We start from the raw sequence: 72,089 nt of genomic DNA, 5'->3' as shown, positions 1-72,089 counted from the left end.
ACTGACACAGTCTCCAGAATGGTTCTAAGCTTATTGGTCTGAGCTTGAATTTTGAGCTGTGACAGTTTATTCAGGGTACAAGGAAGTATAGAGATAGCCAAAGAATTTTTGTTTGTTTGTTTGTTTATGGAATTAAAGGCAGACACCTTTTGCTTTGTGGTTGTCTCACAAAAATAACTATTTACTGTCTCTGCAATGTAACTTGTCCCACTGGAGTCTCCAATTGCCATTTTTATCTTTTCAGAAAATAATATATAAAAGAAAATGAGATCTCTTCCAACTTTATCCGTGCTCCCTCCTTCTTCTGTGCACACCCCTCACCCATCTATTCTTTCCTGAAAAAAAAATGTATCACAAGAGAAATGGTGATAATAATTTGTGAAAGAGTTACAAGGGGCCAAGAATTGGCTTGCTTTGCTGCCTATGACTTGAATTAGATGTAAGACAGATGAGTAGAATCAGGTCTGTTATTTAGGAGAAAGTATTGCAATGTCACATGGAGCAATAAAGGTGCAAAATTTGAGCAGAAACATATGTTCTGTAGAAATTAGCTGTTAGGTGCTTGTTTTTCTCTTGTTGATGTTCTCAGTATGAAATCCAATATTATCCCAGGAAAAGGAAACAAGTCCACTTAGTCGTTGGATGACAAGCTGTCTTTCACTTCATCAAATCTGCTTGTTAACTGGACACATGGCTTGCACCACTCAGAAGACAAGAGAAATGATAACTCTGCTTTTCCTCCCAGCATGTGATGGAAGAGATGCCAGCTTGCTGTGCTAAGCATGGGGTGTGTGGTCATTTAATACAGGACAGCTGAACAGTGGTTCTGTATTTTCCCAAACACAAAAGACAAGCAAATCAAGCCAACACTATCCTGCTGGACTTCTTGCCGAAGGCTCCCTCCCAGGAGCGCTAGAGCTGAAACAGCTTCCAGGAAGAAACCCTTGTCCCTTAGCCACCTGATGATATCTTTCTCTTCTTTGAAAGCAGGCTTGGTTGTTTTCATTTTGCAATGAAAGCTGTTGAGCTTGCACCCTGGTAATCCACTCCAAATCCCAGAACAAGCCAAGGGGCCTGGCAGTGGCGCACTCACATAGCACCAGAACAAGTCTTATCAAGGCTAGAAATCGGCATACACCTCCCCACCCCCACCCAGCCCCCCACGCAAAGCTTCAGGGGGCAGAAGAAGTTTTTTCTTTGTTCCATGCCTACCATTTTCTTGATCAACCCAAAGATGAAAGATTTCCATCTCTGAGGATTCAGGGATGAAATTTTCAGAGCAAAAGGAGCAAAACTCAGCTCAGATTAAATTCCAGATGAATATATATAGTGAAGTGCTGGACGTTTTCAGTACATTCAGGAAGCAGGGAGGAGACCAAGTCAACTGTTGCACTCAGCGATCCTTCACCACTGGGTGTAACTAAAGGAAGACAAACTCTGAAAATGAGGTCACAGTCCACATGGTATCTGAGCAGGTGGGCTTCACTTGCAGTCTCTCCTCTGCATTTTGAGCTGTAAATGCAGTGTAGATATTGATATCCTTTAAAAAAATATTCATTTATTCTTTTACCAGAAAACAGTTCGGCTCTGGCTTTTGGTAGTGTGGCTATATTGAATTTGGGACTTTGGAGCCTCAGGGATTAAAGTCTTTTTGCAAAAACCATTATACTATTCTCACACAATATTGTATTTATTTAAATGAGAGATATAGAGGGATGGGGAAATAGCATAAAAGTTATGCAAAAGACTTTTATGCCTGAGGCTCTGAGGTTCCAGGTTCAATCCCCAGTACTATCATATGCCAAAGCTGAGCAGAGCTCTGGTTAAAAAAAAAAATTAAAAGAATTTAGTTACATAAATGAGAGATAAACAGAAAAAGGGAGAGGGAGATAGATAGATAGATAGATATCAGAACATTATTCAGCTTTGGTATATGATGCTGCTGAGGATTGAACCTGAGACCTCAGAGCCTCAGGCATGAAAGTCTTTTTGAATAAATATAATGCTGTGACTCCAGGCATGACATCTCTTATGGAGACAGCAAACACCTGTAGAAAGTTTCCTGTGCTTTACTGCCTTCTTTATCCTGGACACCCCCAGGCCCAGTATAGTGCCTGGCACCCAGGAGACACTCATAATCCAGGGTGAGTATGTTGTCTGGACAGGAAGCATCCTAGAGCGGGCTGTCTCCTTCCTTACTTCTTAAATAAACTCAATCTTTCCCTCTAGCTATGTCAAGTAGAATCAATTCATTGTAAACCTATGGAATGTCTTGGCCAAAAAGTAATCTATTGCCCCATGTAATGGACAAATCAGTTATAATGGGGCAGGTTGCTGCGGAGGGAGGAGGCACAGGTGAGATAATGCCTATTTTGCTCAAGATGTTCCTGATGGACACATGCTTTCTGGGATAAAAAGCAAAGAATATCTTTTTCTTCCTCCCACATATCTTGGGTTGGACAGTAACTTATAAGGACATTTTAGACAAGCATTGGGTCTGACTAAATTCAGACAGCAAATTCATCAGAATGTAAAAGTGTTGCTTCATGCTCTAGGACCAGATGGGTGTATTGAAGTTTACAGTTGTGGACGGGGGCATCCTGCTTCCAGCTGTAGTCACTAACACTCAAGATGAATTCTGATTGGATCAGCTTAGGTCATATGCCCATCCCCTTAATGAATTCCTGTTGCCAGGGCAACACAGGTGCTGTTTCCTTTAGCCTGGATCCTAGGTTCCACTAACTCTTGAATCTGGGGTGTTTCCCTCCACACCATAATGATTGAAGGGTGAAGTTTTCTAAATGAAAATCTAACTGTTGCCCTAATGCCACTCTCTCATACACAGAACAGAATAGGGACCCTTTTAGAGACATGACTCTGTCATATTTGAACAATGAGAGCAGTATCTGCTTATAGAAGCTCCTTAAATGTATGTACAGTAAATAAATGCCGAGCAGGTAAATACTGAGCTTTTCTGAAGCAGTGTCTTATATAAAATAAGCTATTCTTCACTGTTGCAAACCCTCTGTGAAGCAGCCTCACAGTAAAGGTAAACTCAATGACCTTCCAGAAGACAATCACACTTGGGTGTTGGAAAAGCATATTTGGAATCAGTGACCCACAGCCTCGGTGGGTTTCTCATACAATGATGATCTGAACACTCTCACCACCTCCAAGGCTGGCATCTGTCAAGTCAAGCCTGCAGGAACTCTAAGGCTTGATTTGTAAAATGATTTTTTTTGTTGTTGTTGTTTTGTTTTGTTTTCCTACTGAAAATGGGGTCCTGGGCATGAGAGAAGCCAGAGAAAGCCAGTCTCCCACAAGTTTGTGCAAGACAAAACCAGTACCCAGATGCATCCTTCCTTCATGTGTGAAATGCACACAGTAGTTGCATTAATTTTCTCAACTAAGTTAATGTTGATGAATGCTGGCCCCCTCTGGTAGTTTATCTGAATCATTGACTAGAAGCTGTTCAAGGGAAAGGATTATCTTATTCTATTCCTAGTATAGTGCTTTGTACCCAGAAAGGACTGAAAAAAAATAATAAAGTGACTTTGTAGCTGAGTGAATTCTCCTAGTAGGAATTTGCTTATCTCTCAAAAAGTGTTGTGTCTTGACATGACCACATTCCTAGAATTAATTCTGAAAGTACCATAAGAGTGGGAGTCCTGCTGTCGAGTATGGACCTGCTGCAAACCTACCCACCTACCACTGTTGGCATTTTTTATAGGCAGTTGTATTCTTCAGTCAGTATCATTTGGCTGCAAGCACTAGAAGTTGACATTATTCAAGGCTTCTCAAAAGAGAATCAGTAGTTTGTGGAAGCAAAATAAAGGTGTAGGAAATCAGAAACTGGCAGAGCAAGACTGGAGTATCTCAAAGTTGGTACAGAGTAATCAAGGAAGATGTGTCGATATTGGGGCAGCTTGGAATGTTCCTACTCATGACCTAAGAATGTGAGCTCAGATCTATAGGGATGCAGAGGTCACATAGGCTCCTAAGCTGAATATGGGCCCAGATCACATCAAATTGATGGGGTTTACAGTCAACAATATCTATACCCCTTTCCCATATTATGGAGCTACTCTCTTCCTTGATCTAGCTTTCTGGTCCTTTATGCAGCCATGACATCATCTCCCCAGACAATAACTTGGATCCACCTGCATATCAGATTTCAGGCTCAAGGGAAAAAAAAAACTAGTATAACCACAGGCCCTTTGGAATATAACTAAAATATGCCTACTAGCTATCTGCAAAACGGAGACTTCCCCAACTCTTCATCAGCGCTACTCCAGCCTTTTGGTTCATGATTAGTCAACAATTTGCTAGGCTTTATATTTTAACTCTCTCTTTAGCCACCAGGTTCCAGATGCTACCATGATGTCAACCAGACTTCCCTGGACAGACAACCCCACCAATGTGTCCTAGAGCTCTGCTTCTCTGTAGCACCGCCCCACTAGGGAAAGAGAGAGGCAGGCTGGGAGTATGGATTGACCTGTCAACGCCCATATTCAGCAGGGAAGCAATTACAGATGCCAGACCTTCCACCTTCTGCATCCCACAATGACATTGGGTCCATACTCCCAGAGGGTTAAAGAGTAGGAAAGCTATCAGGGTAGGGGATAGGATATGGTGTTCTGGTGGAGGGAATTGTATGGAGTTGTAGCCCTCTTATCCTATGGTTTTGTCAATGATTCATCAAGAGGAAATGGATATCCTGGAGGTGGTAGAGTGGAAAATGGGCACTGGTCATCCCACAGCAACACAATACCTGTTCAAACTCTTTCCACCGTCTTGGAATTCTTACAGCCTGGGTGTGATTGGAATTTAGTAGGTCTTTAAAAAATTTTGAACTTTTGGGACTGTGGTACACATGGTTGAGCATATACTCCACCATGCATAAGGACCCCAGTTCAAGCCCCCAGTCCCCACTTGTGGGGGGGGAAGGGGTGGGACACTTCACAAGAAGTAATGATACAGGTCTCTCTTTCTCCCTTTCTATCTTTCCTCTCTCTCTCAATTTCTCTCTGTCCTGTCAAGGTAATAAATAAATATTAAAAATAATTATTAAAAAATGTTGAACTTGCTCAGCTTACTCACAGCTCTAGTCTACACTTTTGATGCAGATTTCACCCCCGCCCCCATCTCACAACAGTTATTCCTCTTTCAGTCCAATTAACTTACCATTTTGGAGTTGGTCTCATGCTTTTGCTTCAATTTTAAATTGTGTCTTATTCATTTCTGTTTTCTTAGTGACCAGCTGAGTTTTGGACACAGAATGAAGCCTAGTAATTGTTTGTTGAATAATGAGTGATATAATTTCATGCAAACTAACATAATTATCTTTGAGACATGAAATAAAACTTTTTGTTTAGAATAAATATTCAAAATTTGGAAGCAAGGAATAAAGATGACAGTGAGGCCTTTAAATGTCATGGTATAGGAAATCTGACAAGTTGATTTGGCTCTCTAAGCAAAAAAAGCTTTTAACTTTCTATGACTACTGGTAAGGCATTTTATATTTTCCCTGTAAAGTTTAATGTACAGAAACTTCTAGCAGGCCAGGTAGTGACACACCCAGTTGAGCCTATATGTTCCAATGCATAAGGACTAGAGTTCAAACCCTGAGTGTGCACCTGCAAGGGGGAAGCTTCACAAGTGGTAAAGCAGTGCTACAGGGTCTCTCTCCCTCTCTCCCTCTCTCTCTCTCTCTCTCTCTCTCTCTCTCTCTCTCTCTCTCTCTGTCTCCTCCTCCACTCTCAATTTCTCAAATAAAAAAATAAATTTAGAGAAGAGATAACTTTAACATAAACAATTTCTTTTCTAATGGTACTAAAGGTAATTCAAAAGTTAAGGTTTCATTGCCCAGGGAGGTACTGACAAGATCATATCTAAGTATCATTATTACAGAATTCCTTCTCTCTCCAACTGTATAGAATCTTTGTTCTCTTATGCCATATTTTTAATTGGGTTGCCATCCTATTAGTTTATTCATTAATTAAATATGATAACTTCTCATTATCTAGTTCATGATGATCATATTTTTGGTATTTTGAAAATTATACACCCCCGCACCCCAACACATATACTCTTGGGAAACTAGAATCTTTTTCCTCTAAAATAGAGTAAAACAGAGTGACTTTCATTACATTAAAATAGCAAGCTCATGCCCCAAACACCTTTTCCAGGAATGACATCTGGAATATATTATGAGAATTCTCTGCCAAATACTAGCTCTCTCATTCTTACTTCTCCATTGGAGAGCTGGGAATGCAATATGCATTTTTCATACCCTTTGGCCAAAGTTTAAAGGTAATATAGCTGCAGTTTAGAACAGAGGTAAGAAGGCTAGGTTGGGAGAACATCTGTCCAGATTTGGTTTTTCCAGAATCTTGTGAAAAAACTCTCTTTGCTCAGGCAAACTTTTCCCCTTTTGTCTGCACAGCCTTGAAAGAGAAGCCAGAAACTATACTTTACCCATCTTCCTTGCAACTAGAAAACAGAGGGTAACATGGGTGCTACCAGTCAGATGGAGGCTCTGATATACCAGCTCAGAAGAGAGAGATGTGTGGCAGGCAGCAGGATGTGAAGTGCATTCTGGGGGTTGGGGGGGGGGGGGCGGACCAAAGGAAGAAGCTTTCTGAAGCTCTGGAGGAGTCAGAGGGTTGTCACTTTTTGCCTTGTGTCAGGGTCAGTGGTGTGAACTGCAGGTCCAGTCCCAGTTGTCATTAGTCTGTCTTATTTCTGTCTACAATTTCTGAACCTGATTCTTCAACCTTGTGGATATTCTGGAAACCATTCTATTTATTTTATAGCTTAAACTAAAAAGGAGGTCTGAGTATGTACCCATAAATACTGATAATTTTGAGCTGTAGATATTTGTAATACTATAGACTCAAGGAGTGTTCTTTGCTGGACACTACACATCCACTGCTCCTGGTGGCCATTATTTTTTTCTGTTTTATTGGATAAGACAGAGAGAAATTGAGAGGTGAAGGGAGATAAAGAGGGAGAGAGAAAAATAGACACCTGCAGACCTGCTTTACCACTTGTGAAGTGGCACCCATGCAAGTAGGGAGCTGGAGGCTCAAACCAGGATCCTCTATGGGTCCTTGCACTTTGCACTATGTGCACTTAGTTTGGTGCACCACCACCCAACTCCCATATTTCTTTTTTAAAAATGGCATTTATTTGTTTATTTTAACCTGAGAGATTTAGTCAGAAAAATGCAGAGAGAGAAACCAGAACATTGTTTAGCTGTTACACCTTGAAAATTTATCATTCTTTGTTTAAAAGGGTAAGATTTTAATATTAGCATTTGGTACTATTGACTTCTTGGGGTCTTTGTTTTCATTTTGAAGGGTCCCATATGCATGTAAAACATTAAATAGATTCTGAATGCTTTTTTTCTTATTAATCTCTCCTATGTCAGCTGCATTCTCAGACCAGATACAGAATCTAAACAGGTAGAAGCCTTTGCCTTCCCAACATTAAATAGAGTAGGTTTTGTTGTTTGCAATTCAGACCCATGCCTGATCCAAACTGGGACAAAATGGACTGTGGAGAACCCCAATTATGGGAATGCTTGAACTGCAGAGAGCAGGACAGAGAAGAGAAACTCTCTCTTCTGAGTATGTCCTCGAATATCCACAGGTTTTTTCATTGGACTAAGCAAAGCTTTGCAGTGTCAACAGATTACTTTGCTGTCAAGCTTCAGAAACTTTCAGTCTATTACATAAGCAATATCTTAACTCTAATCTTGAAATTGCACCCAACGATTTGATTTCCTCATCCTCTGATGCTTCTTAACAAATGCAAACAAATGCTGACTTGTATCAATCTTTGAAAAAGAACAATGAAATCTCCAGGGTCTAGCACACCCACCAAATGGCATGCCAGCAGGGGTTGCAAATTAAAATATATATGTATTCAAAATTTTTGATGATCAGGAAATTACTGCTGGGATGAGTTTTCTTGTTATTGACTTCAAAGAAAGATTTATTAGTATGGTGAAATTATATATTATAATTTGATGCCTTATATGCAAATAGAAAATAACAGAAATAAATAAATAACTTCAGTTCATGGAAGGACTCACCTGGAAAGAGTTTGAAAAAAATGATCACACTCATAAACAGAAGTTGAGAAAGAATAACAGAAAGGGAAACTCAAAGCAGGATTTGACTGAATTTGGAGTAGGGCACCAAAGTAAAAACCCTGGGTTGAGGGTGAGGGTGGATGTTCAGCTTCACGGGGTAGGGGCAGGGGGAGGGGGGTGGGATGGGACACAGTCTTTTGGTGGTGGGAATGGTGTTTAAGTACACTCTTATCAATTTGTAGTCAGATAAATCTCTTTTTAATTAATATGAGAGGGGAAATTTGATTGAATGTCTCAAACTTTTAAAATCACAGACTGAGTCTTTTTAATATATAGGTTGAGTCTTTGATATGTTGACTCTCTTAAAAGCTTAGACCAGGGAGAACAGAGGCAACTGGTGGCACAGCTATATACCAATAATGTCAAAGGAAATAAATTATGGTGATGTTGCGTATGATACAGCAAATCCTAACAAAGGGATATTTAAAAGTTACCCCAATTGTCAAACAATGTGATTATAACAATAACTATCTATTGTCTTCTTAAACCCTAAGACAGCAGGAGCCTCTTGCTTCCTCTATAGATCCTATATTTCCCCCAGTCCTGGAACCTCTAGGGTGGGACTCATTTTCCTGCATGCTTCTCTCAAGTCATAGCAAATGATATTACATGCACCAATCCCAACCTAATCAACGCAACAAGTACCACCTCAGCATGCTTCACTTCAGACTGTGTCCGGAGATGTCAGGCATGGAATGTCAACCCTTCACCCTCATTACTCGGGTGAGAACTTTGCTTCCATAGTATTCTCTAATTCCATTCCAGGAGGTTCATTTCCTAACAAAGTCCCAAAACCTAGATATAGAGCAGGTAGATAGAGCATATGTTCACATGTATCCATAAATTAGGGCAAAATATATACCTGAAAGCAAAAATGCACAGTAGTCTGTAGTGAGTCAGTATCAAGTTCATAATGAAATAGTATCTACTTAGACATAGATACTCTCCTCACCTACTTCCTGTTACAGTTCTTTCACTCACTGCAAAGCTAACCTCATCAAAGCAAGGACTGCAAAAGCTGAATAAGGGCAAGAGACTGGCATACTTTAAGGATGACTCTTTAGTCACTATCAGGCCACCCCATCAGCTGGGACCCTAATCAGGGAGCCCTGAGATTCCCAGACAAACATGATGGGCCTAGACCTCGAATAAACCCCTCTCTCCATCGTTACCAGTCATTTATATCAGGAACAACACAATAGACTCCTTTGTGAGCCCCCATATGACCTTGCCCTCAACTTGGATCAACAATGGTAGAGAATGTTCCATCCTCTGAAGGGAGGCTGGACAATATACTCTATGCTACACCTGAGGAAGATGGGTCCTGTTATTGGAGCAGCTTGGAATGTTCCTACTTATGACCACAGAATGTGAGCTCAGATCTACAGGGATGCAGAGGTCACATAGGCTCCTAAGCTGAATATGAGCCCCAGATCACATCAAATTCATGGGGTTTACAATCAACAATATTTATACACCTTTCCCATATTATGGAGCTACTCTCTTCCCTGATCCACCTTTCTGGTCCTTCTGCCAGCCATGACATCATCTTCCCAGAAAATAATTAGGATCAACCTGCATATCAGATTTCAGGCTCAGGAAAAAAAAAACATTATGATAGCCACAGGCCATCTGGACTATATCTAAAATATGCCTATGAGCTATCTACAAAACAGAGACCCCCTCCCTCCAACTCTTCACCTGCACTATTCCTTTAGGCCCATGATTGTTCAACAATTTGTTTGGCTTTGTATGTTAACTCTCTTTTCAGCCACCAGGTTCCAGATGCTACCATGATACCGACCAGACTTTCCTGGACAGGCAACCCCACCAATGTGTCCTGGAGCTCTGCTTCCCCAGAGCCCTTCCCCAATAGGGAAAGAGAGAGACAGGCTGGGAGTATGGATTGACCTGTCAACACCCATGTTCAGTGGAGAAGCGATTATAGAAGCCAGACCTTCAACCTTCTGTATCCCACAATGACCTTGGGTCCATACTCCCAAGGGTTAAAGAATAGGAAAGCTATCAGGGGAGGGGATGGGATACAGAGTTCTGGTGGTGGGAATTGTGTGAAGTTGTACCCCTCTTACTCTATGGTTTAGTCAATGTTTCCTTTTTATAAATAAAAATGTTTTTAAAAAAGAAAGAAAAATTCATATACTGTCATGTCAGGAGGTGGTTTGAAAAACAGGCACAGAACTTCTTGAGGCTTGCTTTGGCTACAGGTGACAGAGACTCCTCTAACCAATAACCCCCCCAAATTTGAGGGTTTTTCCCCTCATAGTAAAATCTGGAGACAGGTGTTTGAGGGCTATAATGTGGCTCCACAGTAAAATAAATAGGGATCCAGGTTCATTTTGACTTTTCACTCTAGCTTTATTATAAGAACTGTCCTGTGTTCAAGTGGCTGCCAAAGCTTCTGCCATCACCACAAGATGTGGCAAAGGGTGCTGTCTATTCCAGGTGGTCCACTCCCCAGTAAAGTCTCCAAACCTAAATATAGACCAGGTCCCCTGAGATAGAGCATATATTCACACGTGTCCATAAACCAGGGAAAAATATATACCTGAAAGCAGAAGTATACAAGAGTCTGCAGTGAGTACCCCCCAATACTTCATCTGCACTATTCCAGCCTTTAGGTCCATGATTGTGCAACAGTTTGTTTGGCTTTGTATGTTAACTCTCTTTTCAATCACTAGGTTCCAGATGCCAGCATGATGCCGACCAGACTTCCTTGGACTGACGACCCCACCAATGTGTCCTGGAGCCCTGCTTCCCCAGAAACCCACCCTACTAGGGAAAGAGAGAGGCAGACTGGGAGTATGGATCAGCCAGTCAACGCCCATGTTCAGTGGGGAAGCAATTACAGAAGCCAGACCTTTCACCTTCTGCAACCCACAATAACCCCAGGTCCATACTCCCAGAGGGATAGAGAATGGGAAAGCTATCAGGGGAGGGGATGGGATATGGAGATCGGGTGGTAGGAATTGTGTGGAGTTGTACCTCTCCTATCCTACAGTTTTGTTAATGTCTCCTTTCTTAAACAACAACAAAAAAAATTTTACTGTAAGACCATGCCCAATTCAGTAGTTTATGTTTAATAACCATTCACTAGGGCATTGTCATATGAAGATGCAATGGAATCAGGAGACTTTTTTCTTTTTCTTTCTTTCTTTTTTTTTTTTGTTTGGGAATATGACTTTAAAAATATTATTGATTTAATAATTAACAAAAAGACTGTAGGATAAGAGGGATACAAACCCACACATTTCCCACCACCAGAGTTCTGTATCCCATCCCCTCTAATGGAAGCTTTCCTGTTCTTTATCCCTTTGGGAGCGTGGACCCAAGATCATTATGGGGTGCAGAAGATGGAAGGTCTGGCTTCTATAATTGCTTCTCCACTGGACATGGGCATTGGCAAGTTAATACATACTCCCAGCCTGCTTCTATTTTTCCCTAGTGGGGCAGGGGTCTGGAGAGGTGGGGTTCCGGGGTATATTGGTGAGGTCATCTGTCCAGTGAAGTTAGGCTAACAGTATGATAACATCTTCAACATGGTGTCTGAAAAAGCATTAAGATATAAAGCAGGATAAGTTATTTAGTAATCAGGAATATAAAGGCAAGAATATATATAGCAGCTGAGATTTGGAGTGTCCATTTTGGAAAAGGCTAGTAGGTCTATTTTAGGTAAATTTCAAGGGGTCCATGACTTTACTAATTTTTTTCTGAGCCCAACAGCTAACATACAGGTGGGTTAAAGGTATTGTCTGGGGAGATGGTATCAGAATTGGAAATAGGACTAGAAAGCTGGGTCAGGGAAGAGAGTAGCTTCCAAACATGGGAAAAGTGTAAAAATATTGTTCATTGTAAACCCCATCGATTTGCTTTGGGGCCCATATTCAGCGGAGGAACCTGTGTAACATCTGTACCCTATAGGTCTGAGCTTGTGTTCTATAGTCATAGCTAGGAACATTCTAGACTGCACTCTTTGCAGGACCTATTGAGTGGCAGAGTATGTTGACCCAACCTCCATTTAGAGAGTGGGGCAGTCCCTACCAATGTTGACCCATATTAAGGGCAAAGTCCTGTAGAGGCCCACAAGAGGGTCCACTATGTTGTTGCTGATGGAGATGTATGACATTCTCACAGGGGTGAGGTGGAATCTCACTGTTTTAATTTGCATTTCTCTGACAATTAGTGACCTGGAGCAATTTTTCATATGTCTGTTAGCCTTTTGAATTTCTTCTGTAGTGAATATTCTGTGGGAATATGACCTTTTGAAATAGAATAAGGACTGAGGGCTGGGCAGAAGGGCACTCGCTTAAGCACACAGAGTAGGAAGTGCAAGGATCCACGCATGGATCTGGGTCAGCCCCCACTCTCTATCTGCAGGGGGTAGCTTCATGAGCAGCCAAGCAGATCTGCAGGTGTCTTTCTCCCTCTCTAATTGCCCCTCCCCCACCTCAATTTCTGTCTTTCCTATTCAACAGTTTGAAAAAATGTCCACCAGGAGCAGTGGGTTTTTAATGAATGCCAGCACTGAGACCCAGAGGTAAAATAAAAACAAAACAAACAAATACCCATTGGGATTCAGTTAATAAAGAGGAAAAACAGACAAGGAAGGGTAAGGAAGTCTGACAAATCTAATTGTCTGTTTACATAGTGTTTTTTCTAAGATCTCAGAATGCTTTTGACTTTTCCCTTTCTGGTGCTCCCTTCATCTTGTTTATTAAAGAAATATCTCTCAACCCCTCAAAAATAAATGAAAGTGTCAAAGCCTATTTCTGTCCCACTTCATTCTTTCCTTAGATCCCTGGAATTCTTGTATTGAATAGGATTTGGGTAATGGAGACCCCTTGATTTCCAACAGGCACAGTAGTGCAGTAATAAATACTGCAGAAAAATTAGAGCTTTCAGAGCACCATGATGAAAGAACCTTATAAATCAAATACTTCCACTTTTTTAAAAAAACATTGCATTTCCACATTTTCTGAAATGAGACTCCTTTACTTATACATTTAGTCACATGAATACATATTTCACTTACCTAAATTGAACTAAACACTAGAACAAACTATGCTAATTGACTAGAATGGCATCCAAATCAACACTACATGTTAAATCATAGCCCCTTATAGTCTTCCTCCTTCACTCAAATATTGAATATTTATATATTATTTTAAAGATTCAATTCCATTCTTAGATGCCATATTCCAAAGAACATCTAACCAATTTCAGAGTTCAAATGCCCGATTTAAACCAAGTAAGTTTTTTTTTTTTTTAAAGAACTTTCAAAGTGATCAGACAGAAAAAGTCACCTTTCTAGGACTTTAGATTCTACTGTGGGTAGATTCATGTATCTACCATCAAAATCAGGAAACAACAGTTTCAGTTTCACCCCTTCTAAATTTCCTTAAGTGGGGCCAGGTGGTGATGCACTCAGTAGAGAGCATATATTACAATGCACAATGACCAAAGTTTAAGACCTTGGTCACCACCTGTAGGGAGAAAGCTTCACAGTGGGTGGGGTGGAGGGTGACATGTGGTGGTGCACATAGTACAAAGCAGAAGGACCTGCACAAGGATCCCTGTTTGAGCCCCGGCCAACCCCCCACCAGCAGGAGGGTCCCTTCACAAGAGGCGAAGCAGGTCTGCGGATATCTATCATTCTCTCTCTCTGTCTCTATCTTCCCCTCTCCTCAGTTTCTCTGTCCTATTAAAAAAAAAAGAAAGGCAGAAAGCTTCACAGGCAGTGAAGTAACGTTGCAAGTATCACTCTTCCTATCTCTTTATCTCCCCTGTCCCTACTGATTTCTCTCAATCTCTATCCAATAAATGAACAAATAAATAAAATTCCTTGAGTGGTGCCCATTCTGTAGCCAACCTCTTTTCTCTCCCCCTAGTTTCTGGCAATTATTAATCTAACCTCAGTCCCCATAGTTTTCATTTCAAGCATGTCATATGAGAGGCATCACACAGTTAAGTTTAAGCCTGGCTTCTCCCACTCAATGTATGTGTGAAAATCAGTCGGGTAATGATGTATGTTTGTGGTTTGTTCCTTACTGCCACTGAATCATAGTCCATAGAATGGATTCACCACAGTTTTGTTTTGTTTCTTTCATCCATCTTCCAACTGATGGATATTTGGATTGTTTTCACTTCTTGGCTATTATGAAAAAATACTGCTGTGAAGATTCATATGCACATCTTTGTGTGGACATATGTTTTCATTTTTTCTTGGCTTGCAGCTGCAGGGTAGGGGGTGGTCTCTTGGAAAATAAATGGAGACTATTTGTTACTAAAAATAATGTGAATGCTTGTGCCTGTGTGTGTGAGAGGCCAAGCTCCACGTTTGTCTACTATATATAGTCTTTTAAAAGGATAAAAATAAAGTTATTTTTGGTGTTTTGCACTTACTATCTTTTTACATATATTTCTAACAAATTCTTTATAGAATAGACTGGGTGGTGGTGCACCTGGTTAAGCGCACACATTACAGTATGCAAGGACCCAGGTTCAAGCCCCCAGTCTCCATCTGCAGGGGGGAAAGCTTCACGAGTGGTAAAGCAGGGCTGCAGGTGTCTCTTTGTCTCTCTTCCTATCTACCCCCTCCTCTTAATTTTGGCTGTCTCTATCTAATAAATAAATAAAGATATTAAAAATTCTTTATGGGAACAAAAGCAAATGGAGTTCATTAAATTCTGTAGTGTGATCAAGACATGTTGACCATCCTCTTGTGCAGAACATGTTGCCTCTGCTTTCTTTGTCCATTGTCAATAAGTTTAAGATGAAATATTTCCTTGAAGAATGTTGGTATGCATGAGACCCCTTCTGTTTCATTTGGTTTAAATCCCCCCTGCTTAACACTATTCTATTTACATAACCACTTCATTCTATTTATATAACCGCTGTTAACAAGCACCTCCCTCCAGGGCATTGGTTCAATCCCCACTGTTTCATGATATGTTTTTGCTCCACCCCACCTCCTTGTCACACCCTGATCCTCTCCTTGTCACACTCTGATTGTCACCAGTCACTTTTCTCTCCACCCTCTCTATGTCACACCCTGTTTTCACCCTACTTGGCAAGTATATATAAAGACAGCATTGTGAGTTTTAGAGTACTGTACCTTGAATTTAGCTTAGCTCGTCTTAGATTGTGCTGCGTCCTGCATGAATAAAGAGATACTGCGTACAACCCAGACATGAGTCCCTGGTCATCTGTTACCCGCCCATGAAGCCAGCCCGGCGAAAACAACCTAACCCGTCAAAAACGACATATGGCGCCACAACGTGGGACCAGACCTGTGCAACTCCCAGATAAGTGAAGACTTTGCCTACCTATGCACTATGGTCTTCTCTTCTACTTATGAAGAGGTTTGCCAAAGCCTCTACTGTTTCATCATGAGACAGTTACTCTGTCTCTGGAACATTTTGCTCTGGGCCAAACTTTGTTTCCCTGACCGGGAACTTTGGTTTCTTATGACCGGGATCATAGAGCTTGGGAGATGCACGGAGATTTCTCCTTGGACTTTCTGGATTCCCTCTCCCATGTTTCCTGAGGAAAAGGACTACATTTTGCTCCGGGTCACAATTTGGTTCTTTATGACCGTGATCGTAGACCTTGGGATATGCATGGGGATTTCCCCTGGGACTTTCTGGACTTCTTCTCAAATGTTTCCCGTGGAGAAGGACTACTCTAGTTTGAGGAGCATTCTCCAGTACCCTGGCAGTTCCCAAGTATGGAGACACGTGGTTAGTTCTACTCTCCTGATTGGATTCTTTCTTCGATGGGAAGACGCTTTTAAAAATGGGTGCCTGAAGCAATCCAGCAGGAACAGTCAGAAACACCCTAAATGGAATTTCGAGGACCTTTTTGGACTAGGTCTCCTGCCGGGGATTCTTAATCCTACATGGTGAGATCTTGATAATCTGGTTCAAGTTGTATTTCATAAGAGAATGATTTGAATGACTGAATTTTTGTTTGACATTGACTTAAAAAAAAATGCTGGACGCAGCCATGATTTCTAGAGACATCCAGAAACAATCCAAAAAGTTGTTTTTTCCCTCCTTTGATTTCTCTTTTACGTCTTGACATGAATCTGAAACGTTTAATCCTGAAAACTGTATGAGTTATGGGTGGGGCAGATAGTGCAATTATTATGTTAATTATTCCCATGCCTGAGGCTTTTAACTGTGGTTCTCCTGTTTACCTTTCCACATTTTATTGAGTTTAAACTGTTTAAACAACCTTAAAATCATACTAGAAAGGACTTCCAATTATAATGGAGTTATCAATTATAGTAAACTTCTAATCTGCTACAAGTTTTGTTTGACAAGTAAGTGAATTTCAGCTGTCAAAGTCTTCACATGAAAAAGCATCTACTCAAATGGAATTCCCGGAAATCCATTTGGACCCCTGTTCTCTGACATCGCCCCTGGAAACCAATGATGTGACCTGGCACGACCTGAAGAAACAGATTCACAGACTCGAAAGCTCACTCTCTACAGAAAAGCAGAATTCTGGTGGCCAACATTCCCCATCGAGACAGACGTGCAGCGTTTCATCCTCTGGCATTTTCTTCTGTGGTCAGCTACTTTGGACTGACACCTCCATCGGACTTACTGGTACACACAGCTGTGTTTCTCAAAGACTAACTTCAGCCAATTGCCTTGAGACTTTATAGACCATGTCCCCTCGCCTGCAGGCTCTGTCCCAGAGGCAGAAAGCTCCCCCTACTTATTAGGTTATGCCCACAGAGGCATGAAGCGCCCCAAGAGGCAAGAGATGCCCACAGAGGCAGGAAACGCCCTTTGAGGCAAGAGATGCCCCCAGAGGCATGAAGCGTTCCCAGAGGCAATAAATGCCCTTTCGCCTGCTAGGCCTTGCCCTTTGAGGCAAGAAAAGCTCTCCTTGGCATCACACTGGTTATTGCTGCTCGCCTATTTTGTTTTCCATGTCTTATGCCAGTTCTTTTGAAAACGCCTGTATGATATACGTTTCTGTTCACCCTACAATGGCCATTAGTTAAAAAGAAAGGGGGAATTGTTGGTATGCATGAGACCCCTTCTGTTTCATTTGGTTTAAATCCCCCCTGCTTAACACTATTCTATTTACATAACCACTTCATTCTATTTATATAACCGCTGTTAACAAGCACCTCCCTCCAGGGCATTGGTTCAATCCCCACTGTTTCATGATATGTTTTTGCTCCACCCCACCTCCTTGTCACACCCTGATCCTCTCCTTGTCACACTCTGATTGTCACCAGTCACTTTTCTCTCCACCCTCTCTATATCACATCCTGTTTCCACCCTACTTGGAGAGTATAAAAACAGCTGCTCTTCTGATTAAAGACACTTGGAAATTGCTTTCCGGCTCCGAGAGTTCCAGAGTGTGTCTCCTGCGGAAGTTGGTGCAGCACGAGTTCCTGATCCCTCTCCCACACAGCAGCCTAGATCAGCTCCAGTTGAGTTCTCTCCAACCCAGAGAGCAGTAGCTCGGGAAGAAGTACCCTCAGGCTATCCCGGCAGAAGAAGTTTCTGGGAGGTCATTGATGTAAATATTAAATAGCGTAGGAGCCAGAACAGAGCCCTGGGGGAGGCCACTTGAGACAAGTCTCCATCTGCTAGACTTGTCACCCAGATGCACCCGGAATCTTCTGTTTTGGAGAAGAAACAATATAGTGTTGGCCACCCATGGAGGCAGGCATCTTGAGATCTTGACTAGGAGACCATGGTGCCAGACCATGTCATAGGCTGCTGTGAGATCAACAAAGACAGCACCCATCTTTAAATTCTTCTGGAATCCATTTTCAATGTAAGTTGAGAGGGCCAGGGCTTGTTCGCAGGTAGATCTTCCTGGGCGGAAACCAGCTATTTAATATTTACATCAGTGACCTGCCAGAAACTTCTCCAAGGAAGTTCATCTACACCGATGACATCTGCTGTGCAACTCAGGCATCCAAGTTCGACATCCTCGAGGAAACACTCACGAAAGACATGTCTCTGATATCTGATTACTGTAAAAAATGGCAACTAATCCCTAGCATTGCAAAAACGGTATCGTCTGTTTTCCATCTACACCATGCCTCGGCCTTGCGTGAGCTTAATGTGCAGCTTGGCGATATGAGAATCCGGCATGAAGCCCAGCCAGTCTATCTTGGCGTTACTCTCGATCGCACCCTGTCATTTCAGGAACATCTCATCAAAACTGCAGCAAAGGTGGGCGCGAGGAATAACATCATTGCAAGACTGGCCAGCTCCTCATGGGGCGTGAGCGCTTCCACACTACGATCATCATCTCTGGCATTCTGCTATTCCACTGCAGAATACTGTGCCCCAGTATGGTTCCATAGCCCCCATGTCCACTTGGTCGATTCCAAATTATATTCCTCCATGAGGATAATTTCTGGAACCATCCGTTCCACCCCGGTTCCATGGCTGCCAGTTCTTAGCAACATCGCCCCCCCAGATATTCGGTATCATCTAAGATCATTTCCCATGTCTACGCTCGACCGGACCTGCCAATATACTCAGATATCTTCGCCCACCCTGTCCAACGCTTGACGTCTCATCACCCAATCTGGTCCCCTATGCCTACACTGAACTTCTCTGTTCCAGTCTCTTGGAAACAGAGTTGGCAGTCAGCTGAGGTAAAGAACAAACACCTCTTCACAGACATCTGCAGGCGTCAACCCGGCTTTGACCTAGCACATTATGATTGGGCCCTCCTTAATCGCTATCGAACAGGCCATGGCTGGTGTTCCGCTATGTTCCATCGCTGGGGAGCCAGAGATGACCCGAATTGCCCCTGCGGCTACAGACAGACTATGACCCACATAGTCAATGACTGCCACCTCTCCAGATTCAAAGGAGGTCTCGAAACTTTACATCAGGCTCAATCTGACGCTGTTGACTGGCTACGGAAGAAGGGCAAATGCTAGAAGAAGAAGATGAAATATATTTACAACATGGGTGGCTATAATTATTTAGCCCAAATAATCCCTAAATGTTACCAAGCACCCAAGACCCATAGTTTTATTCCTACCTGTCACTGAAATCCTTCTATTTCTAATTCAGATCTCTTTTGACATAGCCATTACAGTGTCTATTCCCGATGTCAGTACTTTCAAATGTTTCTTACCCTCTCATCAGGTTCAACACAGGGACAGCAGCTTATGGTTTGCTGAATTCAGCATCAATTTCATCTATAACAGTTCTAATATTTTTGCCTGGAGTCACCTGAGGTCTGATATATATTGGTTTAAGTTTAGAGGAATACATGGACTTTTAATATGACCATCCATGGGAAATCATGGTAGGAAACATTGGCTGTATTAATCAGGATTGGCCAGGGTATGCTGTTGTACAAACAAACCACAACCTCCATGGCTTAACACAACAAGTTTCTCTCATTCACACCTCATGCCTAGTTTGTTGGGAGCAGAGGTGGGAGGGGTGGTGGACTCTGCTCATTGTAGTCCTTCTGTATTTCAGTCTGATGGAGGATACATCTTATTACATGCTGTTGACAGAGAAAGGGAGCAAAGCTAACTACATCCTAGCCCTTACATACTTCTGCTTAGAAATAGCTCCTATCACTTTGTTGTAGATTCCAGTGGCTGAAGGACATCACATGACCACATATGTGTGACAGCAGGAGAGTGGGGAAGTGTGGTCCTTCTGTGGATCTGGTGTGAGTGGGCACTGGAGTTATTAGTGAGTACCAGAAAGTGTAGAGTAAAGGAACCATCCCCAAATCATGTGGTATAGAGATAAATAAATAAATAGATAGATAGATAAAACAAATTCAAAGGATCCAGGTGAGTGGAGGCACACCAGGTTAAGCACACATAGGGCTATGCATAAAGACCTGCTCAAGGACCCAGGTTTGAGTCCTCAATCCCCACTTGCAGGGGAGACACTTCCCAAGGGGTGAAGCAGGTCTGCAGGTGTCTCTCTTTCTCCATCTTCCTCTCCCTTCTCAATTTCTTTCTGTCTTATCATGTAAAATATGGAGGAGGGAGGAGAATATGGCCACTGAAAGCAGTGGATCAGTGAATTCATAGTGCCAGCACCAAACCCCAGAGATAATCAAACATAAATAAATAAATAAATAAATAAATAAATAAATAAATTCAATAGGCAACTTTACTCAAGTGATGGTTTTCTCTTTGCCACTTTGGATCCCAAATAACTAGTAGGTTTTCGTGTTGATGGATTAAAGAGAAGTTTTATTTGAGGTTGAGTCGCTTTTTGTACTCAATATCTCTATAATCTTATTTTTGTCAGCAAGAAGACATTAGCATACATTTTCTGGGCTCTCAGCCAAGATGAGTCATTTTGTCTGTTTTCTAGTTTCCATGGTGCCTCAGTCTTTGCCGGAACCAAACAAAGATCCCAATCAGGAACTGTGTCAGGGATCCTGCACCCCAAGCCTGGTGCCAGCTCAGCCCCCTTAAGCCCCATGGAGCCCACCTTCCACAAGTGCCAGCAGCAGGGGAGGCTCCAAGGACAATGGCACTTGGAATCTGATAAGTAATCCTTGGTACTGTGCCCAGATCACCTTTTCATCACTGAGATGGTCTTGGGACATTTCAGTCTCCACTCAAACCCTGGGGCATCCCTTTGTTTTTACTGGTGGAATTATTATACACTCAGCTGTGTGGATCCCACCCCTACCCAAGGCTGCATGAAGATTAGAGAAGGTGAAAAAACAAATTGCAAACATCACATTTCTGTGGAGGATTAGGAGGTGTTCAACTCTAGTTAATCCCCCCCCCCCGCATTCTACACTAAGAAAAAAAGCAAATTCAACCTCAATTCTTCCACTCTAGGCAACAGATTCAATATCTAATGGCATGAGTTAGAAGGAAACAGAAAAAAGAAACAATTTGATCAACGAAGTGAATTACTTGGCCTGAAATATTCTCATCTTCTGTGATTTTGAGGTGAGTATGCACAAGTTTCTAAGTCTTATCTCAGGTATAAACAGAGTCTGACAAATTCATCAGCAAGAGGCCCCTAAAAGCAAGAAAAAAGAGAAATCCATCCTACTAACCAGTCATGATTTCTTCTATTAGACACCAAAAACCTGGTTAAAATTCTTGCTAAATAAAATAGCTTTGCTGAAGGATTCCTCCCACATTAGAAAAGGCAGTTTAAAATTCACACAAACACAGATACCACTCAAAGTAGTTATTCTCAGTTATTTCTAGGTGTCAACATCTTCATCAAAGGAAATCTTTCATAAAAATGTGGGTTGGAAAATAGACCAGCAAGTGAATTACTTCTCTGGGGTGGGCCCTGTCACTTCCCTACTTGGTGGAATTCACATGAGAATACTTGGTATAGACTAGGGACGGTCCCAACACATGAGAGAACATTTGGACCCATCAAGGAAGAGCTTGGGATTGACTCAGTAACTGATGGCTAATGTCGCTGTTAGCATTGAGTGTGTGGGGTCTCAGTGTGTCGTTTTGTGCCGCAGAGAAGAGAGAGAGGAGGTCTGGAGCGAAGAGGGAACACAAATCTTTATTTGTGCTGGCACCTCAGAGTTGGGTGCTAGAGAGGCAGGTTGGGCCACGTGGAGGTAGCAAAAATGGCCGCCTCACGCAGTAACCTTTCCTGCGTCTGAACACCGAGGTGAAGCACTGGCAAGAGAGCAAGGTGCGGAAGAAGAAGGGCTTTTATAGGAGCAGCTTTCGTGAGAATGGGAAGGGGGAGGAGTAACCATAGCACTCCAGGATAGGATAATAACTCTCGTGAGAATGGGAGGGGGGAGGAGTGACCAAAGCACTCCAAGTATCGCGGGGGAAATAGACAATGCCCTGAGGGCACAACATGGTGAAACAGGCATTCCGAGAATGTTCCAACTCTCGTGGGAACTAGCAGTTGCCTGAGGGGACAACATGGCAGATGTGACTGCATCTGCACAATTTCCCACCATCAGTGTGTGTGAATGAGCTGTAATGGCAGAGACAAGCCATCATAACAAAGAATTGTAATGCCCACATGCCCGTACAGCTCCATAAAGAAACTTGTGACTACAGGCTCTAGGTGCCCTTCAGAGGTGGGATTTAAGGTCGTGTATGCCCAGGTCAGTTCTGGTGCCTGTTGTGATATCAAAACAGTTATGGCTCTTTTCTTCCTACACAGCACAAACAGGCCAGAAACATCTTGCTTAGCCTCCCTGGTAGCCAGGAAGGGTCATGGGATCCATGTATAAAAATGCTACGTCAGAAGAACTATCCTGGTATCCTGATAATTATAGAAGAACTTTTTTTGGTCTTTAATTGACTAGATGTACAAGATGTGTGGCTATAAAGGAGTAGAGAAATCTGGCTTTTCTGTGGATTTTTGGATTTTAACAGGTGCTTGCGGGCTATATGCTAGAACCAGAGCAGTCACTACGTGAGCACAAGACATGTTGAAGAACTGAGGATTTATGATGGAAGGCAGAGTAGAAAGACAGATAGTTAGGCTGAATGACTCTCCCTTATGTTATTAAGAACAGTAAGTACAAGTTTTTTTCCCTCGCAGTGGGTAAAGAAAAAGTTTGTTAGGAAATATACCCTTGAGAAAGGAGCATGGGAAATGACTGCTCTCCTGGGGCCAGGAGCTTCATAGCCTATGTGTTATTCTTCTATTTTTTATTGTTGACTTCATAGTACTTTATAAAATTGTAAGATTATAGAGTTTATAGTTCCGTGCTTCACCCACCACCAGAGTTCTGTGGCCCTACCCTGCCAATGGTAATTATTATAGTTCTCACATTCTTATAGTCTTACAGGTAGTCTGTTTATTTAATTTTACCTTTTTTTTGCCAAGTTTCTGTGTTTAAATTCTCTAAATTACACATATGAGTGAAATAGTTTTTCACCTCTTTATTTACTTCACTAAACATAATCACCTCCAGATTCATCCATTTTGTCACACAGGACATATCATCTCTTTTGCTTGCAGAGTAGTACTCATTAAGTATATATGCTATGACTTCTTTTTTTTCTTACCTACTCTAAAGAGTTTATTCAAATAGCAAAACATATTGGAAAACAAGTCTTTACAGTCTGTGTACAGGTTTTAAGTTCCACTTTTGCTATTTACTATCTTTGACTTTTTAATTTTGTATTAGTGATTTAATATTAATTTACAAAATCATAATTTTGTGTAACTTCACACCTTTCCCACCACCATAGTTCTGTGTCCCCATTCCCTCCACTGGAAACTACATTAGTTCTCTCAAGATCACAGGTATGTGTTGACTATTATAACTATAATTATATATGTATTTGCCCATTTTTTCTATTTACTGCCTTCTCTTGCTTTCTAAGCCATACCCACCATTTCTGAGTGTCCTGATGAAATTAGAGTTCAGAGCACTCTGGTCATCTTCCCCTAGCATTTGCCCTTCTGAGGGTATGGACCAAAATTCTTTATGGGGTACAGAAAGTGAAAGGTCTGACAGTAGTTGCTTCTCCTCTGTACATGGGCATTGGCAGGCTGATTCATACTCCCAGCCTGTTTCTATTGTTGAGCTCTGGAGAGATATTGGTGAGGTCATCTGCCTGGGGAAGTCAAGGTGGAATTATAGTGACATCTAGAACTTAGTGGCTGAAATGGAGAAAGATATAAAGCAGGACAAAATATTTAATGAACAGGAACCACAAAGCAAGAACAGAGCATATGGGAATAGGAATTTTAAGCTGGATAGAAGCTAAGAAGTCTATTTTAGGTATATTCCTAGGGACCCATGATTGTGGTAATTTTTGCTGGAGCTTGATAATTAACGTGCAAGTGGAGTAAAAGTATTGTCTGGGAAGATGGTGTCAGAGTTGAGAATAGGGCTAGAAAAAATGGACCAGGGCAAATAATGTCTCCCAGACTTGAAGAAAATATCTAAATACAATGAACCATTTACCACATTGATCTGATTAGGAGTACATATCTATTCCTGTTTAGCACAGGAGCCTATGGAGCCTGTGAGTCCCTGTCAGTCTGTGCTCACAGTCTATGGTCATAGCTAGGGACAGTCTAGACTGCATTCATTTCAAGACCAGTTTTCCTCCAGTGACAGAGGCTATAACTTCTTTATCCAGTGACTGTCAATAAATGCAAGTCTTCAAGTTTGTGTTAATCAGGTGTGTGGTACTGATATCAAGGAACATTTTAGTGGATATATTTTTTCCCATTGGAGCTTCATTTGCAAGTGGAGAGCAATGTGCAGAGTTCTAAAGACATATTCTACACATGTATAGACCTGGATGTACTTTATTTATTTATTTATTCCCTTTTGTTGCCCTTGTTTTATTGTTGTCATTGTTGTTGGATAGGACAGAGAGAAATGGAGAGAGGAGGGGAAGACAGAGAGGGGGAGAGAAAGATAGACACCTGCAGACCTGCTTCACCACTTATGAAGTGACTCCCCTGCAGGTGAAGAGCCAGGGCTTGAACTGGGATCCTTACGCGGGTCCTTGTGTTAAAGAAAACACTATCTTTTTTTTTTTTTTTTTTTTTTACCAGAGCCCTGATTAGCTTTGGTTTATGGTGATCCAGGGGATTGAATCTGGGACTTCAAAGCCTCAGGCATGACAGTCTGTTTGCATAACCATTATGCTATCTACCCCTCTGGATGTATGTTTTGACTCAGAAGTTATATAAACATTTGGCAGGTGGTGGCACACTAGGTAGAGTGCTCATGTTACCTTGTGTGAGAATCTGGATTCAAGCCCCTATCTCCACTTACAGGGAAGAAGTTCCGTGTGCAGTGGAGCAGTGCTGACTGTGTCTTTCTCCTTTTCTCTCCCCCCTTGTTCTCCTTCTCTATCTCAAGAAGGAGGAGGAGGAGGAGGAGGAGGAGGAGGAGGAGAAGAAGAATGACCAGTAGGAACAGTGGAGTCATCATGCAAGCACTGAGCCCCCATGATAATCTTGACGGCTAATGAATAAATAAACCTCTATCTCTTTCATTTCAACGGACCTTCTACTTCTGCCTAAGGGCAATTATTTATGTTTCATGAGTATTGCAGGAGTTTCTAACACTAATCAGTCTACACTTAAAATATTCTAGAGAATGTAGATCCACACCTACCAAACCAAGGATGTAAAGCCTTTTTTTATTGTAAAGGAGGTTAACTGTAGACTTGGATGTAAAATAACCACTGCCTGCCTGTCTCCCTTCCCTGGCAGCACAGACTTGTATAAATCTCAGGAAAAGCAGGGATGATAAAGCTTGCATGGATCTAGTGCAAGTCTTTCTCTACCTGACTTAAATATGCTCTGCTTTGCCTCCAGAGAGATGCTGGCTTTATCTTCCAGAAGTCCCTCAGATACTACAGGAAATATGGCTCCGTCAATCACTGCACACAGGAGAGGAGAGTGGTAGAAGCCTACAGAGGAAGGAACCTTGGAGGATGAGATTTCAGGCCTGGGAGAGGGTGGGAGGTAGGCACAGAGCCACCCACCTGTGTCTCTGTCTGTAGAAGTTAGACCCCACATAATTCTCCTGCACAGATCTAGGGGCCTACACAGAACCCAGCATAAGCAGACCTGATCATCGATTTTTCTGCATTCCTGATGGAGAGACAACCACAACTGCAGCTCCTTGAATCCTGCCTGAAGATCAATAGTCAAATTTCAGTGTTTCAAAGCAGTATGAGGAAGGCCACCTTCCCTCTTAAAAGAAAACATAACAAAAATATCCAAAGGAAGCCTGCAAGATGGGCAGGGTGAGCAGGACCCAGGTGGAATAAGCTCAAAGTCACAGTTCTGTGGTAAGCTAAGGAAAATGAGTGGACATCCAGGGAAGAAATCATTTCAGGGCAAAGTGGGATGGGTACCTGTAGCTTGTTTTATTTATTTATTTATTTTTACCAGAGCAAGGTTCAGCTCTAATTTATGGTCATGTGGAGGACTAAACCTGAGACTTCGTAGCTTCAGACATAAGAGTCTCTTTGCATAACCAAATAGGCTATCTACCCCCACATATTTTTAAATTTTTTATATTTATTTATTTATTTTCCCTTTTGTTGCCCTTGTTTTTTTATTGTTGTTGTAGTTATTATTGTTGTTATTTATGGCATCACTGTTAGATAAGATTGCTGGGAAATTGTGCCGATGCAGTTACATCTGCCATGTTGTCCCCTTAGGCAACTGCTAGTTCCCACAAGAGTTGGGACATTCTCAGAGTGCCTGTTCCACCATGTTGTGCCCTCAGGGCATTGTCTATTTCCCCCGCGATACTTGGAGTGCTTTGGTCACTCCTCCCCCCTCCCATTCTCACGAGAGTTATTATCCTATCCTGGAGTGCTATGGTTACTCCTCCCCCTTCCCATTCTCGTGAAAGCTACTCCTATAAAAGCCCTTCTTCTTCCACACCTCGTTCTCTTGCCAGCACTTCACCTCGGTGTTCAGACGCAGGAAAGGTTACTGCGTGAGGCGGCCATTTTTGCTACCTCCACGTGGCCCAACCTGCCTCTCTAGCACCCAACTCTGAGGTGCCAGCACAAATAAAGGTTTGTGTTTCCTCTTCACTCCAGACCCCCTCTCTCTCTTCTCCACGGCCCACGCACAACAACATAGGATAGATAGAAATGGAAAGAGGAGGGGAAGACAGAGAGGGGGAGAGAAAGATAGACACCTGCAGACCTCCTTCATCGCCTGTGAAGCGACTCCCCTGCAGGTGGCAAGCCGGGGCTCGAACTGGGATCATTACTCCTGTCCTTGCGCTCTGTGCCACATGTGCTTAACCTGCTGCGCTACTGTCAGACTCCTTTTTATTTATTTATTTTTAACAAGGAGCTTTTGCAACATACAGAGAAGTGTTAACTAGCCTGCCCTTTGGTGTTTGCAACAAGAAGTCTGACTTTAGAAATAGCTCTCAAAGCGTCTATTTCCCCCAGTCCTGAAACCTTATGGTGGGGCGCAATTTCCTGCATGCTTCTCTCAAGTCATATCAAATAATATTGCATCTGCCGATCCCAACCTAATCAATACAGTGAGTGCCACCTCAGCATGCTTCACTTCAGACTATGTCCAGAGACTTCAGGTGTAGAATGACAACCCTTCAGCTTCATTACTTGAGTGAGACCTTTCCTTTCATAGTATTCTCTAATTCCATTCCAGGCAGTTCACTTCCTAACAAAGTCCCAAAACCTAGATATAGACCAGGTCCCCTGAGATAGAGCATATGTTCACACGTATCCATAAACTAGGGCAAAATATATACCTGAAAGCAAAAGTACACAATAGTCTGCAGTGAGTACCCCCCAACACTTCATCTGCTATATTCCAGCCTTTAGGTCCATAATTGTTCAACAATTTGTTTGGCTTTGTATGTTAACTCTCTTTTCAGCCACCAAGTTCCAGCATGATGCCGACCAGACTTCTCTGAACAGACAACCCCACCAATGTGTCCTGGAGCTCCGCTTCCCCAGAGACCCACCCTACTAGGGAAAGAGAGAGGCAGGCTGCGAGTATGGATTGACCAGTCAATGTCCATGTTCAGAGGGGAAGCAATTACAGAAGCCAGACCTTCTACCTTCTGCATCCCACAATGACCCTGGGTCCATACTCCTGGAGGGATAAAGAATGGGAAAGCTGTCAGGGATACGGAGATCTGGTGGTGGGAATTGTGTGGAGTTGTACTCCTCCTATCCTACGGTTTTGTTAATGTCTCCTTTTTTAAATAAATAATAATAAAAAGAATAGGAAAGCTATCAGGGGAGGGGAGGGGATACGGAGTTCTGGTGGTGGGAATTGTACCCCTCTTACCCTATGGTCTTGTCACTCTATTTTATAAATAAATAAATTAAAAAAAAAAAAAAGAAATAGTTCTCAGGAAGTAATTGTGACCCTCACTTAGCATGCTTACCATGCTTCTTCAGGGTACACTTTTCATAATGCTGTTTATATTCTCAAACACTATGTGTGTGTGTGTGTGTGTGTGTGTGTGTGTGTTTATGTATGTACATAGCCGGACATATGTTAACTCTTTAAGTTAATGGGATTGTCCTAAATATATACTTCTATAACTTGCTTATTTGTTATTTATTTATTTTTGTATTACAGACTTACATTTCAACAGGGGTTTGAATCCACACCATTCCCACCACCAGAGTTCTGAATCTTCAGTCTCCCCACTTCAATCCATCACAGTTCCCCTAAGGTAGTAGATGGGCCAACCATCGTCTATATCTACAATTATCTGTCCACATTTATACATAGTTGCTCCTTTTTTTCTGATTCAATCCTCTCTACCCCTCCAAGCCACTCATGACAACATAATTACCGCCGTATGTCCCTCTCCTTTTCCTTCTCTCTCTCTGGATGCTGATGGAGTTGAGTCCTCTTATCTTCATCCTATCACTTCTCCTCTGCTGGGAGTATGGAACAAGGTTATTTTTGGGGAACAGAAGGTAGGAGTTCTAGCTTTCGCAACTATTTCTCCACTGAGTATGGGAGTTGACAGTTTGATCTATACTGCCAGCTGTTTCTGTCTTTCCCTAGTGGACCAGAGCTCTGGAGATGCGAGGGTCCAGGACATATTGATGAGGTTGTCTTCCCAGAGAAGTTGGGATGGAGTCATGGCAGCATCTGTAACTTGGTGTCTGGAGGGTGGTATGATCTAAGTAGAGACAAAGATTAGAGCAGATGAGATTAGGGATTTTAGGATAGAAGAAAGCTAGGAAATCCATTTTGGGCATGTTCCTGGGGGCTCACAACTATGATAGTTTTGCTTGAGTTTGGTAGCTAGCCTGAGTTTGGATAAGAATATTATCTGAGAGAATGGTGTCACATCAGAGAAAAAGGTCTAGTAAGTTGGATTAGGGCAAGGAGTAGCTCCCATTCTTATAAAAAAATCTGTGGCTAAAATTAACTATTTACCTCCATCCACCTGCTCCAGGGCCCATATATATTTAGCACCAGAGCCTGTGTAACCTCTAAGTCCCTATTGATCTGAGCTTATAGATCATAGTCACAACTGGGAACATTGTAAGATGTACTTATTTCAGGACCAGTCTTTTGGAGTGGCAGGGCAGGATATCCCCAGGGTCCCTTCGGAGACTGGGGCTATCCTTGTCGACATTGCTTTATGATGAGGTCAAAGCCCTGGAAGGGCCCACAAGATGCCATTCTTTATGGAAGCAACCACTGGTTAACCTGCTTACTTTTTATTTAACATGTCTGAAAGCTTGATTCTTTCTTTCTTTTTATTTTTTCTTTTAAAACTTTATTCTTTCTGTCATCTACTTTGCTAGTTTATTTTAGCTTCTGTAACCATGTCACTGTATTCAGATAATGGATATTTGGGTTGCATCTTTATTTATACCATCACAAAGTTGTAACAATGAAGATTCTGGGACATAAATTGTAGAATGTATCTAAGACTGTCTCTCAAGTAATTATCTAGGAGATGAAGAAGCTTGCTTTTCCAGATTCTTCCTGAATAAATCAAAGAAGATAATAACTAGAGTTGGCATCATTAGTAGAGATAGGTAATCATGTCCATCCTCTTAGATGCCTTGCAGAGAAGCGATTGGACTACCCTTCCTTTGATAGTGCACTCAGATATTCTTTTGGAAATTTAGCCTGCCCCATTAGATGCACCCTTGATGGGACTATTTGCTCAAGATGGCCATGACCCCTATTTTGACCATGACTAACAGGACATGAACACAGAGTCTGAGCATCTTGTTCATGTCTCATATCCATGTTGGGGAAACAGATGTAGTTAGCATAAGGCTGATAAATATAATTAGCATATGGCTGACATCAGGTTGATGGACTTACATAAATGAAGTGATTTAAGTGAGCCTGCCGGAAGTCAGGTTTTTTTTTTTTTTTTTTTTGCAGGCTCTCTGTTCCTGACAACTCAGCTGCAGAACTTTTTCTGTGCACTTTCCTTCCCCTTGAATCTCTGCCATGCCACCTCTCCTGAGAGACTGAACACATGTAGCCAAACTCTGGTAACCAACTTATGGTCTGACCTATCTCAGTCCCATCACCTCTTTTGTTGTACCTAAATAACTGCCATGTAATAAGCCTTTGATTGTCTTATATTTTGAACCAAAGCCACCCCCAAGGTCTTTTATTTTTTATTACTATACATGACAGAATCCTAGCTGCACCCTCTCCCTCATTTGAATCTAGGAAGGGAGAAAATATAGCCTGGGAATAAGTGGAACCCATTGTGGAGCCCTTAACTTCCTCTTGTGAAGCTTGAGAGACAGATCAGTTCTTACCCTTCCTAAGGCTAGCTCTTCAACTTTACCTTCCCCAAACTCTTAAGAGGGTTAGAACTATTATCTGAAAGATGCAACCAAACACTCCTGTAGATACAGCTCCCAGAGGAAATGTGAAAGATGCCAGGTGGGCCAGTTTCCAGTGGGTTTATCCTTCTGTTTTCTCTTCCCAGCCTTGGGTTATCCACCCAAAGTGGTGTTGAGGAAGTAGCTCCTTTATGAAGCAGTAAGTCCTAATGTAGGAAGATTCAGTCTCTGCCTGATTATCTAGCTGAGTGGACCCAGGCACTGTGATGGTGAAGGAAGGCATCTTCTTCACTCTTAGAGAGGCTCTAGTAAAATTCTGAATTTAATTCTCCTATAAACACTTATTTGTCTAATTAATGTGTGTGTGTGTGTGTGTGTGTGTGTGTGTGTGTGTGTGTGTGTGTGTGTGTAGGATAGAGAAAGATTACAGCACCACTCACCTCTAATACATGCAGTGCTGGGGATCAAAACTGAGAATTCAGGCATGTAAGCCTGCACTCTGTTGCTGAGTTATTTCTCTAGCCCTGGATTCAATTTTCTTTTTCTTTTTTTTTAAATTTTTTTATTTAAGAAAGGATATATGAACAAAAACATAAGGTAGGAGGGGTACAACTCCACACAATTCCCACCATCCAATCTCCATAACCCACCCCCTCCCATGATAGCTTTCCCATTATCTAGCCCTCTGGGAGCATGTGGGAGCATGGACCCAGGGTTGTTGAGGGTTGCAGAAGGTAGAAGGTCTGGCTTCTGTAATTGCTTCTCCGCTGAACATGCGAGGTGACTGGTCAGTCCATACTCCCAGTCTGCCTCTCTCTTTCCCTAGTAAGGTGTGTCTCTGGGGAAGCTGAGCTCCAGGACACATTGGTGGGGTCTTCAATCCAGGGAAGCCTGACCAGCATCCTGGTGGCATCTGGAACCTGGTGATTGAAAAGAGAGTTAACATACGAAGCCAAACAATTTGTTGAGCAATCATGGATCCCAAGCCTGGAATAGTGGAGAGGAAGTGTTAGGGAGGTACTCACTGCAAATTCTAGTGTACTTCTGCTTTCAGGTATATATTTTGCAGTAGTTTATGGATACGTGTGCACATAAGCTCTCTCTCACAGAAACTGGTGTATATCTAGGTTATGGGACTTTGTTAGAAAGTGAACTACCTGAGATGAAATTAGAGTGTACTATAAAAGGAAAGGTCTCACCCGAGTAATGAAGCTTCTTCTTCTAGCGTTTGCCCTTCTTCCGTAGCCAGTCAACAGCGTCAGATTGAACCTGATGTAAAGTTTCGAGACCTCCTTTGAATCTGGAGAGGTGGCAGTCATTGACTATGTGGGTCATAGTCTGTCTGGAGCTGCAGGGGCAATTCGGGTCGTCTCTGGCTCCCCAGTGATGGAACATAGCGGCGCACCGGCCATGGCCTGTTCGATAGCGATTGAGGAGGGCCCAATCAAAACGTGCTAGGTCAAAGCCGGGTTGACGCTTGCAGGGGTCTGTGATGAGGTGTTTGTTCTTTACCTCAGCTGACTGCCAACTCTGTTTCCAAGAGACTGGAACAGAGAAGTACAGTGTAGGCATAGGGGACCAGATTGGGTGATGAGACGTCAAGCGTTGGACAGGGTGGGCAAAGATATCCGAGTATATTGGCAGGTCCGGTCGAGCGTAGACGTGGGAAATGATCTTAGATGATGCCGCATCCCGACGAATATCTGGGGGGGCAATGTTGCTAAGAACTGGAAGTCATGGAACTGGGGTGGAACGGATGGTTCCAGAAATTATCCTCATGGAGGAATATAATTTGGAATCGACCAAGTGGACATGGGGACTATGGAACCATACTGGGGCACAGTATTCTGCAGTGGAATAGCAGAATGCCAGAGATGATGATCGTAGTGTGGAAGCGCTCGCGCCCCATGAGGAGCTGGCCAGTCTTGCAATGATGTTATTCCTCGCGCCCACCTTTGCTGCAGTTTTGATGAGATGTTCCTGAAATGACAGGGTGCGATCGAGAGTAACGCCAAGATAGACTGGCTGGGCTTCATGCTGGATTCTCGTATCGCCAAGCTGCACATTAAGCTCACGCGAGGCCGAGGCATGGTGTAGATGGAAAACAGATGATACCATTTTTGCAGTGCTAGGGATTAGTCGCCATTTTTTACAGTAATCAGATATCAGAGACATGTCTTTCGTGAGTGTTTCCTCGAGGATGTCGAACTTGGATGCCTGAGTTGCGCAGCAGATGTCATCGGCGTAGATGAACTTCCTTGAAGAAGTTTCTGGCAGGTCACTGATGTAAATATTAAATAGCGTAGGAGCCAGAACAGAGCCCTGGGGGAGGCCACTTGAGACAGGTCTCCGTCTGCTAGACTTGTCACCCAGATGCACCCGGAATCTTCTGTTTTGGAGAAGAAACGATATAGTGTTGGCCACCCATGGAGGCAGGCATCTTGAGATCTTGACTAGGAGACCAAGGTGCCAGACCATGTCATAGGCTGCTGTGAGATCAACAAAGACAGCACCCATCTTTAAATTCTTCTGGAATCCATTTTCAATGTAAGTTGAGAGGGCCAGGGCTTGTTCGCAGGTAGATCTTCCTGGGCGGAAACCAGCTTGGGCGGGTGATAGGAATTTCTCTGTAAGATGAGAAGTACGTGACAGAAGCAGCCTCTCAAGGAGTTTGTAACACACAGAGAGGAGAGAAATTGGTCTATAGCTAGCGGCCAGTGTTGGGTCTTTCTTTGGTTTCAAAACCGCTATAATCTTCGCACGACGCCAAACTTTGGGCATAGATTCAGATTCCAAGATGTGGGACAGGAATGAAGCAAGCCACTTCTTTGCCGCGGGACCCAGGTTAAGAATGAGTTCTGGGGTGATGTTATCATAGCCAGTAATGAAGCTGAAGGGTTGTCATTCCACACGTGAAGTCTCTGGACACAGTCTGAAGTGAAGCATGTTGAGGTGGCAATCGTTGCGTTGGTTAGGTTGTGATCGGTGGATGCAATATTATTTGGTTTGGATTGGGAGATGCATACGGGAAAGTGGGCCCTATCCAAGGGTTCCAGGACTGGGGGAAGTAGGGGCTCTATAGTGGAGATGTGAGGTTCCTGCTGTCTTAGGGTTCAAAAAGACAATCGATAGTTAATGTTATCATCACATTATTTGTTAATTGGGTTAATTTTGAAAAGTCCCTTTGTTATGGTTTGCTGTACAGTATCCAGTATCTTGTATATAGCTGTGCTATTGGATGCTTCTATAATTTTCTTTTTCTTTTTTAAAATTTTATTGGGATGAATTAATTGTTTATAGTAAGTACAATTATAGTTGCATGTGTAAAATTTCTCAGTTTTCTGCAAAACACAATCACTGTTAGGCCAAGACTTCTTCCACTATCATGTACCAGGACCTGAATCCATTCCCCCATTCTTAGTCCTTTACTTTGGTGCAATATACCAAATGTAGCCCAAGTTTTGTTTTGTGTTTCCTCTTTCTGTTCTGAATTTTTATAAGGCAGTAAAGTTCATGGAAATGAGCCTTGTGAGAAAACTGCCTTATAGATATATTTTATGAGTAAAGAAATGTTTATCTCAAATGTCTCAGTTTCTTACTGTGCAAGTTCTTATAGAAGAAGCTCCATTAAAAGGTTGTTCTGTGTGCTGGCATGTCCCAGGACCTGGGCAGAAAAAAACAGCTCCTTTCTTTAAGGTAGACCAGATATTCCATAAAAATGTGACCTTACCTTGCCAACACTTAAACTTGCTGATAATGATGAGAGAGTTCCTACATTCAATGAATCAAGAGACCCCATAAACAATAGGCTAGAGATTGTAAATCTATTTCCAAACACAATCATATGAGTCAGAAAGACACAGATGACAGTTTGTAAGAGACCATTGTAGGTCCCATGCATTCAGAATTTGCCTTCAACTAACATAAGGGGTGGGTGGGGGGGCAAGCTTCTCTCCCATAGAAGACTGGATATTGTGTGTGGTTGTTTTCAAATGTCTAAACCTCTATCATTTCATTTTGAAGCCTTTAGTTATTTCATATGAGATAGAGTGAATTTCATAAGAAAATAGGAGAAAGGGAGAGGGAGAGGAAGAGAGAAAGGGGGGGAGAAGTGGTAGAAGGAGAGGGAGAGGGAGAGGGAGAGGGAGAGGGAGAGGGAGAGAGAGAGAGAGAGAGAGAGATATGCAATGAGAGGGAGAGATGCTAGAGCACCACTTTGGCACACACAATGTTGGGAATCAAGCCAGGAGACTCAAACATGTAAGTCTGTACTGTACCAGGTGAGCTAGTTCCTAGTGTCTATTGTTTTACCTTCCTTCCTTCCTCCCTATTTTTTCTTTCTTTCTTTCTTTCTTTCTTTCTTTCTTTCTTTCTTTCTTTCTTTCTTTCTTTCTTTCTTATTTCTTTTCCTTCTTCCCCAGAGAATGCTCAGTTCTGACTTATGGTGGTGTTAGGGACTGAAACTTACCATTTCACTTTGGAAGCAGAATACTTTCCTCTCAGATACCATTTTAATTTGGGAAATGTCCCCTGTTCCCAGGTCAGTACTGAATGTCTATGAACTTGGAGTCAGATGCCCAGCTTGATAAACAGAGCTGAGCTCTAGGCTTTTAACTACTAAACAATGTCAGACAGAGCTGGACTTCTCCTGAATCTGATTCGTATAATTCTCATAAATTGATCCAAATGCAGGTTTTTAAATTTTACTAGTGATTTACTATTGATTTACAAAATTGCATGTGGACAGGGGTATAATTTCATACTGTTCCCACCACCAGAGTTCTGAATCCCCAATCCTTTCATTGAGTGCCACCACTGTTCTCCCAAGGTTGCAGACATGGGTTAACTATCATCTCTACAACTATCAGTCTATATTTGTACATAATTGCCCCCTTTTTTATTCCAGGTCCACTATTCTCTTCCCCTCCAAACCATACATAACCCTATTACTATATCCAAATATCTCTTCATTTTTCCTCCTCTGTCTCCGGGTCCAGATGGAGTTGGAGTTCAGAGCTGTCTTGTTCTCTTCTTCCTATCACTTCTCCCCCACTGGGAGTATGGATCAAAATTGCATCTGGCTTGAAGAAGGTAGGAGTTCTGGCTTCTGTAATTGCTTCTCCACTGGACTTGGGCGTTAGTAGGTTAATCCATACCCTGAGTCCAAATGCAGATTTTTTTTTTTAAAATTTTTTATTTAAGAAAGGATTAGTGAACAAAGGCATAAGGTAGGAGGGGTACAACTCCACACAATTCCCACCACCCAATCCCCATAACCCACCCTCTCCCATGATAGCCTTCCCATTCTCTAGCCCTCTGGGAGCATGGACCCAGGGTCGTTGAGGGTTGCAGAAGGTAGAGGGTCTGGCTTCTGTAATTGCTTCCCCGCTGAACATGGGCGTTGACTGGTCGGTCCATACTCCCAGTCTGCCTCTCTCTTTCCCTAGTAAGGTGTGTCTCTGGGGAAGCTGAGGCAGATATTTTTTTTGAAAAATTTGCCTAGCAGAGAAAGTCAACCTCTAGCCATTGAAATAGAAAGCAAGAAAAGAGGTTTCAAGAAGATGAGATACTAGGGAGACAAAAAAAAAATAATAATAATCTTCTGAAAAAATTTAGAAAGTCAAGTGTAAAGGACAACAAAGCTGTGTAAATGACAGAGTGAATGTTGGTATCAAAGGATAAATCTGTGGTTGAGCTTGGCAGGGCTCACAAAGCACCCTGCATTACTGATACTATGGCCTATCTACATAATCATTTTTTCCCTGAAAGATCCCCACCCATTCCATTCCTTTGATCTATCTTCTTTCTACCCTTAAGACCCTCCCTGCCTGCAGGGTATCATTAATCCTACCAGGTAAAACCCTCACAACAGTTGCTAAGGAAGTTTCTACCTTCCCAGCTCCATTTTGCCTTTCTCTGCCCCTTTCCTAGCCTTTTCCATTTCCGACTTGCCACTTCTGGGTCTGTCTTTTAAATGCCGTGGCTTTCTGATCAATAAAGATATTGCATTGCCCCGCCACGATCTTGGTTCCTGAGTCATCTCCCTCTAGTAGCTGAGTGAGTAGCAGCCCAGGCTGGCTCTAGCTGAGTTCTCTCCAACCCAGAGAGTACGTACCTGGGAAGAAGCACTCCCATGCTAGCCTGGCTTGTCTGTTCTTTAAAATATATTCATTTAAAACTAAATATCTTTATTAAAGGTTTGGGCTCCTAGGAACATACCAAAAATAGATATCCTAGTTTTATTCCACCCTACAGTTTCTACTATCACTGGCTCTAATACTACTCTTTGGTCACTGTTTATTAAACATTTTTTTAAAAATTATTTATTTTCCCTTTTGTTGCCCTTGTTGTTTTTTTATTGTTGTTGTAGTTATTATTGTTGTTGTTATTGATGTAGTCATTGTTATATAGGACAGAGAGAAATGGAGAGAGGAGGGGAAGACAGAGAGGGGGAGAGAAAGATAGACACCTGCAGACCAGCTTCACCACCTGTGAAGTGACCCCCCCTGCAGGTGGGGAGCCAGGGGCTCTAACCAGGATCCTTTTCCAGTCCTTGCACTTTGCACCACATGAGCTTAACCTGCTGAGCTACCAACTGTCTCCCTTATTAAACATTTTATCCTGCTTTATGTCTTACCACCATTTAGCCACCAAGTTCCAGAAGTTACTATACTCCCATTATTGACATCCTTGGGCAGATTGCATTGCCAATGTGTCCCAGAACCTCACCTCCTCAGAGCCCTACCTCACTAGGGAATGATAGAAACAAGTAGGGGTTATGGACCAACCAGCCAATGCTCATGTCCAGCAGAGAAGCAATTACAGAACATAATTCATTTCTTCTGCACCCTTCAAAATTTTTTGGTCTATATTCCCAGAGGGGGAAATGTTAGAGGAAGATGACCAGAGGGCCTTGAACCCATGTTCCACCAGGATCCAGAACTTTTGTGACCAGGAGCTTTTGTTTCTGCCCTATCACTGAGAAGGAAGAGAATTTGGAGAATACTTCAGGAAGTCAGATCCTGTTTCTCTTACCTGAGAGGAAAGAGGAAAAAAGGAAAGACACCCCAAAGTTGTAATAAGTTGTATGTATGGCTTAGAAAGGAAGTGAAAGTGGGCCTTTGAAGTGAATAAAAATGGTCATCAGCTTCCACATGGAGTCAGCCACCTTTGTCCAAAGCAAGCCACCTGCTTCTCTGGTGTGTGTCTATTCAAAGCTGAAAATATCTTGGGGGGGGACCCCTATGAGGAATACTTTGATGCAGTAAGGGGGAAAAAAGAGCCTTTAACAATTAAATAAAAAATTGGTAAAAATACTATTTAATATCATAATTTATTTTTTTTTGAAATAACATGTCTTTAAAAAATTTTAAATTATCTTTATTTATTGGATAGTGAAAGCCATAAATCGAGAGGGAAGGGGGTGATAGAAAGGGAAAGAGTATTTGTACAATCCTATTAACTTGTAGTTATAAAAATCACTATTTAATATGAGAGGGGAAAAATTACTTGAATGCCTCAAGCTTTTTAATGCACAGACCATAGGCTGAGTCTTTGAAATGTTGACTCTCCTAAAAGCTTAGACCAGGGAGAACAGAAGCAACCAGTGGCATTACTCTATAAGACATAGCTATATATATAAATAACATCAAAGGACAAATTAGGGTGAGTTCATGTATGATACAGCAAATCCTAAAAATGGGATTTTCATAATCAACCAAATTGCCAAATAATTTGATGATAGCAATAACTATAGATTGCCTTCTTAAACCCTAAGACAGCAGGAACCTCCTGTTTCCTCTATAAATCCCAAATTACCCCCAGTTCTGGAACCTCCAGGGTGGGGCTCACTTTCCTTCATGCTTCTCTCAATTCATAGCAAATGATATTGCATCTGCTGATCCCAACCTATTCAATGCAATGAGCACCACCTTGACATGCTTCACTTCGGTCTGTGTCCAGAAACATCAGGTGTGGAATGTCAACCCTTCAGCATCGTTCCTCAGGTGAGACATTTCCTTTCTCATAGGACTCCTTAATTCCATTTCGGGCATTCCACTTCCTGACAAAGCCTCAAAACCTAGAGGCATGAGATAGGGCAGATGTACACATGTATCTGTAAATTAAGGCAAAATAATATACCTGAAAGCAAAAATACACAGTAGTTTGCTGTGAGTCAATAAATGAAGCAAGCAAGTAGAAAAACCTAAAAAGACACCTTAAAGTACCTAATGAAATGGTTTCTACTTAGACATAGATACTCTCCTCAGCTACTTCCTATTGCACTTCCCTCAGTCACTCCAAAGCTAACCTTATCCAAGTAAGGACTACAAAAGCTGAATAGGGGCAAGAGACTGGCATACTTTAACGATGACTCTTTAGTCACTTTCAGGCCACCCCATCAGCTGGGACCCTAATGAGGGAGCCCTCAGATTCCCAAACAGACATGATGGGCCTAGACCTCAAATATACCCCTCTCTCCATTGTTACCGGTCATCTCTATCAGGAACAACACAATAGACTCCTCTGTGGGCCCCCAGAGGACCTTGCCCTCAACTTGGATCAACAATGGTAGAGAATGTTCCATCCTCCGAAAGAAGGGTGGACAATATACTCTGTGCTACTCCTGAGGAAGATGGGTCCTGATATTGGGGCAGCTTGGAATGTTCCTACTTATGACCACAGAATGTGAGTTCAGATCTACAGGGATGCAGAAGTCACATAGGCTCCTAAGCTGAATATGGGCCCCAGATCACATCAGATAGATGGGGTTTACAATCAACAATATTTATATGCCTTTCCCATATTTGGGAGCTACTCTCTTCCCTGATTCAGCTTTCTGGTCCTTTTTCCAGCCATGACATCATCTCCCCATACAATAATTAGGATCAACCTGCATATCAGATTTCAGGCTCAGGCAAAAACTAATAGTCATGGACCCTTTGGAATATACCTAAAATAGACCTACAAGCTATTTCCAGAACAGAGACCCCAAATCTTCATCTGCAATATTCCAGTCTTTAGGTTCATGATTAGTCAACGATGTATATGGCTTTATATGCTAACTATTTTTCAGCCACCAGGTTCCAGATGCTAACATGATGCCAACCGAACTTCCCTGAGCAGATGACCCCACCAGTGTGTCCTGGAGCTCTGCTTCTCCAGAGCCCTGCCCCACTAGGGAAAGAGAGACACAGGATAGCAGTATGAGTTGGGCGGTAGCGCAGCGGGTTAAGCGCACGTGGTGCAAAGCTCAAGGACCGGCGTAAGGATAGCAGTATTAATCAACCTGTCACTGCCCATATTCAGCTGAGAAGCAATTACAGAAGCCAAACCTTTCACCTTCTGCAGCCCATAATAACTCTGGGTCCATATTCCCAGAACATTAAAGAATAGGAAAGTTATCAGGGGAGGGAATGGGATATGGAGTTCCAGTGGTGTGAATTGTACCCCTCTTAATCCTATGGTCTTGTCAGTGTTTCAGTTTTATAAATAAATAAATAAATAAATAAATAAATAAATAAATAAATAAGTGAGAGAGACACCTGCAGGCCTGCTTCACCACTTGTGAAGCTTTCCCCCTGCAGATGGGGGCTGGGGACTTGAACCACAGTCCTTGGGTATTGTAACATGTGCACTCAATCAGGTACACCACCATCAGGCCCCCTCAGCATTTCTTTAAAAAGTTTAAATTTTTCTTTTTAAATTGGGAAAGAAATGGTTTAAAAAAATCACATTCTCTGGAGTTGGGCAGTAGAGCAGTGGGTTAAGTGCAGGTGGCGGCAAAGTGCAAGGACCAGCTGAAGGATCCCAGTTCAAGCCCGAGCTCCCCACCTGCAGGGGAGTCCCTTCACAGGTGGTGAAGCAGGTCTGCAGGTATCTATCTTTCTCTCCCCCTCTCTTTTTTCCCCTCCTCTCTCCATTTCTCTCTGTCCTATCTAATGACAACACCAATAACAACAACAACAATTAAAAAAAGGTAAAAAAAAAAAGGGGGGGGAGAAATCGCATTCTCATTTTAACACATTTCCAATGAAAAATATTTCTTTTCAGTGTTCACTGGTTTATTTTTCGATTTGTTACTTTTCAGTTGATAAAATATTGTTTTGTTGTATTAAAACATGTTTGTTGTAGCTTAAAATATAAGTATATGAAAAAACAAAGAGTAGGGCATTAGTCCTTTTGATCCTTATAAGGCCCCATCTAATTCTTGTTGATGATTTAATCATATTTCAGTATATTTAATCTATTGATTTTCAGTTATTAACTGTTTAAAATTTCATAAAATTTGAATTATTTGTGACACACAAGTAATCAAAATCACATAAAGTTTACAACAAGTTTTTAATAATTATTAATCGTCAATGGAGCGTTTTGTTGGAAATGTCTTATTGTATTGGGTAGAGGGAACTATGAAGTTTTAATTAAAGGACATTCACACCACACGATGGCATTATACCTACCCCTTTGCTGAATGTGTGTAAGGCTTGGCTACCTCAAAGCAAGACATTTTGGGAAGTCTATGGGTAGATAGAGATTATATTCTCATGCCATAAAGATCTTTAGTCCATACTACCAGAAGGAAAAAGAATAGGGAACTTTCCAGTGGAGGGGATGGAATATGGAACTCTGGTGGTGAGAATTGTATAGAATTGTACCCTTCTACCGCACAAACTTGTCAATTATTACATTTTTTTTTTTAAATGAGGAAAGGGTAGTAGGAAAGTCAGGTAGTAGTGCAGAGGGTTAAGCGCATGTGGCGAAAAGTGCAAGGACCAGTGTAAGGATCCCGGTTCGAGCCCCAGCTCCCCATCTGCAGAGGAGTCGCTTCACAAGCAGTGAAGCAGGTCTGCAGATGTTTATCTTCTTTCCGCCTCTTTGTCTTCCCCTCCTCTCTCCATTTCTCTCTGTTCTATCTGACAACGACGACAGCAATAATAACTACAACAATAAAAAAGGGCAACAAAAGGAAATCAATATTTTTTAAAAAGTCTTGAAAAATGAGGAAAGCAGTATTATGAGAGGGTAGATGGGAAGGACAATGAGAATGAGTAACAAGTGTAGCATCCTGAGTTGGAAAAAAGTGTGTGTGTGTGTGTGTGTGTGTGTGTGTGTGTGTGTGTGTGTGCCTGATGATTAAGTTGGCTTCAATTTGAAAACCCTCCTCTGCTTCCCAACCTGCTGGTTGGCTTTATTTGTTCAAGGAGCTCTGGACTCTTCCCACAAGCTCTTGCACAGAGTATCACTTGTTCCTTTAAGAGAATGCTATAGAAGTGCTCAAGCAGGAGCTAGTGTCCACTACCACCACCATCCTGTGAAAGAGGAGGTAGGTGTGAGTGCTTGCTTTTAGACTCCACATCATTCTTACATGTTCCTTTTCATTCTCTCTTCTTTTTCTCCGAGACCCCACCCACCTCCTCACTGCTTCTTTTTTTTTTTCTCCATCTCCTTCTCTATCTTACTGCCCTTACTTACCCCATATCTTTATTTCTCCTTTCTCAATCTCTTTCTTCTTTATCCCAATATTTCTTCCCCTTTAAAAAAATTATCACAAAGGGCCAGAAGATCGTGTATCTGGTAGCTTACATACTTTCATATGTACAAGGACCTGGGCTTCAGTCCCCAGCCACCACATGGGAGCACTTGCACAGGGAAAGTTTTACAAGTGATTGAATGATGCTGTGGGGTCACTGCTACACTTCTCCACTCTCCTCTCTCCTCCTCCTTGAAGCCTTCCCCCCTCTATTCCCATAATCTTCTTCCTCTCTCTCTTTTTAAGAAAAACAAAAAGAGGAGTCTACTGGGAGTGGTACAGTCAGGAAGGTGTCAGAGCCTAGTGAGAGCCCTAGATTGGAAATGTGTGTGTGTGTGTGTGTGTGTGTGTGTGTGTGTGTGTGTGTGTGTGTGTTCCCTCACAGAACCAGGGACTGGATGTTACCTGCATAAAACAATTACATATGAAGCAGTAGTAATATTTCTTTAAGGGCCTTAGTCCAAGCCTTTGATGAAGGGAGTCACTATTAGGAAAAATGAATTGTTGACCTTGAATTGAAATTTCACTGCAGGCACTGGGTACTTGCAATGAGGAACTAAATATACTAGAGTGGAAGCAGATAAATTCCACTCCTATGCCACTAAAATAAAAAGACAGCTGCAGATTAGGTTTGAAATGGACATCCCTTTTCTTAGAGACTTCACAGTGACAAATGAATTAGTCCCCAACTGGGACACAAACCTTCTTTACTTTCTTAGAAACAAAAAAAGACAAATAAAAACCACTTCTTTATAGAGCCCCAAATAAACTGAGGCTCTGTTAACCTCTGTCTAATAGCTTAGTACTTTTCAATTAAGTTGCAGTAAGAATTGGCCCTTTAAATACCTAGGTCCTGGGGTTTATTAATTAAGATTTGATTTTATTTCATTAAAAAATGGAATGTTTTTAATTATGGTATCACTAGTTATTGTTTTGGATTAATTAGAGGTTCCAAGGAATGGTTTGGGAATAGATATTTTTAGTGCCCTGATAGTATCTATCAGTGTTTTCACAGATACTAGAATGCTAAGATAAATATTTACAAAGTCAACTCAGCTCATATTCCAGAAACCATTTAACTACAGCTTGTCTAAGAAACATAGTCCAAGGAGTAAGTGTGAGGCTCTGAAAACATCCTCAAGTCAGTATCCCAACCTTCCTTCCCTCACTTCCAAACCCATCTCAGTTAGGAAAGATAACAAATAGCACAGTAACAAGTAGCCTCCAAATCACAATATTTAACTCATCAAGATATATTGTTCTTTCTCCTACAAAATTGAGTGCCCATACAGACAAGCTTCGTGGCAAGTGTCCCTGCATGGACTTGCCTGTGTAGGATTTCCATCTTGTGATGTCAACCTCACAGTGAGGGCTTCCCTCATCTCAGAGCCAAGCAGAGTGCTCAGAGCCCCCATACCTGCTGTGCAATGCACCAGTCTACAGTGACACTCCATGTATCTGACATTCACACCAGCTGTCAAGGCCCCTTGTCCTACTTAATTCTAGGGCAAGGGGGCAATGGTGGGATATCTCTTCATGTTTTCCAAAGGAAGCAGAATCAGCAAAGTGGGGACATATGAAGTTTCTATTGTTCCCCCACACACTTTATGATACCCACCTATCCACCTCCACCTGAAAAAAAAATCACTATGCCTAAAGCCTTCCTTTAAACAAAATTCTGGAGCTAACAGGTACTTTTCATAATATAGAACAAAAAATATTTTCCAAAGTAAACACACAATTTTCCCTTTTTCTAGTATACATAGTAAGTTCCACCTCTGTTTACATAGAACAGTGCCAGGCACACAGAAGACACCACAGATACTTGCCTAGTGAATGAATGAATGAGGGTCATGCAATATCCTGTCATGTCAGTACTCCTCCTGGGCTACTGAGTGTTTTACAGGGTGTGGCCCAAGGTGGTGGTGGACCTGAGTTCTTGCCCCACCACTGCTGACCACCCTGTGAGCAGAAACAAGATGCAAAGTCTTAGAGACAGTGTAAAGGAAAGAGCCTGTGTGTTGCACAAACAGAAGGTCCTGTGGCTGCAATAGCCCTGGTTGCTTTTGGTTTGGGAACCTGTTCTGGGAAATAGTTGGTAGAAAGCAAGACTAGCATATCCAAAGCTTCTGGCTCTATCCCCAGCACCACATGATGTACTGGAATGATACTCTGGATTCTTGCTTTTTTTCCCTCAAATTTATTTAGAGTTATACAGGGGGCAGAGGGTGGGAGGGAGGCAAAAAAGAAACACATCAGAGTACTGCTCTGCTCAGCTTTGGCTTATGGTAGTATTGAGGAAAGTTTGTTTGTTTTAATGAAGGAAACCTAACATGAGTATTGACAGTATGGGGTGGGGGTAAGGGCTGGGGAAGCCAATGCCAAGAGAACCATCACTAAATTTTCTAGCACTAGAAACCCAGCTAAAGATTGAATTTCCAATAAAAAAGAGATGATACAGCTTCAAATCTATTGGAGAAATCTGCATTACATATATACAGTATGCACAACGAGCAGAGACCAATTAACAAAGTATGGTTTTGCTAATAATTATGGTCCCATCCACACAATCTCAAAGGGATGGTATAAGAATCACTCTGATGGGAGTCGGGTGGTAGCGCAGTGGGTTAAGCGCAGGTGGCGCAAAGCAAGGACAGGCGTAAGGATCCTGGTTCAAGCCCCCAGTTCCCCACCTGCAGGGGAGTCTCTTCACAAGTTATGAAGCAGGTCTGCAGGTGTCTATCTATCTCTCCCTCCTCTATCTTCCTCACCTCTTTCCATTTCTCTCTGTTCTATCCAACAACAATGACATCAATAATAACTACAACAATAAAACAACAAGGGCAACAAAAGGGAATAAATATATATATATTTTTTAAAATCACTCTGACATCACACTCCTGATATCACAGGTGCTATAATTTGAGCAGCTTTTTAGAATCTGGAATTGACTCTGACTACTGCCAATTCTTGAACAGCATAGTGATTGTGTGGAGCCAACCACATGCAATTAAAGAGCCATGTATAACTAACTCTTAATTTCCCCCAAATTAGCTACTAAGTGACTGCCACCTCTCCAGATTCAAAGGAGGTCTCGAAACTTTACATCAGGCTCAACCTGACGCTGTTGACTGGCTACGGAAGAAGGGCAAACGCTAGAAAAAAAAGCTACTAAGTGTTTGCTGTTGCCAAAGAGTCTTACTTACAGCAGTCTATTAACAAAATATTTTCCATATTCTGAGTATTTTGTACTGTACTCTTACAATCAATAAGCTAAAGAAAAAAAGCCTGTTATTAAGGAAGTCACAAGGAGGAGAAGTTACACTGTTGGTTCTGGTTTGTATTTATTGTTACTATAAGTCAACATCATCTGTTTACAAGAAATTTCATTTGTAATTGGCTCCCTGCAGTTCAAACCTATCATTTATATGAGTCTGTAAGGTTCTTTATGACGTCTACATTGTGAGGTCTGTTTTCTATGTGCAGCTGAGAGAGATGGGAGGGTTATATAGACAGACACAGAGGAAGAAAGGCGAACACAGGAGGAGAAGAGAGACTCAGTGATGAGATAGCCAGGGAGGAACAAAGAACGACTAAAAGGAAAAAAGGTAACGATGGAATATGGAAGAGCTGCTAGAATATTTTGAACCCCTGGGCATGGGGTTCCCACAGTAAGAAACCCTCCCAACTTTGCCCCTTCTCTCCTCTTATCCAGCCTTGTGCACATCACACCATATTTTGGTCACTCATTGCATCAATAAAACTCACTAAACTGCTGGATATTTTCACAAGCAGATCCCTCTCCTGGAATGTTCTTTCTCCAGCTTGGATAGGTAGCAATAGACACAGGTCCTGCTCAGGAGAGCATGTTGGGTGCATGCTTGGCATTTCCTCACTTTAGCAAGAGAGAAGGTTTTTATTTATTTATTTATTTATTCCCTTTTGTTGCTCTTGTTGTTTTATTGTTGTTATATAGTTATTATTGTTGCTGTTATTGATGTCATCATTGATGGATAGGGCAGAGAGAAATGGTGACAGGAGGGGAAGACAGAGAGGGGGAGAGAAAGACACCTGCAGACCTACTTCACCGCTTATGAAGTGACTCCCCTGCAGGTGGGGAGCCAGGGGCTTGAACCAGGATCCTTAGCCAGTCCTTGCGCTGTGTGACACATACTCTTTATCCATTGCACTACCGCCTGACTCCCATAGAGAGTTTGTTTTTAAAGGGTGGTTATGGCCTTGCTGCCCTAGCAATCTGAAGAGGACAGGTGGATTAGGGAAACTCAAATATTTAAATGGTGGCACAGAAGTCCTGTAACAGGAATAATAAAGAAAGAAGAATCCAGTGGGACTAAATGAGAATACACACCGTTGTTCTCATAAGTCTTACAAGCAGTTTGCTTGCTTCTGTTTTGTTTGGATTTCTTTTTTTTTGGCAGGTTAATATAAATCAGATCTCTAGATTCCTCATATGAGAACTATGGTGATTATCTTTTGGAGGTGGGAGGATAAGTATATAGAACTTTGGTGGTGGGTGTGGTATGAGACTATTGTAATCTTACAATTTGTAATCACATATTAATGACAAAACACTTAAAAAAAATATACACATACATTCCCACCAGTGGGGGAGAGGAGAGTGGAGAAAGGGAATTCTGAAAAACCTGAGGGAGAAGACAAGGGTTATAATGGACAGCAGTAGTCATGGTATGGATGAACCCCTGCTAGATGCCTGTCTTTGTGCCCCCTGCACCTTCATCTTCAAGTGTTTCCCAAGCAAAGCTGTGTTTTCTCTGGAAACCTTGCATTGATCTTTGCCTCAGATATAGGCTACAAGTGGTCATGTGACCTAGTCTTGACCAATCCAAAACTATAAGCTTCTGCTCATGGTGGTTGGTTCAGTAGTGTCAACTGACCCAGTCAGAACAAATCAGGGCTTCTCTGGTCTTTCTAGAGGTATGGAGAGAGAGGTATTCTTATAGAATCTAGGAGAACTGTGTAGAGGGAGTTGGGGTAGTAGGGCCCAAGGCAGAGACTCCTAAGGTTCCAGTGGGGAAGTGATTATCAAACATGTGCTGAGATGGACAGAAAAAGAGAACATCACAGTTCCTGGATTAGTATCTGTCCATCTTGTCATGAGTTTTACCTTGGTATAATCAAATAAATAAACTAAACTGGGTGTGGGCTTTTCCTGTAACTTATAACCACAGAATGTGCCTCTTCAAAGACTGGTGTTTCTTTACTTACAAAGAAGTTGCTCCTCACATGTCACACATGACGTTTTTGAGTGTACTAAAATACATTCTGCTGACATATCAAAAAAGTTACATTTCAATTCATTCTCCCCCTCCCCACACGCCAGTGTTAATTTAATTTACCTTTGAAGAAACACACACACACACACACACACACACACACACACACACACACACACACACACACACATCTCTAAAAGAGCCTTCCCAACTTGCTTTACCAACTTTCTTCTTGGTGACTGATGTCAGCATCACTAACAGGGACAATTTCATGCCCATTCAGCCTATGCCACAATCTTCATGGGACCAATATTCATGTGGTCGATTTTCGTGACAAAAATAATTGAAACCCTAAAATTTGTTTACAGTGAATGGATTAAGGTGGTAGTTATCAAATCAGAACTCTATTACCCCTTAAATTACCTTGACAGTAAAATCAATAGTTTACTTAAACCCAGTCGAGGAAAGAAAAAGTGGGAGGAAAAGGCCCCCAAGGGAATCTGTGTTAGTTTTCCTTAGAAGGCAATGTTTATTCAAGGACAAACCAGGTATATGATCACTTGGAGGAATCAACTGACCACTAGTTTCTGATTACTCATGTTTCATCCCCTTAAAAATACCACAGCATTTCTTTGCAAAATATGAACTTCTTTAGGATATTTTTTATTAGTGATTTAATATTGATTTACAAAATTACAAGATAACTGGGGTACAACTCTGCACCATTCCCACCACAAGAGCTCTGGATCCCCAGTCCTTCCATTGTAAGCTGCAGCAGTTCTTCCAAGGTTGCAGATACAGGTTAACCATTATTTCTATAACTATCTGTCTATATTTGTATATATCTGGCCTTTTATTGATAGGCTCCATCTTCTTTTCCTTTCCAAGTCACACATACACCTATTATTACATCCAAATGTCCCTCCATTTTTCCTCCTCTCTCTACAGTTCCTAATGGAGTTGGAGTTCAGAGCCCTCTGGTCATCTTCCCTCTATAATTTCTCCTCCACTGGGATTATGGGTTAAAATGATTTTGTGCAAAATGTGGGAGCTCTGGCTTATGAAACTGCTTCTCGGCTGGACATGGGCATTGGCAGATTGATCCATACTCCAGCGTTATCTTTCCATTGTGAGATAGGGCTCTAAAGTGGTGAAGTTCCAGAACACATTGATGAGGTCATCTTCCCAGGGAGGTCAGGATGGAATCATGATAGTATCTGCAACTTGGTGGCTGAAAGGTAGCAAGATACAAAGCGGGACAAAATGATTAATAAACAAGATACCAAATGTAGGAGTAGAGCAGATGAGAACAGGGAACTTAGGGTGGAAAGAAGCTAGGAAGTTTGTTCTAGACATGCTCAACTTCTTTCTAAGTCACTAGACACAAGTGTTGTTCACCCAACAGTTGGTCAGTGTGGACATTTATATTATTTCTTCAAAAATCATGCTAGATTATGAATCCATTGGTCCTCCATTTGGAGTCTAGGAGCTAATTCAATTAATTACCCAAGATTCTATTAATAACTAAAAAAATTATCTGTTTTAAAATTTTCCACTTCTTCAGTTTTCTGACCTGAGTCATTCGGCTCCTCTGCCTTTAGTGGAATCATCACTTCCCTCAGGAAGCAACACATAGTATTATTCTCAGTTGCAGAGACTCCAAGAAGCCTTGCTTGCTGTTCCTTCCTGAGAGGCTCTGAGCTTCTCAACACCCTTTACTAAATCCCTTTTATGGTTAAGTAGCTAGAGTGGATTTTATTGCCAGCCATTGAGAACCTGACAGATGCTCTAGTGGAGAGAGATTCTACTTCATGTGTTCATTTGTTCCATGTCTGGACAGTGACTGCTGTGTAGCCACCACCTGCATATCTGATGTGCAGGGGTCATTCTTGCTCACTCCCCCATGACAGTTGACAGACTAACCAAGCAGGAAAATGTATTTATTTATTTATTTATTTATTTATTTATTTAATACTTGATGGGACAGAGAGAAATTGAGAAAGGGAAAAAAGGTGATACCTACAGTACTGCTTCACTACTTGTGACATTTATCCTTGCAGGTAGAGACCAGGGGTTCAAATCTGGGTCCTTGTGCATGGTAACATGTGCACACAACAGAGTGTGTCACCACCTGGCCCTTTAGTTAGGTTTTAAACAGCTGCATTGAAGTGTGAGAAATGTGCAGAAGGCTGAACAAACTCAATGTATGTACTTTAGTGAGTATGAACTTGTTTAAATGTCTGTGATATAATCATCACAGTCCAGGCAATAGACATTTCCATCACTCTCCTTGCATGCCCCTTTTGTTTGTGGTAGGAATACTTCACATGAACCTATTTCCTTAACAAAATTTCTCTTGTATAATGTAGTACTGCTGACTCTAGGTAGAAAATATTTTTTTTTGTTGTTGTTCCCAAATGTGGAAATTGGATGGTAAATCAACGTAAAGCCTATCTGTGAGCCTGTATTCACAAATACTAAATGTTAGAACAACCTTAGGAAACACTCATTATCAATGTTAGTAGGTGTTGGGACTAGTAAGCATAAGGTTGAACAAAAAGACTCTCATGCCTAAGGCTTCAAATTCTCAGGTTCACTCCTCCATACTGCCATAAGCTACCACGAAGCAATGCTCTAATATCTTTCTCTCTCTGTATCTTTGTCTCTGTATCTCTCACTCCCCTCTCTCATTTTCATAAAACAAATAAAATGTATTAACAAATGATTAGTAAGAATTAAGGGTTTTCCTGAAGATAGATATGGGGAGGTAAGCTGACTCTGCATTTTGGTCCATAAGACCCATGGAAAAGTGAGACCAGAGGGTGAGAGTGAGACTGGAGAAGTTGGTCAAGTGCAGGTGGAAAAGCTTACGAGATGTGAAGCCAGAATCTGATGACTCATCCCGAAGATCTGTGCTTTCCTTCTTTTGTATTAGAGGCACAGATGTTATTCTTGGCTCCACAGAAATATTGTATTACCATGTAGAATAGAAACTATATTTCCCATACAGACTTGCTGTGACCAGATTATTAAGTTCTGATTAGTGTAATACTGATACATGCCTAAGTGTTCTGTTCAAATCTGAAAAATAGAAATCTGAGAAAGCTTTCCTTCCATTCATAGGTATTTTCCTGTTTCCTGGTTTGTCTTACTAAACAAATAAGCAATCAAACAAACAAAACAAATGAGTACCCCCAGGAAATGGTGCAATGGGTAAGGTATTAGACTTTTCATGTGTAAGGTTCTAAATTCAATCCCTAGCATCACATGTGCCAGAAATAATGCTCTGGTTCTTTCAGGAATAAATTAAAAAATTTAAATAAACAAATAAATGCAACAAATATACCAGAGTAGCAGAGTGACTGGCATATAGTCAACTGAATAGCTATTTTCTGAATGAAATCTAGAAGTGACTGCTTAATATTAAGAAACACTCAATAAATGAAACAAGAGCGACAGTATGGTAGAGTAACTAAAGATGAGTGTGAGAAACTTATGGGTGAGGGGGAAATACATATACATATATATAAAACTTTATTTCAGATCAATGCCTAAAACTAGGGCTTCACAGATTAGGCAAATGGTAGTATACTACTATACAGTTGCAGTGAATATCTAGTGGTTGATCTAAGGAAGTTTACCCAGTAAAACATTTGCTTTGTCATATGTGAAGGCCTGTGTTTGAGTCCTGGCACTACAGGGGAGCTCTGTGGATGGGGGAGCAGTGCTGTGTTATCTCTATAGTCTTTTCCACCCTGCAACTCATTAAAAAGAAAAAAAGGTTCTATGAGACAGCTCATTGTATCCTGTATGCAAGAGTCCTTGAGGTTGTCCCTTGATTGTTTTCTTTCTTTCTTGTTTCTTTTCTTCTCTTTTTCCTTTTCACCAGAGCACTGTTCCACTCTGGTTTAAGGTGTTGCCTTGGATTGAATTTGAGAGCCTGTAGCCCCAGGCATGAAAGTGTTTTGCATAATGAGTGTGCTACCACACCCCCCCCACTCTGCATTAAACACATGTGGGGGAGGGGGAAGAGGTTTTATCCTTCAATTCTTTGTGGTCAAGGATTCTCATTGCTGTAGTTTATATCTGTTACCAAATGACCTGCATATTTCTCTGAAGGGCAATTATTGTACAATTTCACTCATATGGAAAGAACTAAAACACACAATTGTGCAAACAAAAACAAAAGTAGCGAAATTGTCTCTAAGACTGACAACCCCACCAATATGCCCTGGGGCTCTGATTCCCCAGAACCCCACCCCACTAGGGAAAAAGAGGGGCAGGCCGGGAGTATGGATTGACCTGCCAATGCCCATGTTCAGCGGGGAAGCAATTACAGAACCCAGACATTCCACCTTCTGCATCCCACAATGACCTTGGATCCATGCTCCCAGAGGGTTAAATAATAGAAAAGCTATCAAGGGAGGGAATGGGATGTGAGTTCTGGTGGTGGGAATTGTGTGGAGTTGCACCTCTCTTATCCTATGGTTTTGTCAGTGTTTCCTTTTTTATAAATATAAATATATATATATATATATATATATACATATATATCTGTATGAACTATGGTGGTTGTTTTTAGGGGTTTGGAGGAAGCACAGAACTGTAGTGATGGATGTGGTGTGGAACTATACCCCTGTAACCTTGTGATATTGTAAACTATTATTAAATTACTAATAACTGACAGAAAATGAGGGGATTCCAGGGTCCAGAAGCCAATTGCTTCTTTCAAAAATGTACCTGGCAACTTTTTCTCCACATATTCCAATCCAGTTCAGCAACTCTTCAACTCTGAAGTTAATTTTATTCTAATTTCTCTAAAACAGGGGTGGGAAATGTCCTACTTTGGGGCGGTGTATCATTTGGTCTGACTCTGCCAAGACAAAGGCGAGTACAACCTGAAATTCAGTAAGTATAGGAGTTTTGTTGTTGTTTGCTTGCTTGTTTTGCCTCCAGGGTTATGGCTGAGGTTTAGTGCCTGCGGTAGGAATCCACCTCTCCCAGAGGCCATGCTCCAGGTACAGCATCACCCAGCGTTGGAATTAATTAATTAACTAATTAATTTTATAGTAACACTAAGTGCTAATTTTTAAGTTGATAATTTTGTCTTATCTGTGAATGTCACTATAAATATTCAAATGGTCCTTGGCAGAAAAAGGGTCCCCACCTCTGCAGTGTATGACATCTATTACAATCACCTCAGTCCACAGCAGTCTCCGCCTGACAGCATCTTATTGCCTTGTCATTGCACACTAGATGCCACTGTCCAGTGACATCCTGTATGGATTTTACCTTATTGCATTCCTTGCTTTCCCAGCATATGATGAGCAAGCAAGGCTCTTCAAAATACCTGGCCTCTGCTGAAATCTGCATTTTCATCTCCAACCTCCAAGCATCTGCTTCAACTTTAAAAAACATGTCCATACATTCACATTTTTAATCAATCATCAAGATTTTTATCATAGGTTTAAATATACACATGCATATAGCTATATAAATATTATATTAATATCAGTGCATTAATATGTAAACATTTGTTATCTACAATGCTTATTTTAAAGAATACACAAATTATATTTCATACTCTATAAGTATAATGAATATAAATAAATAAGATTAATTGCAGAAATAAATATAAATTTCACATGGTGCAAATATTCATATTTTAAAAGGAAACTGTAATATAATTTTCAAGATATAATCAATTGAAGCTCAGTACCATTGTGGTTTGGAACCCATTTCAATGGATTGAAAATAAAATACATGTGCAAATGCTGCTTGAATTGTTAGGGATTTTACATTATCCTTTTATCTCTGTGAAATCTGGTAGATTTGGACTTTTTTTTTTTTTTTCTTTCAAGACACTAGGGTCTTGTATATGCACTATTTCACTATTCTGGGTCAGCTTTCACATATATACTTACACACACACAAACACACACACACACACACACACACACACACACACACACACACACAAAGAGAGAGAGACAGTTCAGCAGCACAGCTTCACTAGTGCCATGGCATTCCCATACGGTATAGCATTAAAATCTGCATCCCATAAATTGCAAGGCAGGTATCCTACCAGCTGAGTGATCTGCTGGCCCAGATTTGGTCTTACAGTATCATAGTTGTATTCTTGGAAGTATTTTGTTAGTCACACTATCACTTATCATAAAGTGAAAAGTCCTCATAAAGTAAAATTGAAAATTTAAAACAAATTTAATGAGCCATAAGTTTTTTTTTTAATTTGTAGCAATCTTTTTTCTTTATCATCATATTGTTCTAGGATGACTTTTTTAGACAGAGACAAAGAGGCAGAGAGTGAAAGAGACCACAACACTGAAACTTCCTTCAATGTAGTGGGGACTGGGCTTAGAGCTGTGTCTCACACATGTCAAAACAGTGCACAATCCAAGTGAGCTATTTGGCCCACTCTCTAAGTTATTTTCCATTCAGCTATTGTGGTTGTTAGTAAACCATACCTTGGTAAAACAACCTAAATATGCATCCACTCATGATAAAGATTGAGCAATCCTGAACAGAGTAAAATTCTTTGGGATCTAGTTCTCTTAATGTGGCCGGTGCTGCTATTTTTTCCCAGAGTATGCATAAGTGGAGATTGCTATTTCCAAGACTCCAGTTTCAGTTCCTATTCTGTTGACCTCACTTTGCTTTTATTGATGTGAGTACTACGAACCTGGAACCTGTTCACATAGACACAGAGATGGGAATGGAAGGGCTTCTGCATGCTGCTGTTTGGGGTTATTTCAAGTTATACATCATATAGCGGACATCTGTATTAGGTTCTTGTTCAGTTTCAGTGACATTGAAGAAATGAAAACAATCTGATTCCTCAAAGTCTGTGGTCCCAGTTATGTACTCACATGTAATTCCCTCTTATCAGAGACACTCAGGTTTCTACACTGAGGTGAATATTTCTAAAGATGTCTTGGCTCAGTGCCTTGGAGAACTCTTGCAACAGTGGAAGATCCTGGACAGGCAATGCCTTTTGAGTGGGGCATTTCTCCCCTAGTTACTGACTATAATGAACCATTATGCAGACTCTCTTCCCCCAAGGCATCAGGTTGTAAATGGCCAGTGGAGAACCTGGCAGAGTAGACACATGGGGGGAGAGAAAGATGGAGCCATAGTTTTTCCAGGTTGCCATCTGCAGGTGACCCAGAATGGCCTTCTCCAGAAGGTTATAGTTCTTTCATATTCTATACAACCTTCCCTCTCTACAAGGTTCTAGGAACTTCTCAATCCTCTCATACTACTAAGGGTCCCACTATCCCACTCTCTTTTGATCCTTTGAAGCTTTCTATACCCCAGATACACCTTTGTAAAATCCCCACTATTTGTTGACTACTCAAATGACCACAGTCTGACTGTGTTGTTTTGTGTTGACATGCAGACAGACAACTTATATTTGTTTGTTTGTTTATTTATTTATTTATTTCAGTCACTGTGGTTCACTGGTCTAGACTGACTTTTTTTTTTCAAATAGAAAGAGAAAGACAGAGAAACAGAGAGAGTGAAAGAGGGAAAGATGCCATAGCACCAAAACTTCTCTCGCTGCAAGGGGGTGGGCTTGAACCTGAGTCTTCTACATAGCAAAATTATCATCCTCCCAGGTCACCTATTTTGCCAGCCCCAAACCCACTTGTTTGTGTGTTTGTTTTAGATGTACTGGAAGAGGGACATTTGTGAAGGAAGAAGTGACAAATAGGATTCCTACCAGTTGAGGGTCTGGAAATTGGTTCTCTTAATATTGTACCTATGAACCTAGGCAAATCTGGCTCTTCCAATTTGATGGTGACCCATCCAGTATCTGACCTTCTAACTCCATCCCTTTATTGTATTCCAGTAAGACAAGTGGATATGCAGGAAAACTGGTAAGTGATTTACATGAATGTCACATGACCCACACAACCATTGTATGTGTCCAGCATCTTCATCTGCTTCCCACCACTGGGCTCAACTACCAGGAGAAACTAAAGTCCTCCCTTGAGCTGATGCATGTGGTGGGGGCTGGTTTCTCAAAGCCAGGACCCCAGGATTGCCTGCTCGAGTCTGGCATCAATCACCCTTGACAGGGTGCCTGCCTGGTTTAGCCGCCAGGCTCTCTGCAGCGCTGATTTAGAAATTCCAGACAACCCATCGAGAGTTCTTTATTGCAGTGGCGGGCAACTGATCTACAATAACATGTAAAAAGATAGGGGTCCCCAGGCATCAACAGCAGCTGCAGTTTAAGTTGAAATTGGAGTTAAAACGAGTGTTGGATCCACCTGCCAGGGGAAGGGGGGTGGGGGACAATGATCTCAGCTCCCATCCCTGAATGCCTACCAGTCCCCTGGGGCATTGCCTATTATTCTTGTACCACCGAGACACAAGGCTGCTGGTGGATGACTGTGGGGTGTGTTTGCATTATCTGCTACTGTGATCCCCCACACACACCTGGTCCTTCTAGGTGGGTATTTCAGATTCTGGCATTCATGGTCATAACTAATGTGACTATTTAGATTATTCTCATCAAATATTTTCACAGTCTCCCCTTTTTGTTTTAAGTGGACAGTGCTTCCCATCCCTTTGGTGTGGTTTGGCCTTGTGACTTGTGTTAACCTGCTGAAGATGGATGAAAGTGACAAAAGCGAAGACACCATGTGGGCTCCTAGAGCTAGTTTTCCTCTTGCTCCACTGATCAGCCATGGGAGCGTTGCCTACATAGCTGCTGTCTCCCAGGAAAGACACACACACACACACACACACACACACACACACACACACACACACACACACACACACACACACACCATACATGAATTGGAACCTCAGTCTGCAAAGAGCCTGCCTGAGTCTAGCCTGTATCAGTCAAATCCCCAGTGGCTCTAAGGACCTGTGCGCATGGGAATAAATGCAGATTGTGAATCATTGAATTGGGTTGGCAGCAACCCAACAAGTGGCTGAGTTTTCAAATTCTGCTCTGCAGGGTAGTAGTTGTCAAAAATTTCACTTAAAATCAGGCTAATTCATTTGGGCATTTATTTATTAATGCTCTTGTTTACTCTACAAATTCTTTTTGATTATACTAGGTATCAGGCACCGTTCTGGAGAGACTCATATATCTCTCTGCATCTGGTTTGTTTCTTGATCTTCATGAGAGAAATGAAGTTGTGCAGGTGCACATTCTTAAAGTGCTTTGAAAGCAGGGTATAAATCCAGCCTGCTTTCCAGCCCAGCTCTCCTGCTTTGCTTGGCTTCATGTTGTCCTCTGAGGCCAGGCTGGAGGTAGGGTAAGTGGAAAGGAATGACTCCCCTGCCTCCCTCCCCTGCAGTAAATCAGAGACTGTTGGAGGGAGGAGGGGGACTGTGGTGCACAGCATCTCCCCCTATGGGGGCAGACATTTCAATGCCTAGAGTGTGTTACTTGGCTCAGCCACTTTGGGATCAGTATTGTTTCTGTTTTCAGATAAAGAAACAGGAGCTCAGAGAGGGCAGTTACTGGCACACACAGTTATTGGCACAAGGTAGGTACAGTAAGTCCTATAAATTAATTAATTTGCAGAGCTAGGTCCTACTGCTTGCACAATTTTACTTTTCCTGGGCCATTTTTTTTTTCAGAGAAAGAGAGAGAGACCACAACACTGGGGTGTTATTTGGGGCCTTGGCATTTCTCTGTGGTGCCATGGCTCAAACTTGGGTATGGCAAGGCATGCACTCTACCATGTGAACTATCTTTCTTGCTTATCAAGTGTTATTATTATATCAAATACAACGATTTAAAACTCAAAAAGGCATGAGTTTAATATTGAAATTTTGAACACATAAACTGAAAAGAGTTACCACAGCAGCTTTGACTGGTGTCTCCCTAAAGGCTTGGAAACTTAAAATTTGGGATGGTTTCCCACACCATGACAGATAAGAGAGGCTCATTCTGCCTAAACTGTTTATACAAAACAATATGGCTAGTGGTCCAGGAGATGGAGCAGTGACTAGGCGTTGAATTCTTAAGCATGGGGAGCTAAGTTCAGTCCCCAGCAGCACATGTACCAGAGTGATGCCTGATTCCTATTCTCTCTCTCCTCTTATCTTTCTCATTAATAAATAAATAAAATCTTAAAAACAAACAAACAAAAAACAATGATAGTCTGGGATTTTGACACATGTGAGGCAGAGGCTGCACATAATCAACCTCTAGTGAGCCTTTAATGAGCTTCCCTGGTGGGTACCGCTTCACATGTGTTGTCACAACTGTATCTGGAAGAATTAAGTGGGGTTCTTGTGATTTAGATAGGCAGGTCCCCTGGAAACTTGCTCCTGGCTTCCACTGACTTCTCCCCTTATATGTTCCCTCTTTGCCAATTTTCTTTGGTTTTTTTTTATATTTATTTTATTTATTTATTCCCTTTTGTTGCCCTTGTTGTTTTATTGTTGTAGTTATTGTTGTTGTCGTTGTTGGATAGGACAGAGAGAAATGGAGAGAGGGAGGGGAAGACAGAGAGGAGGAGAGAAAGATAGACACCTGCAGACCTGCTTCACCGCCTGTGAAGCGACTCCCCTGCAGGTGGGGAGCCGGGGTTCGAACCGGGATCCTTATGCCGGTCCTTGTGCTTTGCGCCACCTGCGCTTAGCCCGCTGCACTACAGCCCGACTCCCAACCAATTTTCTTTGTATTCTTTCACAGTAATAAACCGAAGCTGTGAACATGCCTATCTGCTAAGTCCTAAGAACTTTCCCAGTGAATTAGCAGAACTGAGAGTGGCTACAGTCCTCACCATGCAGACTTTCCTTTTTCTCAGCTCTTATGTCTTTGCTTGCAAGTCTTCATCCCACTATAATGCAGTTGATTCTTAGGATCATCTGGCTGATGTGTGGAATCCTGTTTACACCTTACATTGTCCAGTTTATATGGATTTGGAATTCTGTATGTGTGTGTGTGTGTGTGTGTAGGTAGCTGGGGCCTTGTGCATGTACAGTTTCACTGCCCAGGTCACATTTCCATACAGAGAGAGACACCACAGTACCAGAGTTTCCTGTGGTGCCATAGCACTTCCCTAGTGCTTTTGGGAACTCATACCTGGGCACAGACTCTACCCAAGGAGCCACTTAACCAGCCAGGGATTCTGCAGCACTCACTATCAGAGCCCTACACCAGGCACTGTGATAATCATCAGTTTCCTTCCTAAGAACCGTCGCACTGCAAGTTGTGTGTCATGTGCCAATTTATAACAGCCCTTATCTCAGACACCAAGAAGGAATGACATCAAATGAGTGTTTTGACACTGGTTTGCTTTGTCCTCAATGCTCTATATTCAGTGGGGAAAAAAAGGATATTTTGAGAAGAGAATCTTAATAGATACCAAATTATTACCTAACTTCAAAATATTTTGACTGTTCTTCATAGACACAGCTATAGCAAAAATATTTCTCTCATTTATAATGTCTAGAACTGGAATTAGCCCTAGAACTATGACTGTTATTTTTTGAACTTGTTGAGAACTGTACTCCCCCTGAGCCTGATTCTTTTAACTCTTTAATGTAGTAATCAAGTCAGTATTTAAGGGCCATTAACCAAATATTTTGAAAATTCTAAATAAACAAGACCCAGTCTTATCTTTGGCAAGATGTGGATTCAAACCAAGGAGACAGCATAAAGGATACAGAACAGACTTCAATGCTCAAAGTCCCTAGTGTCCTGGCCTAATTCCATGACACTACCACAAGCCAGAACTAAGCAGTACTATGGCAAAGGGGGTTGGGGGATAAAAAGGAAAAAGATAATGGTTCTTTGGTAGTTTCTGTTAGTATTTTTATTTTGTGTTTAGCTAACATATAATTCCCATGCCCTATTCACACAATACGCTTAGGGGCCACTCATCCCTCTCCCAATGACCCAAGTCTTTTAGAGAAATTGACCTCCATATTCAAGTACAGCAGAGGGGCTTGAGTGTTCTCTGTGCACCAGCATGGTTTGCCACATGATTGGCTCAGTATAATTGGACTCTGCCTGTCAGCTTTAAGCAGCTTCCAAGGTTCAGGGTTAGCCAATCAATACAGAGCTCATAGTTTCCTTGGAAACCACCTTCCTAATATGAAAGAAATGATGATTTGAAATCTAGATTTGTGAAGCCATTTGGGGAAGTTCCTGTGAGAACATGAAGGATATCTCACAGAATTAAATAAATAAATGAATAAATAAATAAATACATGATTTTTAAAAAAAAATCAGATCAAACAAATATTTACTGTATGATCCAACAATCCTACTCCTGGAGTATTTACCCTAGAGAAAAGAAATTTAGGTCCACATCACAGCCTGTTTATATCTGTTTATTGCAACTCTCTTCAATATTGCTAGAACATGTAAATGACCCACATGTCCTTCAGTGGTCAAATGGTTAACTGATCCATGGTGCACACACATGTAGGCATGTAGTATGGGACCAGCTCTTTATATACACACTCCCTTCACTGAATCTGGAAAAAATTACGTTGAATGAAAAAGAAGAAAAAAGCATTCTCGGAGGTTATATGCTACACATTTCCATTTATATGACTTTCTCAAACAGGGAAAAAAAAAGATTGATAGAGTACAGTGGAGGGGTAGCCAGGGCTTGTTTATAGGGAGAAGAGTTGTGACTATAAGAAAATAGAAAGTTGGATTTTGAGGGGAGGAGAAGTAATGGAAATGCTTTGAATCCTGATGGTGGGGTTATATGTATAGACATACTTTAAAATTTATACAACTAAATACCACAAAGGGGTCAATTTTGCTGTATGTATAATAAATTTCAACGTGAAACAATGCCAAATACACAAAATTGATGTCTCTGCATGCATTCATTGGCCTTCCCTCTGAAGAGAGAGAGGGAGAGAGAGAGAGAGAGAGAGACTCTTCATCTGGCCTCCTTTCTCATCTAGGTGTGGTCTGAACTTTCAAGAATCAAATCCATGTGGAGTGACGCTGGAAACCCTCCCTTCAGAAGTGACATGAAACACTGTGTCTCCAGTGAAAACACAGCTCAGCCAAAGTCCAGGTCTTAAAGTCTCATTTTTCTCTTCCCTCCTCCTAATGCTGACAGGGCATATGGAAATAATGTTAGAAATGTAAACTTTGAGCTTGAATGGGAATTTTATTTCCAGAAATATTTATAATTTTTCCTCTGGGTTTGAAATCCTCCTTCATATCGAAATAAATGATTTGGGGGTGTTGATAAGAGGATAAGTCTTAGCAGCTTTGCACAAAAGTCTGTATTCAGAAAAACAACCCAGCTCAGAGTTGCACTTTTTATAGGAAGAGAGGAGGAGGTGGATTGTCAGGTATTCTGAATTCACTGTCTTTTCTTTTCCTTTTCATAGGTTCACAAAGCACTCTAGATATCGGGCAACTACAAGTTCAAGGTGGGAAGGAAGATAGGTTTTTACAGAGACAATTACCTTTCAGAGCACACATGAAGATTCAACTTATTCCTGGACCTCTGCCAAAGCAGGCAGCACAGAACTGTGCCTTTGTTTGCATTTTCTAAACCAGCAGTTGGGGAATATCAGTAGTAAGAGAGGGGGCACCTGTTGTTTGTGTTTGGCTTTGTTTTCAGATAGCCGGGGACTATGTTGAAACGGCTGAGGAGTGAGGATGGAAATATGATGTGGCAGTGAGGGGAGAGGTTAAGGAACCTTTTTTTAAAGCTGTTACCTGAGAACTTTGTTTTCTGCTTGTTCATGTCTCTCCCCCACATATTGTGAGTACTTATGTTTATTAGTACACTTTGGTTGCACTAAGATGTGGGGATGTATCTTAAAATGAACTGGAAGACAAGTGGGGATGACTGACTTGTTTAACTAAAACAGACAGTGGAGGTTAGGGTTGGTGAAATAGTTCACTTGGATAGTGTGTTGCTTTGCCAAGTGCATGACCATGCTTGAGCTAGACCCCTAGGACACTGAAGGAAGCTTCAGTGCTGTGGCCTGCCATTCTCTCTCTCTCTCTCTCTCTCTCTCTCTCTCTCCCTTCCCTCTACTCTGTCTTTAAAAAAGTTCATAGGGAAGAATTGCAGGTATGATTGAATATGAAAGGTTTTTATTAGTTATTTGTAAGTAGGAGAAAATAGTGTAGCCTATTTAAGTGTAAAAGGGCTTATCAAAGGTTAAGGTACGACTGATGGAATCTCTGGGAAGAACAAAATCGGTCATGGTGGCTTTGAAGCCAAGAGTAATATCAAATGGTATCTACAGGAGAGCAAACCTATTCTCCTTCCTCTTGTGGACACAGGTGAGTCCTGGTGTGGCACTATAGCCTCTTGATACATTGATACCCTTAGGAAGCTGCAGCCATGTCCTCCACCATGCCTTAGCTGCCCCACTTGCCCCAACAACAAAAGTCTACATGAGACCTTCTCCAGGCTCCCAGCTCCCAGATTGCACAGTGCTTGTGACCCTCCTGCAACTTAGCCACAAGGGAATTTGGGAAACATGCTCCTGATTCCTCATTTGAGGAGGTCTGAGTCTAGATGAGAAAACCTCTAAACATAGGAAGGTAATTGAAGGATTAAGGGGAAGAAGAACAAGAACTTCCATTACAATAGTTAACATTTGGATAATTCTGTCCCCAGGGGTCTACTAGATGCATTACATGCACCAATTAATTTATATTCAAAGTATGCATCTAATATATTTTTTTACGAGAGATCAACAATGAGGGGGAGGAGATAGAGGGAGAGAGAGAAAGAGAGACTAGAGCACCACTCCTCTCTGGCACACAGTGATTCTGTAGATTAAATATAGAACCTCTGAGACCTTAGGCTTGCAAGTCCTGTGCTCTAATGTAGGGCTATCTCCCTGGCTCCTGCATCAACTGAGTTTATCTCACATCATATTTTGGGAGACAGGCATTCTTTTATTGAAGAATCTGAGCTAAAGAGAAATAAAATGACCTGCCCAGATTTAAGGTCACTATCTGTTATGGCTTTCCTGGAACAATCCCAAAATAGAGATTATAAGTACTCTTGTTTATTTTCCTAAGTGGTCTGATTTGACCAAATAATCTCTTTTGTATTTCACGCAGCAAGGAAGAGAAAAGGCTTGGCTGACAAATAAGCCCACATAGGGTCAGTTGACACTGCCATTCCGCCTTCCTTTTTCTCTATCACTCAGCCTTGCCTTGTCTCTCTCCGGTTGCACCCTCAGGGGTTCCCTTTCAGTGACTCTGAAATGAGGTACTCCCACTTCAATGGTTGGTGACTCTGAAGCCAAGAATAACATCAAATCATATTGAAAAATAAAAGATACCACCAGATATTTACTTTTTATTTCATTTATTTTTTTGTATAGAGACAAATTTAGAGGAGAGAGGGAAATAGAGAACAGGAGGGGAAGAGAGACACCTATTCCACTGCTTCACTCCTCATGAAGCTTTCCCCTTGCAGGTGAAGGCCAGGGGCTTAACTGTAAACCACCAGATTTTTAAGAACAAAACCCACAGAATGTCAACTGAATGACTCAGTATGGGTTTAGAACTCCCTCCTAGCTCTTGGGTTGATGCTCTAGAAAACTCAAATACTAAGAGAAGGACATGTCCCCACATGTAAACAGAGGGGCAGTGATTAAGGAGAAGAATGGATGCTGGGTAGGGACAAATGGCTTATGTTCTCTTAACTGTCAGGACTAGCCACTGCCTGTGATGATTATATATGAAAACCTAGGTGACAAAATTGGATTTTCCATATGCTTTCTAAAATGCTGTGCATTTGCTGATCATCAGGATGAACAGATCACATCATGATGCAATTAACTATCACCACTGGAACGAATCTGATTAGAGACACAGAAAAGAAGGAGAGAAAGTAGTTTGTAATCAGCAAACTTCTTTCAGGAGGCGGATAGTGCATATTTTAGTCTTTGCAGACCAAATATGGTCTTTGGTGCATATTCGTATGTGTGTGTGTGTGTGTGTGTAATATAAAAACCATTGTTAGTTCAGGGGTGAACAAAAACAGACTATATGAATTGGATTTGGCCCAGGGTATTAATGTGTCAAAACCTTGATAGATTAGAGAAGGCAAGACTTAAACAGTGAACCAAGGGCATGTGTCGTCTGATGCTGCCCACACTAACCCCATTTGTGTGTATGCAGAGAGGACAGAGGAGGCTAGACAGGGGGAGGTCCTGAAGGTGATGCTCGGGAGTGGCTCCCTCTTAATTCAGCCATCTGGAATCTAGTGGTCTCTTTCTCTTTGCAGTTCTGATGCTTCCCTGGAGAGTCACTTCTGACCCAGCAAAGGTCCAGGAATGTGCATGCAACTTTGACAATTCATGTTCTGCTGCTGACAGAGGGTCCTCTGGGAACAAAACAGAGCCCCTCACCCTGCCCCCACGCCTCCCATGGCCTCATCTGATTGGCTCTTGCCCAACTCTCTGCAGTCTCTACTCCTTCCCTCTGTTGCTTTTTTTCCAGCCTCTCACCCCTTGCTTCTTCCATTAATTTGCCCAGCATGGTCTCTCTGCTGTGTCATTGTACTTGCTGGTTCCTCTGCGTGAAATCTCCTTTTGCCTGGGATTCACAGAGCTCATCACACATGTCTCATCTTCAGAGTGACCTCCTTTAGAAAACTGTCTCCACTACTATAACATAGGCCTTCTCCATCTCTCTCTCTTTGTCTCCTAGTATTTATCCATCCATCCATCCATCTATTTACCTACCTTTCTTTCTTTAACAATTTTTCTTTCTATTTTATTTGATAGGACAGAGAGAAATTGAAAGGGGAGGGGGAAATAGAGAAGGAGAGAGAAAGAGAGATAACTGCAGATCTGCTTTACTGCTCATGAAGTGTCCCCCCTGCAGGTGGGGGCTGGAGGCTTGAACTTGAGTCTTTGCACATGGTTATTATGCAATTAGCCAGGTATATCACCTCCTGGCCACCTACTCCTGGTATTTTTCTTGATTATATCTTTAATTGATATTTCTTCAGTTATCTATTTTAGAAAATGTTCTGTTTGCTTTATATGAGTGACACCCTCTGGCAGTTGTCTTTGGATTCAGTGCTTATTTCAATTTGCATAATCACTTGGAGTTCCATCCATTTTGTCCTGAAAGGCATGGTGTCATCTTTTCTAATAGCAGAGTAATATTCCATTGAGTATATATTCCACAGATTTTTTGTCCAGTTATCCACTGTTGAGTATTTTGACCTACCCTATATTTTAGCTCTTGTGAAGTGTTGCTATGAACACAGAAGCACATACAACCTCTCGAATTAGTGTTTCTGTGTCCTTTGGATAAGTGCTTAGGAGTAGAATTGTGGGACCCTAAGATATTTCTCACATATTTGTTTGTTTATCCATTTACTATCAGTCACTTACCTAGATTGTGAACTCTAAGACAGCAGGGGTTTTAGTTTATTTTGTCCTGAGTATTCTCAGCTGTCAAAAATAGATCCTGTACTAAAGTGTTTCTTCCTAAACATTTGCTGAATGAACACATGATTTTGTTACAAAGATGTTTTGCTTTTCCTCCAGAAACCTTGAGTCTTAGAATAGGTGAAATATGCCACAGCCATAAAAGGAAAAAAAAATCTAGCTTTGAACAGATTCAAGAGATGGAGAAATCAAACCCTGATATTAGCCTTTGGACAATTTGTGTATGAAAGTAGCACCATGGCTACCATGCCCACTTTTTTTCTTTTTTCTTTTTTTATATTTATTTATTTTCCCTTTTGTTGCCCTTGTTATTTTTCATTGTTGTTGTATTTATTATTGTTGTTGTTATTGATGTCGTTGTTGTTGGATAGAACATAAATAAATCGAGCGAGTTGGGGAAGACAGAGAGGGGGAGAGAAAGAGAGACACCTGCAGATCTGCTTCACCACCTGTGAAGCGACTCCTCTGCAGGTGGGGAGTGGGTGGCTCGAACTGGGATCCTTATGCCAGTCCTTGCGCTTTATGCCACATTCACCTAGCTGGCTGCACTACTGCCTGACTCCCCAGTATTTACTTTTTAAGGCTTATTTATTTTTATGAATGAGAGAGAGAGAGTAAGAGAGACCAGAGCATTGCTCATCTCTGGCATACGGCAGAACCAGGAGTTGAAGCTGGGACCTCAGGTAGTCAGATCCTGTGCTCTATGCTGAATTATCTCCCTGAACTCATGAACTGTTTTTGGATTGGAGATCTGGTTGCTTGAAATAAAGGAATCTTTAGGTGTCGCTTGAGTTCAGGGAGCCAGGTGCCCCGGGGTGGTGGCCAGGATGGGCTGCACCCCTGCGCACCATGTTTGCTGCCCTGCTCCTAGTGGCCAAGCAGTGTGGAGGGAGCCCACGTCCAATGCCCTGCAGCAGCGAGCCGGCTCCTGCAGGTGGGCGTTGAGCGGAAACCACAGTGTGGCCCAGAGAGAAATGTTCCAGAAACAGAGAAACAGTCTCATGAAGAAAGGGCAGAGGCCTTTGGAAACCTCTTCACAAGCAGAAAAGAAGGCCATTGTGGCTTTACTTATCTGATCTTCTTTGGTCTGTTGCATGTGTGTGGAGCCGAGATTCTTGTCCCTGTTCAGGGCGCCATTATGTTGTTTTCTCCGGGCTGGCTTCACAGGCGGGTAACAGATGACCAGAAACTCGTGGCTGAATTGAGAACGCAGTTTAATTTCTCTCTTTCTCTCTTTTTTTTTTATTTAAGAAAGGAGACATTAACAAAACCATAGAATAAGAGGGGTACAATTCCACACAATTCCCATAACCCGATCTCCACATCCCACCCCCTCCCCTGATAGCCTTCCCATTCTCTATCTCTCTGGGAGTATGGATCCAGGGTCGTTGTGGGTTGCAGAGGGTGAAAGGTCTGGCTTCTGTAATTGCTTCCCCGCTGAACATGGGCATTGACTGGTAGATCCATACTCCCAGTCTGCCTCTCTCTTTCCCTAGTTGGGTGGGGCTCTGAGGAAGTGGCCCTCCAGTACACATTGATGGGGTCATCTGTCCAGGGAAGTCTGGTCAGCATCCGGAACCTGGTGGCTGAAAAGAGAGTTAACATACAAAGCCAAACAAATTGTTGAACAATCATGGACCTAAAGACTATAATAGTGCAGATGAAGTGTTGGAGGTATTCCCTGCATGTTCTTGTGTACTTCTGCTTTCAGGTATATATTTTTCCTCTAGTTTATGGGCACAGGTGAACCTATGCTCTATCTCAGGGGACCTCGACTATATCTAGGTTTGGGGACTTTATTGGGGAGTGGAATACCTGGAATGGAATTAGAGAATACTATGAAAGGATAGGTCTCACCCGAGTGATGAAGCTGAAGGGTTGTCATTCCACACCTGAAGTCTCTGGACACAGTCTGAAGTGTTGATTAGGTTGCAGTTTAATCTTTATTCGAGCGGGCAAACAGTCCCACACCTAATCACCACACAATGTGCTCCTCCATCTTTCTCCTCCAGCGGCAGAGTCAGGAACTCAGCAAGTATGTAGGATAGGGGGCGGGGAGAAGAGAGAAGAGCGAAACTAGCAAGGGCTAAAACCAAATCTCCCGGAGGTGGGGGGAATGAGACCAAACCAATGTGAAGCATACCAAAATTTAGGAATCATTTTGCTGGTTAGAGAGGAGAGAATGGGGAGAAAAGGAGAAAGTATGCAGAGTACTCAAATGGCACTTCAGGATACATAGCAGTTCTGTTCTCCTAGACAATGTAAGTCTTAGAGAAAACCTTTTTGAATGTAGTAAAGCCAGATTAGAAAATGAATCTAAGGCAATAATTGAGTTGGACCCATTTGGAAAGCATGTTCTCTTTATACAGGAGGATGAGCATTGGTTATACAGAGAATTTGGATGCAGTGATCAAGTGAATTTTTCCAGCCTACAATTTTCTCTACAATATGATTTCAGGCATTTGTCTGAACCTCAAATTTCCCATAGGAAAATAGGATGGAAAATATCAATCTCAACAGAATTTTGATAATCTTTGAAGGTCAAAGGCATTAAAATGTCTAGCCTAGGAGGTGGTCTGTGGCTGGTGTTCAATAAATAGTAATGGCAATTGTTATCATGTTGTCTGGACTGTCATGCTCTAAATTAGTGCATACTTTTATTTATTTTGGATAGAGACAGAAATTGATAGGGAAGGGAGGCACATAAACAGACAGACAGACAGACAGACAGATTTATAGACAGATCTTTAGCACTGCTTCACTAATTGTGAAACTTCCCTATTGCAAATGGGGAGCAGGAGCTTGAACCTGGGTCCTTTCACACTATAATGTCTGTGCTGTACCAGGTGTACCACTGCCTGGCCCCCAAATTTTGAGAGTTTTTAAGACTCTGCCATCATTAGAATCAAGGATCAAAAGAAGTAGAACTCCTCCATAGAAAAAGCAGGGAATGTGATTTGCTCAGGATTTGTGCCCCAATTCATCTTTATCAAACAGCAATAATGAAATCATAAAAAGAAAAAAAATTCAGATCTTTGTATTGTCCAGGTCTATGCAGAGTCTGGTAATGCTCACACTGCCATCCTTGAATCCCTGGCAATTGATAGGTGCTTTTGTGTCCATCCTCATTGAACATGTCTGGAAAAGGGCTTAAAGGATTGGATCACAGTGCAAAATTATTGTCTTCCCTCTTTCCTTTCTGGTCTCCAAATAAACCAAGGAAGGAGTCTCAAGTGGGTGCTAAGAATATCTTATCATTCCTGTAGGACTTTCTAATCTCCTAAATTAATTAGGGAAGATTCGGGGATAGGAATCCAAACCAATGACTTCAGGTCCAATGTCCCTTTTGACACTTTTATGCACATTCATCATATCAGTAAAAGTTTTAAGAACTGGGGGGCTGGGTGGTGGTGCACCTGGTTGAGTGCACATGTTACAATGAGCAAGGACCCAGGTTTGAGCCCCTGGTCCCCACCTGCAGGGGGAAAGAAAGCTTCACGAGTGGTGAAGCAGTGCTGTAGGTGTCTCTCTGTCTCTCTCCCTTTCTATCACCTCCTTCCCTCTCAATTTCTGACCGTCTCTGCCCAATAAATAAATAAATAAAGATAATAAAAAAATAAAGTTTAAGAACAATACCTTGATTGATGAAAAAAAGTGAGAGGCAGAAGTTTTGATGGAAAGGAATGCATAGGGCTTGGGAGACAGCATAATGGTTATGTAAAAGACTCTCATGCCTTAGACTCTAAGATCCCAGGTTCAGTCCCCAGCACCACCATCAGCCAGAGCTGAGTAGTGCTCTGATATCTCTCCCCCTCTCTCTAACAAAATAAATTTAAAATATTTTAAAAAGATGTTGAAGTGTATCTTTTTCTTTCTCTGTATATCTCACCCTGTCTATCTTAAATTTAAAAAAAAAGGAAAGGAAAGGAAACGAAAGGAAAGGAAAGGAAAGGAAAGGAAAGGAAAGGAAAGGAAAGGAAAGGAAAGGAAAGGAAAGGAAAGGAAAGGAAAGGAATCCATAAAGCTCCCAGAGCTGTGCTGGAAACCTAGGTGAAGGCCATTGTAATCCTGACAGATGACCATTGAGAGAGATGACACCACCCTTTCTTATTTTTGAGATGGGAATTATGAAGGAATGCCCAGACCCTTCTAGGTGCTCAGTTCCAGCAGAAAGATGTTCTGTGGGGGGACTTATACTTGCTATGTCTGTCATCTGGATGCTCCAAGCTTTTGTGGCTGGCAGAGTGCCAGCTCTGGTCACCATCCATCACAAGCTAGTGATGGATCCAGGACCTGAGGCCTGTGTGCTCCGAGCTAACAAAGTCCATCTGTATGGACTATCTGGCATCAGGACTCATGGACCTGAGCAGGCCACGGGTGGAGGAAGGGGTGGGGTTGGCAGCTATGTGTATTTTCCTTCTGTCTTATATTACTCCATCCAGAAGCTTCAGACAGCATGGAATGCCCCCTCCAGAGAGCTGGGAAGCCTGGCAGCCTCTGAAGGCTGTCTCCTCACTGGACACATGGAAATGAGCCCCAAGGAGAAGCCTGGAAAAGAAGGTGGACATTTATTAGGGACACTGTTCACCTCTTCCTAAGGACAAGAGAGGACATGTTTAACCACTGCTGAGAGATTTTGCATTCCATTGGGAGAAGATTCCAGAAGTTGTGCTTTAGCCAGCTGTTCATGACTCAGCATCAATGCTTGGTGGATCAAATTCATTCCTCCTGTCACTTTCCAAGATACCAGTAGACCCCATGACTACCTCTGTAATAGGCCTTGTATCATCTATGTTTCTGCATCTCTACCAAATCCACACTGCTGCAAACCACCATTATTTCTAACTTAGATCATTCAGTATTCTCTGACTTGTCTTTTCCATTTCTTACTCTCCAGCTCAGCCTCCACATACTGGCAAGATATATTATTTGAAATATATATCTGACTGAGTGACTTAACCTACTAATGCACTCAGAGTTGAAGGTTATTTATCCAGAATAAAATGCCACCTCTTTCTCCAGCTTCAACCCTTTGTATTTTTACCTCTCCCTGACTTGTTTGTAATACATCAGCTGAGCCAGGAAGCTTTCCATGTCTTGAATTCATCAAGTTCATTCCTACTTCAGGACCTTTGCACTCTCAGTCCTTGCTGCCTGAATAGATCTCTAGCTGGATATCTCAAGTGTTGCCTCTTTGCCAATTTATTTTCTATATTATTATTATTATTATTATTATTATTATTTTACCAGAGCACTGCTAAGTTCTGGCTTATGGTAGTGTGGGATTGAACCTGGGACTTTGGAACCTCAGGTATGAGAGTCTCTTTGCATAGCCATTATGTTATCTACTCCCACCCTATATACATACTCTCTCCATGTTACTTTTTCCCATAGGTATTGTGGTTTTTTATTTTTAAGCTTTATTTCACCTTTTTAGTGTTATTTATTCATCTACTTGATAGAGACAGAGGTAAATCGCTAGGAAAAAGAGAAAGAAGATGGACTGAGAGACGCCTGCAGCACTGCTCCACCACTCATGAAACTATTCCTCTGTGTGTAGAGACCAGGGGCTTGAACCAGGTCCTTGTGGGTTATAACCGGTGCACTCAACCAAGTGTACCACCACCGAGTCCTGGATTTAATATTTTTTTAAATTTCTGCCCCAACATCAGGGTTCCTCTTCTTATCATGCTCTTGACTAGTATGTATTTATCTCAAACTAGTGCAAATGACTTCATTGCATTAAGTGACAATCAAGAGATCACATGATTCTTGGCATCATGCACACCAACAGCAAGAGAGGGTTCAGTCACAGCTGGACTCAGGAGTCTGCTTCTCAAAGTTTAGATCTCGGTTTCTTTTGTCTCCTTTGATTTAGCAATGGCACGCTAATCCCTCCATATGGCTACCAGATGCTCCAGGCTATGCGTTACAAGGTCATCATGTCTAGGAAAAAAAAAAAAAAGACAGAATCCCCAAGGGATTGGGGCAACCTCTTATTGCAAACTCTCATTGGCCAGGCATGGTCTTAAGAAGGCACAGTGCTGAAAAGAACCCTTGTATCAGATGGGTTTGTTCTCAATCACATGTTCAATTGTGGAAACAAGGGTGAAGTCAGCATTACCCCAACTTACAGGAGCTGGGAATGGGGAAAGTGTGGAGGTTCTTTGAAGGAAAAGCCAGCTATTGCTATCACAGGTAGGGATGGGAAGGGTGCCTAATATTCAAATTCATGGGCATCCATCCAAACATGCTTCTTCTTCCTCAGGGTCCCCAGGCAAGGTAACACCAGATGCCCCAACTGAGGCAGGAGAAGGAGGTAGAAGCCAGTGGATAGTATAACATAGTCCATGTAGCATCATAGAGATGAGAAGGCACATTCCTCAGCAACTTGGCAATGCTCAGGAGAAACTGTGAGCTGATCTATGCCAACATCTGCCATGCCAAAATGTTGCTTTGCCCTAAGGAAATTGAGTGAATGCACTGTCCTCTCTGGTCAGCAGGTTGGCCTTGGCAGAGTTGCTCAGCTGCTGAGAGATCCTCAGGAACTGTGCCAAGTGGCATGCACCAGCAGAACTAGTGTGGGATGTTTGGCACTGAAAGTGGAGAAGCAGGGCCAGGGAGCCTGGACTGGGAAATACAAGGGTTTCCAGCAAGTAGGAGGGGAGAGCAGGTGCACTCATTCTGATCACCTTAGTAGGAGAAATACACATACAGCCCCTAGGATTGATAGCAATCTAGGGCAGGGGAAAGGCATAAAAGGACAGACTGAACCCTCCCTACAACTCCAGAAATAGAATCTTGAGGATTTTTTCCTGTTCTTCCCTTTTCCTCTCACAAGTTCATAAATTTGTAAAATACTTTTATTTATTTATTACTGGATAGAGACAGAGAGAAATTGAGAAAGGAGAGGAAAATAGAGAGACACCTGTAGGACTTGAAGCTGGGTCTTTGGGAACTGCAATGTGTGAGTTTAACAGGTGCACCACCGTTTGGCTTTGGTACATAGATTTTTTACAAAGGCCCAATGCAAGGAAGTGCGTGGTGTGATGGGTTAGAGATATGGCTTCCCTCTACTATCCACATGTCTCAGATACAGAGGTGGCCTCCTGGTTGTGTAGTCAAGACTACATTTCCCAGTCTGCTTGGTGTTCATGTGGCCATGTGACCCAACTCTGGCCAATTGAACTGAGAAGAAGTGATAAGTGACACTCCTGGAGCCCTCAAAGAGAAAGGACTAGAGCCCTCCCCTTTGCTGTGTCCCTTCCTTTAGTGAAGTCTAGATGTGACTTCCTGTTTACTTCTGACTCCTACTTTCCTCCCTGAAAGTGGCCACATTTAGTACATTGTGTTTTTATTTTTCTATTTAAATTTTTAAATTAGTTCTATTTATTTATTGGATAGAGATAGGCAGGAATCAAGAGGGAAGAGGGTGATAGAGGGATTGAGACAGAG

The 72,089-nt window shown here is 41.9% G+C and overlaps 2 long non-coding RNA genes across 2 annotated transcripts; both read left to right on the top strand.

Moving 5' to 3' along the window:
• Window positions 1-20,560: 20,560 nt before the first annotated feature.
• On the top strand, window positions 20,561-22,743 carry LOC132541838 (uncharacterized). The gene is made up of 3 exons (XR_009552926.1): window positions 20,561-20,710; window positions 21,000-21,113; window positions 22,321-22,743. It is a non-coding gene; the product is annotated as an uncharacterized LOC132541838 (long non-coding RNA).
• A 5,490-nt stretch (window positions 22,744-28,233) lies between these two features.
• On the top strand, window positions 28,234-38,427 carry LOC132541837 (uncharacterized). Its single transcript, XR_009552925.1, has 3 exons — window positions 28,234-28,327; window positions 30,016-30,128; window positions 38,311-38,427. It is a non-coding gene; the product is annotated as an uncharacterized LOC132541837 (long non-coding RNA).
• Window positions 38,428-72,089: the final 33,662 nt, after the last annotated feature.

The sequence above is a fragment of the Erinaceus europaeus genome, chromosome 1 (genome assembly GCF_950295315.1).
Source record: "Erinaceus europaeus chromosome 1, mEriEur2.1, whole genome shotgun sequence".
NCBI classification, from domain to species: domain Eukaryota; kingdom Metazoa; phylum Chordata; class Mammalia; order Eulipotyphla; family Erinaceidae; genus Erinaceus; species Erinaceus europaeus.
This window is presented reverse-complemented; position numbering and strand designations above follow the sequence as displayed.